General features: G+C 37.3%; 4 protein-coding genes across 6 annotated transcripts; 2 read left to right on the top strand and 2 right to left on the bottom strand.

The window, feature by feature from the left end:
• Positions 1–437: 437 nt before the first annotated feature.
• ssh1b (slingshot protein phosphatase 1b) lies at positions 438–19,174 on the bottom strand. 2 transcript variants are annotated; one of them, XM_028025277.1, is made up of 15 exons: positions 18,644–19,174; positions 17,292–17,329; positions 13,335–13,435; positions 12,363–12,427; positions 11,874–11,995; positions 11,724–11,792; positions 11,422–11,487; positions 9,036–9,230; positions 8,829–8,922; positions 8,134–8,262; positions 7,779–7,825; positions 7,454–7,600; positions 7,049–7,249; positions 5,869–6,505; positions 438–5,119 (listed from the first exon to the last, which is right to left on the bottom strand). In XM_028025277.1, the coding sequence occupies exons 1-15, from the start codon at positions 18,713–18,715 to the stop codon at positions 4,640–4,642; spliced, it is 2,463 nt and encodes an 820-aa protein (XP_027881078.1). In that variant the 5' UTR covers positions 18,716–19,174; the 3' UTR covers positions 438–4,639. The 2 variants fall into 2 exon arrangements, with proteins under 2 accessions (XP_027881078.1, XP_027881077.1); XM_028025276.1 differs by lacking the exons at positions 17,292–17,329; positions 18,644–19,174 and adding an exon at positions 14,899–15,608.
• Positions 19,175–19,352: 178 nt separating this feature from the next.
• On the bottom strand, positions 19,353–25,349 carry svopb (SV2 related protein b). Its single transcript, XM_028024585.1, has 16 exons — positions 25,216–25,349; positions 24,856–24,989; positions 23,670–23,755; positions 23,488–23,586; positions 23,312–23,383; positions 23,090–23,214; positions 22,918–22,981; positions 22,704–22,829; positions 22,491–22,619; positions 22,302–22,375; positions 21,527–21,600; positions 21,334–21,438; positions 21,119–21,230; positions 20,940–21,021; positions 20,774–20,863; positions 19,353–20,251 (listed from the first exon to the last, which is right to left on the bottom strand). The coding sequence occupies exons 1-16, from the start codon at positions 25,275–25,277 to the stop codon at positions 20,111–20,113; spliced, it is 1,575 nt and encodes a 524-aa protein (XP_027880386.1). The 5' UTR covers positions 25,278–25,349; the 3' UTR covers positions 19,353–20,110.
• A 5,913-nt stretch (positions 25,350–31,262) lies between these two features.
• On the top strand, positions 31,263–42,778 carry myo1hb (myosin IHb). Of its 2 annotated transcripts, none has more exons than XM_028026574.1 (32): positions 31,263–31,319; positions 32,996–33,157; positions 33,518–33,633; positions 34,335–34,533; positions 34,615–34,695; positions 34,781–34,960; positions 35,134–35,232; positions 35,315–35,428; positions 35,520–35,591; positions 35,677–35,796; positions 36,617–36,684; positions 36,762–36,867; positions 36,950–37,030; positions 37,122–37,213; positions 37,292–37,386; positions 37,538–37,584; positions 38,152–38,232; positions 38,322–38,427; positions 38,529–38,646; positions 38,749–38,862; positions 38,969–39,045; positions 39,161–39,229; positions 39,351–39,435; positions 39,533–39,695; positions 39,795–39,878; positions 40,196–40,289; positions 40,576–40,631; positions 40,709–40,844; positions 41,888–41,958; positions 42,061–42,158; positions 42,239–42,338; positions 42,413–42,778. In XM_028026574.1, exons 2-32 carry the CDS (start codon positions 33,032–33,034, stop codon positions 42,431–42,433), a joined length of 3,069 nt encoding a protein of 1,022 aa, XP_027882375.1. In that variant the 5' UTR covers positions 31,263–31,319; positions 32,996–33,031; the 3' UTR covers positions 42,434–42,778. The 2 variants fall into 2 exon arrangements, with proteins under 2 accessions (XP_027882375.1, XP_027882377.1); XM_028026576.1 differs by having other exon boundaries at positions 31,281–31,315.
• A 1,452-nt stretch (positions 42,779–44,230) lies between these two features.
• LOC114150237 (sushi domain-containing protein 2-like) lies at positions 44,231–54,174 on the top strand. Its single transcript, XM_028026577.1, has 16 exons — positions 44,231–44,786; positions 45,831–46,029; positions 46,110–46,261; positions 46,352–46,519; positions 48,182–48,356; positions 48,435–48,636; positions 49,096–49,181; positions 49,503–49,771; positions 49,843–49,977; positions 50,069–50,233; positions 50,442–50,690; positions 50,914–51,097; positions 51,735–51,829; positions 51,911–52,090; positions 53,461–53,557; positions 53,698–54,174. The coding sequence occupies exons 1-16, from the start codon at positions 44,726–44,728 to the stop codon at positions 53,744–53,746; spliced, it is 2,466 nt and encodes an 821-aa protein (XP_027882378.1). The 5' UTR covers positions 44,231–44,725; the 3' UTR covers positions 53,747–54,174.
• The last annotated feature ends 1,635 nt before the right edge of the window (positions 54,175–55,809 follow it).

Raw genomic sequence — 55,809 nt, forward strand, 5'->3', positions numbered from 1 at the left:
AGCACCTTTTGAGTATGACCCCCAAATGAAGCAGAATAACGTCTGCTGAAAGCCATTGTTTATTGGAGTCATGTGATCCCATCTCATTGCAGCAGAAAATCGGTCGTCACAATGAGTACGAATTGTCCGGTGGTAGACGGCTCTTTTTTTAAACACCAGAAAATGCTTTGCAAGAAACCACCACACCTGAAAAAGTACCATTCCCAAATAGTCACCAAAAGCTCACAGAAGTCTAAAAATATACAGAACAAAATTGAGATATTAACAATTAAAATAAAAAACAACAACAATGGTATCCTAATTAAACAAAAACAATTGTAAAAATCATAAAAATAATAGCACCGGATGAGGCATAGACCTCTTACTTCTGAGTGATAGACACATGTTTTATATGTAACACCTGAATTTTATAAATAAACTCTCAGAGGCATTTTAAAAAAAAAGAAATAGAAACAATCTTGAAAACATATCACACAGGCACATATCTACGATAAACGCAAAACAAGAAAATCAGAATGTAATTAATGTAATTAATATTACAGTGAACTACATGGTTGGCTAGATTTAAAACATCCCAGCGTAGTCCAGTAAAAGTAATATATTAATGAATGAAATATGGGAAAATATATGGCACAAAGAAGGTAAGATGAAGCGTTTCAGGATGTTGCAATTTTCAGCTTTACCACTAGATGTCACAAAATCTAAACAAAAGGAAAACCTGAGAATTTGATTAATAGGTTTATGCAATTCCAGTCTGCAAAATTAATTATATAATAATTAGAATTGAATTATACCTTTAAATATAACAGTTAGACTCTTAAAAATGTCAGGAATATGTGTTAAAGATGCTCAGACAGTCAAAGGAAGGAACAAAACAGCTTGAGAAACACCCAAAGTATTATAATTTCATGAGAAGAGCAAACTTGCAGCTCTCTCAGATTCAGCTAAGACACACTGGATGCATTGTTTTCTTCTAAGATGTATAAGAATTTGTAAAATAACACAAAAGGGAGATGAAACTAATCAGCAATGACTCTTTCAGTTCTTTCATTTCCCTGAAGTGCTCAAAATAGACAGAGCAAAATAACAAACAAGTGCTTTTCCTGCACATAAGCAGGCATCATTCAGGCTCAACCGTAAAAATAATAATAATAATAATAATAAAATACCATCAGCTACACAGAAAGAACCTGCAGAGAAACTAATCATGGCTCAACTTCCAATAAACTGGACAACTATGAGTTGGACTGGATGCTCAAGTAAAACCAAAATAATCTTCAAAATAAAATGAGAAAGATTTAAACAAAATGGATTGGCCAGACGTCGAAACCTCCATGTGCCATAGACCATTCAGTTTATAACAAAAGTAACCTTTGTTATGAATATCAAATATTTTTCAGCTTTTAACAGAGTTTCACTTCTTTGTCAAAAAGGAAGATTACCATTAACATTTCTTGATGCTATATTTATATTTCTTGAAGAATGAAGACTGACTGGATTTAAGAGGAATTATACATTTTTGACTGGTTGATGTGTAATTACAAATGTATCACCCCCGTAACCTCCAGAAACACCATCCCTACTGTATTAAATTTGGAAAACCGTATTTTAGTGTCAAGGTGAAAGATATATTTTTTAACAGTCTACATAGTTTTATTACACAAAGAATAAGATTCTGCACTTTCATGACCAGATTCAGCCTTGCTGTGGAGTTGCAAACAATCACACCAAGGCTGTAAAGCCTGAAATATTTTTTTAGTAAGTAAATATAATAAATTATGGTACTCAGAGCCAGGTGTGGGTGTGATGAGGTTGAATCCTTGGCTTGAGGTTCATGTTCCCAGTTCATCTTCAAATTATGTGCTAGCAATCTCCTTATTGGCCAGGCGGATCAGCTAATCAGCTGCAGTTGAGGTGCCAAGGACACAGAAAAAAAAACATTTAAGGAGGAAAAGGCTTTTTCCATTGAAGCTACCAAATTATAGAAATTTGAAAGGCCTCTTCACTAGCCACATTTTTAAATCTGCTCTAAAGACCCATCTCATTCCTTTAGCTTTAGTGTAACGTTGTTAATCTAATTTTTGATTTTCTTCATGTCTGTCATGTTTTCTTCTTGCTAATGTTACTTGTACAATGTTCTGCTTTTTAAGTATTTCATGACTACTCTCAATTATTTTTTTATTCAGTTTTATTCATTTTAAGCTTGCTGTATTAATAAAGTCAGCTTTGCTGCTACTATCAAAATGAGCAATGCATGCTCAAATCATTCAGGAATACCTGATCATTCTGCATACCTGACGTTCTCTATTGGAGCTCTCAAAGACTGCAGAGAAGACGTGACACATTTTGAAATCACTCACATTTAAGTCAACCTTTAGGCTTTTTGTTATGTCTTATAATTCTTTCTTTCTTTCGATTTTAAAGTGAGGACTGAAGGCACAATCTGACTCCAGGGGGGCAATACTTTCCCTCATTTACATGGAGTACTTCAGAGTCGTTAGTTCTACTCATTTTTTAGGAAAAAAAAACACTTATAGTGGATGTAATTTGTATAAATGGCACAGTTTTGTATCAAAAAGTAGAAAAACACACAAGAAGTGGCCGAGGTAACAGGAAAACTTGGTTATGGGAGGAAACAGCTAACAGTGGTTCAGTCAAATAGTACCTCGAGGCAGGCCCGGCGGCATGGGCGGTCATTGCCCGCCCACAGAGTCAGTCGTCCCCCTCCCCGCCCACCTTCCTGGACTGGAAGCTGCTTGTTGGTTTTACCTTAAAGTGGCCAACTCTCTTTTATTCCTATATCGATTTGATATAGTAGGGGGCTTCCGCACTTCCCATATGTGTGTCTTCTGTCACTTTTTTCAGCAGTTAACAGTGTTTAATCCCTTATTAACACGGGGTAACCTGTTTTCCCGAGCCGCTTTTAAACGCAACGTGAACGCTAAGACGCTCGCTCTGGATTTACACCTGTGCAGAGCTGCTCAGGTGTGTGTTAGAATTATGGCAGCAAACCGCAAAGAACTTTGCACAGTTTTTCCCCCAAACTAACCGACTGAGTTCAGTAATGCTGTTGGATGCAGGTAATCTAAAAGATGACTAGCTAATACCAATACAGCAGGTTGAGCTTGTTAACAAGTGGCCTGTAGGCTATTGGTGTTGTTTATGGGTAGTACTGGTTACATTCACTTGAGTAACTTTTCTGGAAAATAGGTACTTATAAGAGTTGTTTTAGTGCATTGTACCTTTTTCTTTCACTTGATAAATATTATTATTGCTGCGTGGATTCATTTTGCCCCCCCAAAATATGCCGATGCCCCCCCGTTAAACTCATCTGGAGCCGGGGCTGCCTTGAGGTAACTAATATTTTAGTCCATTTACAAAATTTCATTTTAAATCAATGTGCTTTCAGTTGTTATTAAATAGCTTGACCCACAGGTAAAATATTAATACAAACAAAAATGTAAAAATGAAGAAATGTTTAACAAAACATGTGTTTTGTAATTTTGCATGCTCACTCATGGGCTAAACTGAGCGCCTAAAGTAGATGATTCAATTAACTTTAATAGAAGAGGTCAAGCTTAACAATAAAAGAGAACTGGGAACAAAACAGTCCTTCACCAAAACAGTCTGAAAAGCGTGTAGTCCAAAGACTCATGATTACATCCGTTTCTTAAATTATTGTGAATACACACACAATGCAAAAAGCAGCTGCAGCAGCAACAATATCAGCAAGCAAGAGGATAACATAATGTGTGAGAACAGGCCCAAATGTAAATATTGTTTTGAGCTCCCGCATGAGTACATAGTGAATACTTTCAATATGATTGAAAACATAGAGCATGCTGTCAGAAGCTGTTTGTGTTAAGATTAATATGCCAAATTCAGTGTTTTGTATCCAGGCAACAACATGAACTAGACCGAACAACCTCTGCTGAAGGTATGATGGGTGCATCTCCACTGAAATGTGGTGAAACTGCATGTGTGCTGGGACTGGAAAGTGTACAGGGTTCATATGAGGCTCTTAAACAGTTAATGACGGGTTAGGAAGCAGCTCTTCTCTCCTTACTTAGCCCCATTTATCCAGGTTTTGAAAACAGCCAGCTTCTATAAAAGGGCACTCTGTAAAGCCACACATAGCTGCTAGACAGCAAAAAACACAAAATCTGAAGTATTTTTGGTCAAGTTTCTAATGCAAATATCTTAGTGCACTTGAAATAACCCAAAACTAACTTACCAATAACTTTTCAGCAAGATAAGAGCTTGTTTTAAGTCAATAATTTCTTATTAATAAAATTGTACAGTGATATAATCTGCCAGTAGAACTAGTACTTAAAAAAAAAACAATATTAAGAAATTATTGACTTAAAACAGTCTCCTGTATCTTGCTAAAAAGTTATTTGTAAGTTAATTCTGTTTTATTTGACTAGAAACTAGACAAAAAACTGTGTTTTTGCAGTGTACTGACTTATTTTCTGAAGTTATGAGGCAAGGTTGAAACAGCAGAGGTCACTGCAGAACTTCTGCATTCCTGGTGCAACACCACAGCATCTAATATTCACAGCCATCACAGCAGCTGAGGCAGTGATAAGCCAGCTCCTTCATGGAGAGGAGGCATCAGTTTGGGTCTAAGGCGGAGGACCTACTGGAAGCTTGCAATCTCAGCACCAAATTTGAGCCCGTCGGCTTCAGTCACATCGATGGCCTCGTTACTCTGCCTCGTGACCTCGTTCTGCGGCTCCTCCATGTCCTCGGTCTCCACCGAGCTGCCGTCCGGAGGCGTTTCCTCACAGTTCATGGGTGAGAAAAGTTTTTGATGGTTGGCTTCAGGAGCGGATGTGCTACCGAGCGTGCAGCTGGAACATTGGTAGAAGTTAGTGCAGGGCTGGACCAAGTTAGACGGAATGACCGTCGGGGTTGACAGAACCGGGGTTGAAGTAAAGTGCGTCCCAGGAGGATCTATGCATATGGAGGGTACGGTGCAGTGGCGGGAGGGGTTAAGGCGGTGTGAACGGCCTCCTGCTGGACGGTCGCAGCGCCGCCCTTGTGGTAGACGCATGCAGTCTTTACAGGACTGATAGGAAGGCTTCACTTTTAATGGGTTTCCTGCGCTGGCACTGTCCTAAATTGATCAGAATTGAAACAGAAACAGAATAGAGTCAGTAACATAATTTAAAAAATAAAATAAAATCATAAGACTACAAGTAGACTACAGTAGTTTTAGCCAATTTCTAAGTTCTCTTTAAAAACCATATATAAAAAATTCACAGATATTTTTTAGTATTCAATATCTAACTCTTTCAAGACAATTTTAAGGTTTTACATCAGACTTTTATCCAATTCTTATTGTCTGACTTTTCTCTTTGTAGCTGTGTTGCACATCTGTGTAAAGATCAGGAGTGTGAGCACTGGAACCTAGAATAAAATGACTAAGATTTAGCTTTTTTGCAGTGTACTAGCTAACACTAGGGATTTTATTTGCATTTTATCAATTCACACTTTAAAGGAACACATTCAAGAGAGAGATTCTACACTAATGTGCCTGAATTTATGAGTTACAGGCTACCAGAATTACAACAAAGTTTCTATTGACTTTTGGATGGGTTGAGAAACCTTTGTCTATCCAAATTGGATGTCAGACTTCCCAGCTTTTTCTCTGAGGTGAGTTTAAACTGAGAAATTTTAAGCTCGGAGTAAAAACCAGATCCAAAATTATAAAACATTCGTTGTTCAAACATGCAGAGAAATGGTTCGCTCAAATGAAAATCATCCTACTCCAGTCAATGAACAATTTCTACATGCATGTCTGTTTAAAACCTAAATAATGTTTAAACTGACCACTTTATCATGATAAATATTCAACTAACTCACATCAAAAGCTGCAGGACAGCTACGCTTGGCAGCCAGGCGGTTGCTGTTGTTGGTGTTCAGGTTGGCTAAACCCAGCTGGCTCTCCTCATTCCCCTCAGCTTCCTCTCCTGTCTTCCTCCCACCCGAACTCCCGGGTGTCTGAGCCAAGGCCGCCATCTCTTCTTCCTCCTTCTTGGCCTCTTCCTCGTCCTCTTCCTCCAGGGTGCTGAATTCCAGCCTCAGTCTCATGTCCTCCATTGGGTCGAGGCGGCTGCATGTCTGAGCAGCGGTGCCCTCGCCGGGCAGAGTTAGGTGGGCCATGGGGAAACCCTCGTCCTCCAGCAGGGCATCTCTCTCCACATCCTCTATTTCGATAAAAACTCTCTCCATGCCTAACAGAGGAGGTCCCCGCACCGGTGTGGATGGCTCGCTGTCGAGTGCAGAGTCCGATAAACGTCTGAAGTAATAGTTATAGTTGAGAGAGTCTAAAGGTTCCATCTCCAGACCCCTGCATGGTGACGCCCCGCAGCCTCCCCAGGCCTCTTCCCCTCTGAGAACCGGCGTCTCCTCTCCACCTGTACTGTGACCCGACGCTTGCAGATCGTCTGAACCTTCCTCGTCTGTGTCAGGCCGCCACAGCTTGTTGTGACGTTGTTTACTGTGTACATAAAATAAGCTCTGCTTCAAAATATATGCCAGACTCTTATCAAAGCTTCTACTAATTTTCATGTTAAAATTGCATTAGTTTATAGAGTTTTCAATGGCAGTTTTTACAGATTTACTCTTGAATTTATGGAAGATATAATAGAGGACAGGATGTAACTATAGAACTACAAAAAAACAGGAAGGATGAAAAATAAACAAATGTAAGGAAGGAAAAAGTGACCATTGGACAGAGAGGTCAACGGGTGGATGAATGGTAGGAATGAAAGACAGTGAGTGGATGGACGGATGGATGTGTGGACATATGGACAATTCAGAAGTAAGGATGGAAAGAACAAAAAAGGAAGGAGGAAAGAAGGTAGGAGAGAAGTAAAGAGAAAACTAAATTTACGTATCTGTGCACCCCTAATTAAAATGTAGATGAATGACAAAGGAAAATGGAATAAACACATTTAAATGATCTAATTTCCATTAAGGCAAATCTGCCAAAAAGCCTTTTGTCTTATTGGATACATGCATATAATCTAGATCAGCTCACCTGGCGTCGAGGATTCCCTCATACTCTGCCAGCTGCCGCATGAAACCAGCATTTGGCTGAGCTATGCTCCTCTTCTGCTTGATGCAGTTGTACGCTTTCTCCAGAGACCAGCCGTATTCCTTCATGGCGTAGGCGATAACTGTGGAGGCAGAGCGGCTCACACCCATCTTGCAGTGCACCAGGCACTTTGAGTTATTCTTCCTAATTCAAACAAAAGAAAAAAAAAATCTGGTAATTCTGGAAAACCAGCTAATTATTATTAATTTATAATTGTTGATTTAATTTTTACTTCTACTTCAAGTAATCATCTCTCCACTAGACACTCATAATTCATCTCCTGTTCTTCACATGGTGTTTATTTTGGACAAATGATGTCAGATTTATGTTTATGTGAAGGGCTCTCACTTGGCTTTGACAATAAAGTTGTAGGTATCGTTCCAGTGGGCCAGCAGGTCAGTGGCGTCCTCGTCGTGCACGCGGACGTTGTGATAGGAAAACATCCCTGGGAAGAAGTTGTCAATCTCTCTGGTAACGTTCAGAATGTAACCGACTCTGCAAAAGGAAACATATGGAGTTGTATTCTGTAATCTGTAACCTAAGGTTGCTGACGCGTACACAGAGTCAAATATGAAAATTATGTTTTATGCATCTTTTGCTTCAGCTTTTAAATGGAGTAAAACAACATATTCAAGATGTTATCATGAAAACTTAAGATGAATGAACTGCTAACCCGCAGTTTTGTAGTTCTTCAAGGTTGGAGGCGTTCCACTCAGAACCCTACAAGGAAACAACGCACAGAAATCCATGTTTTTAAAACCTTCTACTGCTATTCAGAGGTGCAAGAGGCTAAAAGTTAAGTGAAAACAGAAGAACAAGTGTAAGAAATTTGAAATAAATAATTACTAATATTACTCTTTATAATATAAGAGTAATCAAAACTTAAATTATTTATCCTAAAGTTAACAGAAATTTTGTGACATCACCTTTTGTTTGGACATGTGTTTGCTGATAATTCAACTCAACCATGAAAGCAGCAGCAACCAAAAACAATCACTAAAATAAAACAAAGTAAAAAACGGACTCACCAAATAAACGTGGTCAAAGATGAGTGTGGCTTTATCCATCTGACCCAGGATCAGGAGCATCTCGTTGTCGATGAACTCCTTGTACTCCTTGAGGTTGCAGCTCATGTGCTGCTCCAGCTCATTACGGATCTGAAGGAGAGGATTTCATTACTGTACTGTACTATACCAGATTAGTTTCACATTTTTCAATGTAAAACTCCACAAATATGCAGTCACTTTGATAAACATACAGTTCTGACCAGATATTTACATACCAGATATTTTCTTACACATAGTAAGAAAAAAAAAATCTCACTGTTGGAAATTAAATCAGACCAAACATTTCAACGTATAATCAGTTATGATTAACAAAATTGCTAAATGCCAGAATAATAACTTTCTTCAAAATCAGAAGTTTAAAAATACTAATAAAACTATTCTTTTTGACAACTTGGAAAAGTCCAGATCATGGTGTCATTGTTTTACTTTATTAGAGGACATCGTTTCCTTGTGTGACATCACAGACAAACTAAATCAACCAAGATAAGAGAGAAAGAAATGTGGTCCACCAATTGTCTCCTTCATCCTTGGCTACGAGAAGGACACCCAAAACGTTTGATACATATCATCCAGTTTCAAATATAAAGTAACACTTTTTGTCAAAAGCCTAGGATTTAAAACGTTTCACACTGTTCGGGTTTAAACCTGGTACAAACCTCCTTTGACGTGATGTTCTCCAAGTCTTGAAACATCATGATGTTGCGAAGCTTGGACTTAATAAGACACTCTGTTCTTTCTCGCTCTGTCGGTCTAAAAAGCAAGTTATACCATAAAATATAAATATTTAAAACAAAGTCAACAAAAGAACAATTAAACCTAAAAGCTAAAGGTAACATGACAGCTGGTGGCTTGCAGGCTCTTACCCATCAACGAACATGTTGGGGGAATCGGACCGGGTGGTCTCCAGGTCAGTCATTGCGTTCCACTCATTGATGAAGCTTTGCTCTGAGGTGATGCAGCTCTCATAGAACGCCATCCACGTAAGAGAAATGCCCCCTGGGAAGTAGTTGAACCGGCGGGACACCTCACATGCCTTATGGAGAACCTGCAGGGCAGACCTGTGGGCATAAAGGCAGCTTGGTCATCTGCAGTTCGCAGTCAGTCAGAATAATATGTAGTGAGATAACTAACAGTGGAGGAGAACAAAAAAAAGAAAAAACAAAACAATTTACTCTTATTTTCACAACTGAACAGCAGGTGGCATCTGACATGTTTACACTTATAATAACCAAATTATTTTACAGTAATAAAATATTTGGAAGAAGTTAAAGCTAATACTTTTTGAAACTTAAAATTTCAGAGACTGAAAACAGGTCTACAGCATCATACATCCTCTACCATACTTAACAGTGTTCATGAGGTGATTTATTCCACATATTCATCATTCGTTCATTAAATGTTTGCCATTCTAAATATTTCAGTGTGAGATTATGTAACTGCAATAAACATTTCATTTATTTTAAGTCATTTTAAACATGTCTGTATTTTGTAATCTGTGTGCTCTGAAGTTTTCACAGTTAATTTCCAAGAGAAAACAGGAAAGTTAAAAAATTTAACACTATACAAATTTTCTAGTTCACCCTCTAATAAATGTAGATAAAACTCAAAATTTAAGCAACAGAAGAAATAAATTGAACTCACAAGGACGATAACTATTCAAAGCTTATGTATGATTTACATCATTACATCATTGCAAGGGCGTAAATCCCATCTCATTATTGGGGGGACCATAAACAGGGAAATTTTTTAAGAGCAATTTTGCGGGGGTTGGAAAAGTTACAGTCAAATGTAACGTAAAATGTGGTTTAAATTGTTTTTATTGTGTTCAAGCTGCACCACCAAAAATGACTAGAAAGTAGCAATTAATGACAAACGTGTTTTTCTCAGTAAACAACCTGTTGAGACTCATAGGAGTCAAAATAAGATTCAAATGCTTAGATATGAGTTTGGTTCAGCATCACAAATCTAATCTCTGCTACATCTTTCCAAAAATTTAAGGCTCTGACTAAAAAGTTTTAATAAGCAACTCCAGTTAATAAAATTCCTCATAAATATTGATTTATTGCAGTGGTTCTCAATGCAAGTCATATGTTATTTAAATTATAACTTAAGTTGCTCTAAACTAAATTATTTATTTATTTTTATTTTTGGGGGAGTGAGGGAGGGGTTCATGTCCTTGGATGGCTGAGAACCTATAAATATGTAGAAATTGAATATTTGGGAAGTATCATAACTTAAACTTAAGGGTCACCACCAGAGTTTTCTAGAAAAATATTCAGATTTTATTTTTTGGTTTTAAAGGCTCTACGTTGAAGATAAAGGCATACTTTATTTTGTTTTACTGTCAGCTGTTGTACCTCCTCTGCGCTCGGCTATTGCTAACGCTCAGCCACTTCCTCCAGTTTCAAACTCTTCTTATTAAAGTAAGACTTAAAGAGCTAAATATAATTTAAATACTGGTTACTTTCGACAGAAAAAGAAGCCAAGTCTATGAAAGCAATATAGCAATTAAATATTTGGGAAGTACTGGGAAGCAGTTTTGCTAGTTTTGATTTCAAAGGCACAAGGTGACATTTTATCATGATTCAGCCAAAGTAATGAAAAAAACTGCAGTCCGATTTTTATTGTTAATGTGTTTCTTCCTATTAAGCAGTGAAAGTAAACAACATGTGTAACATGTCTTTGGCTTTAAGTATTTATTTACTTGAGGGTTTGTTATTTGTGCTGCAGAGCCACAGCTACAACTAGCTCCTTTGGACTGAACCATTGTTCTAACAATGGTAGGGGGGGGACCTAAAAATTAATTCTTATTTTCTTCTTAGATGAATGGTAGATTTATTTCATTCTTTGTTTCTATTGCCTTTTTATATTGATATTGTTTAAATACAAAGATTTATTTCATGATTTCTTTGGGGGGGGGGGGGGGGACAATTCTAGACTTTTCTAAGATTGGGGTGTCCGGACCCCCTGGCCCTCCCCCAGGATTTAAGCCTATGCATCATTGTTGCTTGATATATGTTTATATATATACCAATAATTGAATAGTAGAAAATTATCTATTTTGAAATAGCAAATAATAAAATATGGTTCTTTTTGGGTCCTTGATGCAATTTTAGAGCTTGTGAAGTTCTGGATAGCTGTATTGACTGTATTTGCTGTTTTTATTCTCTGTTGCTCTGAAGAAATAAAACGGTATTGTTAAATTTCTGCCATAAATTTAAGCAGAAACCAAATATTGCATCTACTTACCACATAGCCTGCACAGAAACAGGTTTGAAGACATGTGACCGGCCTGCTGTGTTCACGCTGAAGCCTCTGGTGAGGAAGAAAGGAGAGAAAAAGATCCGTTTAAGGTTAAGGTTACAAAGCGGGACAGGATTTGTTTAGTGGGCCCAAGCGGTGGAACATTCCTCCAGCATACATAGGCAATGTTACCAGGTCAGCAAGAAACGTTGTTAGGTGTAGTTCACTTTTTTGACACTGGGAGGCAGTATGTTACCATGTGACCCCAAACAGAAATACTGCACGTGTGAAAGAAAGACCCATCTTACCCATCTCCGTCTAGATGAATGTTGGTATCACTCCACAGAGGCAGGACCATCCCAATGGAGCAGTTTTTACTGAAAATTAGCAGAATATCATTTCAGCAAATTAAAAAATCTGAAAGTACACAGAAAGTAGTGGCTTGAAAGAGAGAATACCTGTCCTTGTCTGGAAAATCCATTCCCAAAACAATGTTTTCTTCCGTGTCTTGATGGCCGTTAGTGTAGATAACAACCATGTAACGCACGCGCTCTGACCATCCGCTTTCCAAACGCACAGCCTGGGGGTCGATAGGAGAATATTTGGTGATAAAAAAACTATTTCAATAAGGATGCAACAGAGCAACACTGTAGAGATATTTTAACTTTAATCCAACGATAAAAATAGTAACAACTTAGAGAGGACTTGAAGTTGTTGTTGAAAGCAGGTCTGGATTATTATTTGGGTCATATCTGCCATCTGTGCTTTCTGTTGAAATAGCCTAAAATATGAATCATCTGTTTTAGCGTGCAGTGCTTAACATCTCATCCTTATAAGTTCCCCACAATGGATGTTTAATATGTGTATAATTTAACTGTGTTTCAATAATGTTAAAGCTGTACATAAATGTAATGATGTTTATGTTTATAGAAGAACAAAAAGCTGACCAGCTTGATGCGATCTTCAGACCGCAGGATCTTGAACATGACTTGCAGATGTTGAGGTAAGTCACCTGAAAAGGAAACATTAACATAAAAGATAACCAGAGTAAATACAAAATGCAGTTCTCAAATTATAGTTTTATTTATTAGGAGTAAGGGTTTCATGAACAGATACGGAACAAAGTAAGCGGTAAACCTTTGTAGCTGAAACCAAAATTACCCCAGGAGGATATTGATGACACATACCGAACGTCACATAAGAACCCAGAAAATCATCAAAGCACTGCAGGCCTCTCTGCCTCAGTTAAGGTCACAATTCAAAAATAAGAAAGAGAGATGGGGTAAAAATAGCAGCCAAGGCAGCATTTCAAGGTGAAAACTATCGCTGATCAAATTCAGCACAAAGATCCTTCTCAAATGATCCCAAATAATCTGCTACCAAGCAGAAAAACTGAGGAAGAATGCACAGCCATCAATTTGTGAACTTGAGCACAAAGACACTTGGATTATTCAGCAGAGCAATAATCCAAAGCAAAACTGGCTCAAAAGCCAAAGTGAGGGTTTTCAAGTGGCCTACTTAAATCCAATTGCAATTCTATGGCACAACCTTAAACAGGCAGTTTATATAAAAAAAATGTCCAGTGTGGCTGACTTGAAACAACTATTCAAAGAAGAGTGGGTCAAAGTTCCTCCTATATGGTGTAAGAGACTCATCATCAGCAATCACAAATGTTTAATACCAGTTTTCACCTGCGTGGGTATGAAAACATGTTTTCAGGGTTATTTCCACAAAGGAAAAAGCTGCTTTGGATAAATAACTGAAATCATCAGTTGAAAACAGATTTTTGTTCATTGATGCTCTGAAACATTTCAGGCATGACAAAAAAGGCAATAAACTTTCCCCCAACACTGCAGAAAAATATGCTTTAGTATTTAGCCTGTAGAGTATCAAAGCTTTTGGTGTCCATTTCTTCCTACCTGCATGTTTGTGGTGCGTCGGAGTCTTTGGTCCCTGTGTGTTGCTGCCCTGCTGGAGAAAGAGGGCAGCTCCTTTGACCATGAAGAAGCTTTCACTGATGCTGGAAAAAAGCAAAACAAAAGGTCTAAATCGGACTGACAAAGGACATCAACACAGTGGACAGTAATGCGATCAGAAATAGCGAGGCCAACATAAGAATGTTGTGTTTGCTCCAGTAATGATAAGCTTTACTCAATAATAGAGTAAATACAGTTAATGTCCATTCAGTGTTGGTACAACAAGCTGTTTCCTTTTAAAATTGCTTATTCTACTGCTTTTTCTCTCTTCATCTCTTAAAAGAAGCTACAAAAAACTTAACTACAAACTATAAATCTCTATTAGCTGACTCATTAAAATATTATATACCCACTTGATAAAAGAGCCTTACAAACTCCTTGCACGCTGACTAGGCAGGATTTTGCTGAATGAAACTCAGACGAGTCCCAATCCAGCATTTAAGACATGTTGCATGTTTCGCATGCCTTTGGTGATCACAATGCCAAAAGACGAACTTCACAATTTAACACACAGGCAGCAGAAAAAGAGTTTTAGTACAGTACAGTTTGGTTTTGTTCCACCACTTATTTATTTTCCTCTTTCAACCAAAAACCCACAAAGCCTGGTATGACTGAGTGGGACCATGACAAGGCCTTTTGTTTCAGCTCTGCTGTTACTGTCATTTGATGAGTTGGCAGCAAAAAAAAAGGAAAAAAGAAGGCCAAGGCCTGATTTCCTGCACCAACATAATACTAGAAACAATAATTTATTAAAAAACAAAACAACATGAAGACTGTCAAGTGGATTTTTAAACAAATTGACACCGACAATATAAAGAAAAAACAGAGCTAGTTAATGATATGCAAAGTTTATAGAAAGGGGTTTTAAAGAAATGAATTCCTAATTGGAGTGCATCTCAGTTGATGACATCACACAAGGCAGAAGAATTGACCTGATCAGATGGGAAAATGATCAACTTTAACAGCTTTTATCATATTCTGAAGCATTTTACTTTAGTTTGATTCTAAGAAGTCCAGCATCATGATTGATGCTCTGTGCATTGCAGAGCAAATGGTGATAACATACATCTTCAGAACCGATATGCATCTGTTTATGTTCCTGTATGAAAATTTCCATATGTGCATACTCACTACCCAGAAAAAAAGGTGAACATATTCTACTTAAATGCCACTGATACCGTATATTTAATTGTTGCAAAGCTTTTCTGGAAAACCACACATTAGTCTCACATAAGAGACCAACATGGTTTGGGAAATGGAAAGACAAACAAGTAAAAACCTCTGATAAAAACATGCAAAGAACTGCTTTCATATCACATTAAAGGATTAGACAAAAGTCTGGCTGTTTGCAAACAAACTGTGAAGAGATGAGGAATGTGCTTAAACAGTACTGTAACAGAAAGGTTTAAAAAAAGTAAACATTTTTAGTAAATTAACCCGATGAAACTCTCATGTCTTAAGCTTGATACGAGCCCACTCACTACGTTTTGCTGCTCTGAGAACTTACATGAGACAAATCTCCCTCCGAGTCACAGAAGCTTTCTCCACAAGGTGAGGCAGCTCTTTGAATATGGATCCATGTGAAGACTTCACAACTAGATGCATCCTGCTGGTTTTAATGTTTTCAGTCACTTCAGAGAAGTTCAAGCTCGTCCAAAAGGCGGCCCTCATCTCCACCCTTGTGTCCATGTTCTGCAGCCGCCTTTCCTCTAACTGGAGCCTGATTTGGTTCGACTCATACCGTCTTCCGCATCCTTCATCTTCTCCTTTCCTTCCACCTCACGCTTCTTCCATAGCCGTGCTGCCGGCTTCTCTTCGCTGCATGTGATTCAGCAATCAGCTCTCGCGGTACAACGCTCTGCAACAATGCGCTCATTCATGCGAGTGTGTGCAGGCGGGTGGGAACGTCTCATGTTTGACATGCAAGAATCAAGGCTTCGCGCCGATGATGAATCACGAAACATGACGGGGCTTTTTTTCAGCCTACAAATCCAGCACAAAGGCAAGAGTGTTCAGCAAAGCTTTGCTGACACATGCCTTGACTTCTGTGACGTTGGTTGGATAAAGAAAAGCCTTGTTTCTGAGCAGGGGGGTAAAGTTTATGCACTGTTTGTTATGTAAGAGCATGAGAAACAGTTCTTTAAAAATTGAATCTATTTTTTTACCTGCTTTGTCTATGAGAACAATGGAGGAAAATTAAGTATTGAATAGGCAGGAAGAAAGGCAATACAAGATAAAGTCTACTCTCTTCTTACAGCGTTGTTCAATGTTAACTTGTGTTTGACATACAATTTAAAAACATTGAGGATCAGGACATGAAAAATTATGTGGCATTTCCCAGGTCCTAAAATGATTTAAAACAAACATCTACTGTATAAAAGCATGAAGAGTATTCCAAGTATAATATAAGAATAACAACACTTGACTGACTGGTCACCAGAAAGTGTGACCACCTCTATAAAACCACACTTTTGACAGTTTTTTGGTGTTAAGGATACAGGTGCATGAAAAAGCAAAGCCAAGTCACAAAAACTTCAGTAAAGACAACAGAGAAGCCATTATTTATGCAATTCAAACCGGGTGAAGTACCGTACAACGCAAAGTTTGTTACTCAACAGGAAAATGAGTGCAACACAGCTGGGTATCACAGCAAATTTCCCCATATGTTTAACTGTGAAGTGACCAGAGTAATTATGTTTTGGAGCGGTCCAGTCAGAGTATCCATTTGAATCTGATAGAGAAGCCAAAACACAGCATATCAGCACAAATATCACTAACAAAAAACTCCTTGGCCTTCTTCCTGTCCAACAATTAATGAATGAAGGCCACTAGTGCCCCAAAACCTTAACAGAACCAAGACAATAGTACCATAAGCAGCATCCAATTATCATGGATGCTTTGTTGTGTCAAAGTGTGAAAAAAATTTGCAAAACAGTTCAACTCATTTAGTAAAATTGTTCAGCCTTTATTTTTACCCCTAAGATCAGAAATCTTCATGTCTGTCCACATTTTGGGACTTCAACTGCTCTTAAAATAGATTCAATTTGGGTTTTTTTCCCCCTGATCAGATGCTGCTGAAATCTCTGTCATGACAAAACAAAACCAGCTTTTTGGAGGGAGTAAGTAAAAATAAAAAGGACAGTATAAGTTCATTTTAAAGATACCTTGCAGAGGAATAAAACAAGGATGTAAGCAACCAACTATGTAATATCTCAGAGCTGATGATGTATTTCAGGGTTTAAAAAAATAATAATCATGAGACTGAGGAAACATACAATCGTTTTCAATAAATTTGAATATATGTCCAGATGAGTCTCGCTTGTCTAATTAAAAACATCTTTTGAAAAGAACAAACTTTAAGCAAGAGTAAACATACTTTTCAGTAAGCCAGCATATCTGTTTATAAAAATACTAGTTTATTAGTCTGATGTACTGTAATATTCTAATTTTAACATCTGGATTAAGATAAATAAAGGTGTCAAATAATATTCAACTTTGTATACATATCTGGTCTGAACCATCCTGCTAGACTATCACAACTACAAGCAGCAACATGGCTAATGCAACATCTACAAATAGTGTCACCATGGAAACCGTTATCAAAAGCTACACAACGAATACTACCAAACCCATGCAATGCCGTACTATTTTGACAGACTGCGTCTCTTTACACAGAGGCAGAAAGAATAGAGAGAACAGCGAAATGCTTGATGCTGGAGTCAAAGTTCAGTCTGGACTGAAAACAGATCCCACAAGCTCAAGATCTCAATTCCAAGAAAATATCAGCGAGGTTTCAGAAAAGGTCTGAAAGATGCACCATGTTCAGATCCATACCTGAACAAGGATGTTGTAAAACTTAAGGATAATGTAACTGATGAATTCCTTTAGACTAAGTCTCACCTCTGATTATTTTTCCTGTCATCATCACTTCCGAAATCCTGAAAGAAAAAGAAAAGAAAGAGCAGATTTTGAAATCATACAGGAGCTGTGAGTGAAATGCTTTAGATCAACTTGGAAATATGGCTCATTCTCTAAGAAGGTCGCTTACCTTTGCATACCTGAGTTCATTTTACCTAATTTTTTTTTTAAAATGTATATATTAGACTGTTCCTTTCATTTTAAAAGGTTACTTTATATTATTTAATCATTTAAGAAAACAATTATTCAAGATGTCTAGGTAATCAACGTAATGTTTGTAAAAAAACATATTCTGTAATTATTGCAGTTATTTTGAGAAAATTAAGTCTACTTCTCCAAAATGTAAAAAGAGCAATCAAAAATATCACAATTTAAGTTTTTCCTAATGCTATTCTTACCCACTCTGCTTTTAACAACATTCTGATTTGAATAAAAACAGCAGATGAAGAAATGTTGATACTACTTGTATTAGCTCATTGGTTCTAAGTTGAAATATTTTAAAATATTAAGCATAGATAGGAGTGAACCTTTTTTTTTATAATATTAAATAGTTTTGTTTTTCTAAACGTACACAATAGATGATTTCTGACTTACACGGTTTGCTGTAGCGCCACCTGCCGGTCAGCTTTCTACCGTTTTATAAACTCTTAGAGTCACAAAGCAGATATTCTTTTTTTCTCCCTCGTTACAGAATTGAAAGCCAAAGAAAATAAAATGTGATATGAAGAATTGTTGAGGATGAAAGGACACAGCTTTTTCTTGCAACTCAGAAAATCTATTTGTTTTTAATCTGTATAATAACAAAATCTGCAGTTGCAATCTGCAAAATAAGGGATAAAAAAAAACTGAAAAATGCTGGCTTGTGTGGTTTTCTAGAGAAAAATTGTTTTCCTTGCAAAGCCACGTGTTATGCCTTTAAATCAGCTGCCATCCCAAAACGGAGTTGTTTTTGTAAGTTTTATTGCATCACTTAAATATCACGGGTCAATCCAACAGTCTGTGGACCAAACTGTGTAAAAAGACTACCACTCTGCCAAATTGCAAAGGCTGTGAGAGCCCAAATCCCAGTTAACAAGCAGAGAGAGCAACCTCTGAGTGCAAAATGAGCACTTTGACTTGACAGCTAAAGCCTGGACGGCTCCCCCTCCCCCTCTGCAGGATTTTGTTTACAAATCCGCTGCAAAAGCTGCAACAAACTAGCGAAACAAAACCCTGTCAAGTGCACAAAACACGCAGGCGGAGGTGACTTGCAAGATGTTAGTCGCCACACACTGTATCTGTTCGTGCAGGAGCGCTTCTTCACACAAATCCCGACCCCCGACTTTCCCACTCACCTCCCCCGCGCTGCTGCTGGCCGAGGATGCCGCACTAGGGGTGGGAGATCGCTGCAGAGTCACCAGGGCCATGGCTGGTGGACTGCGGCGGCCGTGGAGGGCAGCAGAGGAGCAGGGAAGGGAGGGGAGAAGGATGCGCCGCTGCTTCTGCCTCTGTCACCGGGTAGAAAATAATGCCTCGTCAGACCCTCTCATCCAGCGGCACCTGACTCCACAGAAGCCCGCTCTGCGTCTCCTCCGCGGCTCCTGGGGTCCTCATGGGCGCGAAGTGGGCCGAGACGTCCCGTGTTTGGCTCTAGCCAGCGGTCGCAGAGATTTTTCACGGCATACAGACAAACAAAACACGCTGCAGGTATCAAAGCGGAGCAGAAATGGCATGCAGCTTTAGCGGCCGCCTGTGATTGGCTGGCCTAGTTCGCGTGCGGGCTGTCATTGGGCCGATGTTGTCAAGGTGACAGACCAGACTAGGAACTCCCATGCCATGCTGTTAGCGTTATTCTGATAAATAAATATCATGCAAGTCGTCCTTTTATTTTTAAAAATAAAATATTATAGAAATTATATAACAAAATTTAAATACAATTAGTTATAAAATAAAACTCCTGCTAATAACTTTTAAAAATAAAATTATTGAGATCATAAAATGATGATGATAAAATGTATTTAAATATTAAAATAAATGTAATATTAAATATTTACATATCTGGACTCTCAGTAAAATATTTGTGTTTTATTGACCCAGAGAAGAAGCAGTCACCATGTTGTACAACTTTCATTATTTTTTGTTGAAACAAAAGTTTTAAAGTAAAAGGAAAGGCTAAAAACAAATTGAGCACAGTTTACATTTTTTTTAGTGCAACACAAAATTAAAAATTCATGGGATAGCTTTTGAAATAGAACATGATACATTCCCATTTCCAATTCTCAAAAGATTTGAAATGACAATCCAGATCTCCTCCTTGACTGTCTATTAGGTTTTATTTGACTAAGATGTTATTTTCTACATCCAGTGAAGTAAAACAGACAAACAGGAGAAAAACTATAAGAAAGTAATTTTGAAAATTGCTGATCTTTCCATTTGGCTCAAAGTGATCTCTTGTTTTTCCGAGTCTAAAAAATTAAGCAGCATCATTTTATGAGTGATCCAAAAATTTTCTAAGGTGACTAAGACTCAATAAATTTTTTGGTTGAAATGGAAGATGATGTACAAAATTAGTCAAATAACAAACATCCTTCTGCTATTGTTAGACACAGACAGCAGCCCTTCATTTATTTCCCTCCTGTTTGTAATAAGATTGCCCTCTGACCTCCTCCAGTCATCATTCTGATAATTCAGTTCATTGTTGCAGAAGCAAATGTATTCCTAGAAGGCTTAGACGGCACAAAAGATTACTTTCTTCCTGGTTGACCTGTCATTGGTCCATGGAGTGTGTTGAACTACAGTATTTGACTGTCTGGTTATGTCGTTTATCTGTCTGAGTCAAGGCTGGACTCCTGCAGACCCCTGCCCAGAGTCTCAATAGGCAGAAATATGGATGCAAGTGCAGCAAGCAGACTGCAGCCACAGTACACCGAGAGGGTCAGATACATTGACGTCCTGAGCAGCACCTTAAAACGACAGACAAAATCACTTTGTCAGAGAAAACTGCAAATCTTCTTGCTTTAATCTGCAGTTATAGAATTTAAACAGTGTTATTCTGTTTAGAATAATCAAATGTGATTTAATTTCCAAATGCTTAAACCTACTTAAATTTACATGATTCTTTTTCCTCCCAGCTACTGCAAAAATGGGGATTTATTGTAGGAGTTTTTTTTTTTATTAATATGTTTATATAGAAAGAAAATACATGTGTTATTTTTGTTGAAAACTTAAGTCTCACTCAATAGGTTTTGGTGTGTAGCAGTGTTAGCAGCTGTTTGTTGATTTATATCTTCACTAATTTATCAGCGAAATGATCCGTTGAAGAAGAATAGTGTCATTCCACAAAAGCTCAAACAGAAATATTTCTGGCAATTCTAACTAAAAGTTTAGTCTGGTGTATTACACTGATGGTGAGAAAATATGCCTATGTATATTTTTATGCACTGTATATAAATATCTGGCTTCAACTGTATAATAGAGATGCATACCTGAGCCACAAATGGTGTAATCAGAGCACCAACTCTTGCAAAAGCACTGCAAGTCCCCATGCCCAAGGCTCTGATTTCTGTAGGAAAAACCTGAATCACAAAAATAAATACATGTGTTGGACAACAGTTTGTCTGCAGATATGTTTAATGCAAAACTGATTCATACCTCTGGTGTGTAAACAAAAACAACTTGATATCCTCCAGAGATGAAGGCTCTTGCAATGAAGATGAATATCGTCAGAGCTACCCTGCAAAAGCAAACAAACAAACAAAAAAATCAGTGTCAGCGATGCCACAAGCCTCAAAGTGTATGTTTGCTGTTGTTGTATCACAGAGCAATCTCACCTCCCAATGCAAGCATACAAGGGCAGAATACACAAAGAAAACATGAAAAAACAAATCGCCATGCTTTTCTTTCTGCCAAGGTAATCAACTGCAAACAGGATTATTAAAAGGCCTAAAAAAAACAACAAACAAAACAAAAAAAATGTTAAATCACACAACGATGTTACAGTTCGGATCGAGTCCTCAGAAAAAAAAAATACTGGCAAATGTTTTACCTGGGAACTCTGCCAAGGTTGTCCATAAGAGATCCTTGTAGTCAGCTGATGTCAAATATTTACATTCTAAGCTGCACCTTGGTTCAATGCTGCTTCCCTGGGCCACTATAAGGAAGAAGAGAGACGTTTGATATCTTTTTTGGTGACATTATAAAAGTATAATTTATTATAATTTGTGAAAAATGGTACATACTTCCACATGACTCTGTTTGGAACAGTTCAGTGGTCAGCAGGACAATGCCAAAATAAGAGAAGGCAAAAGAAAACCTTTGGTGAAAGAAAAAAAGAAGAACAGGAACAAATATTAGATTTTGGAAATTAAAAAAAATGGAGAATAAATAATAGAGCTAGGATTAGAGGCGTGTATATATATGTACAACGGACATGAATACAATATTTATTCTGGCTTTGTAATAATTTATTTGAGCCCCATCTCTTTAATACACAAAAATAAAAGAAGGCAAGTTTGTCAATTTGTAAAAACTAATCTGAATCATTTAAAGCTAATTAACCTACTTTCAAAACCCTTCCTAAATAAATCTGGGTCCTCAACAATAATAATGTTGCTAAGTTTTAAATCGCAGCATCAAACTAGCACTAACTTCTAGAATGTTGCGGATTTAAGCCCTTTTGAAATAATTTTTTATTTATTTCAGTCAAATATCCAACCTGACCAGAAGCTCACTGATGGCTATAAAACCTAAGCAGTTCAGGTGTGTGAATTACAAAAAACAAATTCAAACTTGTGCTTCAAAAAAATACTTTTGCTTGTTTAAAAATCCTGTCACTCCGAATAAAAGAATAGATCAAATAAATAATGAAAAACTCCAATATGACATTTATGTACATGATTATACGTACATGTTCTGATTAAAATTAAGACAATTATTTTTTGCTAAATGCTAACTAGCTACAATCCCACTGATTCACCCCAAATATTTCAAAGCACACACATTATGCAAACTTACCATATAAACCATAAAAGAAGAGTAATCTTCCAGTACTGTTGCGAAAAAAGTTCTTTATACTGCCCACGTTCATTCTGTGAAAATAAAAGTCACAAACAAATGTTTGTGTTAGTACATATAAATAACCTGTACCCTGTGAGGACATCTTCATCATCTCATCTCCGAGAAAACTTTTATCTTTAACGTCACCTGTTTATATTCGATGAGTGTTCCCTGAGGTAATTCTTTGCCATTCTCACGGGCGATGCGAGTCAAAGTTGCTATTGCCTTTTCTCTTCTCCCTGACAGCACATCAAAACGAGGACTTTCAGGCAACCACTGTGTGACACATGAAGGCAAGTTAGAGTTTGTCAGTAACTTATTTTACTACGTTTATGTCTTAATCTTATAAAATATACTCACAAAGCAGAAAGAAACAAAAATTCCCACTGGAATGGCGGAGAGACCAAGTAACCACCTCCAACCCAGAGTGGGCATTACCCACAGGGCTAGGAGGACCTCGGACACGGTGCCAAGGACCCAGAAAACCTGAAGAAGAGAATGATTTCTGTAATGTTTCTGAATGATTTCTTCAGTGTAAACTTTGATAAACCACATAGAAACAAACTCTAAATACCGCCATCAACATAATGGACATGCCTCTTGCTCTCACGGGAAGGAATTCAGAGTACAGAGTCACTCTAAAATAAAATTTTAAAAAAAGCAAAGAAAAAACACTCAAACGCAAAAAAATCATTAACCAATTGCTAATGTATCTCACTTTCGCAAAAAGGACAAAGCGAACCTACGATTGAGGTGTTCCTCCGATGCCAAAGCCTACGAAGCCTCGAAGGGCCAGCAGCCAGCCGTAGACTGGACTGAAGGCGCTGAGCAGGCCGTAGTACAGAGCCCAGCACATGGAAATTACCAGACCCTGTCACCAAGACACAAACAAAACAGAAGGCACTGGAAGGTCATGAAACACACCTAAAAAAACAACAACAAAAAAAACCAAACAATGTGACACTTACTACTTTTCTTCCGTACTTGTCAGCCACATTGCCCCAAAGGAGTGAACTGAATCCCATTCCAATAAAGACAACCTGATGCAAAAAAAAAAAAAAAACCCCAGAAAAAAAGCTGAATGCAAACAATAGCAACCATCACACAGTCACCAATTCTCAAAATGCATCCAAAGGCTTTTTACTGATGTTATGAGCGCCACTTGATAGCTGGGGAGACTCCAGTCACAGTGCAGCTCGGGGCCCAGGATGCTGAGGATCATCATCTCCATGGAATCTCCCACCTGACACAGAGGAACACATGAGACACACGTAGAACGGAGAGAATGATAGAAAGGCATTTCCAGGGTCTCTTATGGATTCCTACCCATGCGAGTCCCGTAACGAACGAGATCTTCCACTGAAAAACTCCAAATCCGATCACTTCCAGTGCATCGTCCACTGAAAACGTTTCTGTGGAAGGTCAGGGGCAGAAACAGTGATTGGTGTCAATTTACCAGGCACTTTGCTTCCATTTATCATTTTCCTTCCACTTCACAATTAAATGCCACATAAAATCTCAAGAAAAACTCACTGATGTTTGTGGATGCAATTTAACAAAATGCAGGTTTCTTATTTTTAATTACTTTAATAAAGGTTTGTGGTTTGCATTCAAAACTTGTCATCCTCAAAGGCCTAAATAAACTCCAGTGCAAATCCAGCTGTTCTATGAAGACCTCAAGGGATTTTTAAAGAATATTAGAGCACTGTTTCCCCAGGGTCCTCAAGGCACTCTGTCCTACATGTTTAGATGTTTTCCTACTTTAACAAACCCGATTCAGATGATTGCAGTCAGCAAAGGTCTGCTAATCAGCCAAAAAATTGAAATAAGCGGGTCGGATTAGGAAAGAGATTGTGAAGGAAATTTAAGTTAGGATATAACTCTGCTTAAAAAATGCTCCAAACTTAGAACAGCTTAGTAAGCAAAGTTCCATAAATCTTTCTGGAAAAGTAAAAACAAGAAAGAAAAATGGAAGATGATTCTCTGGTCAGATAGGACTAAAATAGGTATTTTAGGCCTTAAAGCAAAATTCTATGTATGATAGAAAAACACCAAAGTTGCACTTATTTTACCTTCCTGAACTGTTATTTGTCATTACAAAGACAACATATTGTATTTATGCAACTTCCTGCACATAGAAACAGACAAAAATTTACTCAAGGGTTCCAAAATAGGATGAATGTGTAGTAAAGAGTAAAGAGCGTTCACTGACTGAATACTACGAGTCTAGTTATTAAACAGAAATAAATCAAAAGCATTGATCCTGTGTTTCACAGTTATGGATCCAGTTGTATAACCAAACACCAAAAGAGGCCACGGCCTACATAAATGGTTCTCATATTTCCAGACTGACCTGTAATTAAGCATTCTTTACATTGCATTTGCTCTTTTCTTTTAGAAAACTATCACAATTTATCATATTGAGCTACTTTTTTGGCTACTGTTAGCATTCAGGTATAGTTGATAACACAAAGAAACAAGTTTGTGTAATTCACAAGTGGGCCGAGCAAACCTGCAGATTTATTATTTCCAGAACTGTTGGCGGACTCTCTGCTCCCTGAGTCAACTTTTGCTGAGGCAATGGTGCAGATCTCATTATCCGTGGTCTGGTCTTCATCAGTGTGACCCACAAAATCTCCCTCATCTCTGTCAGCACACAGAAAGAACACATTCAGTCATTGCTAAATTAAAACGACTCATTTCACAGCTTAAAGTTAAAAAAAAAAAAAAAAAAAGTATTTACACGTTCAAAAGAGGAAGTGAAGGAGCATTAACAAACACTGAAAGCACATTTGTTTCTAAGAATATAACACCTGTCAATAAATTACAAAGAAAAAAACAAAAATCTTGTTGTTTTTTTTATTTTTTTTACCCTGGTTCAGGATTGCTCCAGCGCTTGTAAGTGACCTTAGCAGATCTCGTCCAGTTTTCCATGTTTTGATCCTGCAATAAACAGGACGCATAGCTACAGCTGAAGACAAACCGGTCATTTGTTGTCAAACCAGCTGGTGCAGTCGCTTCGAGTTTCAACGAGACAGCCAATCAGAGAACAATACCTGCAGAAACTCAAGGGGGCGTGGTTACACCAGGAAACGATAAGGTTGCTTTTCAGGGATTCACAATAAAGCTTTTTAATAAAAGAATCAGTGCGAAGTAGGCAAAAATTTCAATAAATACAATATATCAGATGAACGATGTTGGAAAAAGAAGGCTAAACTAAAAAAAAATGCTCCTCGTAGTAGACTATCATTAAAGAAATATGGACAAAAACAAACTGGACCAGAAATCCTTAGAGAATAAACAAAGGCTTTACAGGTAAAGAGTGGAGATCATAATTAAGTCTGCATGTAAGGTATTTAAATAAAGGTGAAAAATTAAAGGCCAGAAATAGTGAATCTTTATTCTGTTATCTACCTGATTAGCTATTTTCTACATCAAAAATAATTTTAATTTTTTATCTGACATTGCAGAAATAAAAGCATAAATAATGTTATTCTTTTTATATTTTATATTTTAAAATTAGCTAACCTGCAGGCAAATTTAAAAATGTAAATAAAAGGCCTACTGTAATGCAAAAAAAAAAAAAGAAGCAAGCATTACTTACAATTTTGCATGGCTGAGTGTCATGACGTATGACAGACTGTAGGTTGTGCTATTACCCTTGATTTTTTAAAACTTTCTAGCCTAACCTTATGTGTTGTCAGTTGTGTTTCTTACTTTTTGTGTGTTTGTTTGATCAGTAATTGTGTTAATGCCATTAAGAAAAACAGTATGTTACCAGAATAGTCAGTATTTTATTCAAATTGCACAGCCACGTTATCCAGGTTCTTTCCAAACTGAACCAGACTTTTTTTTGTTTTTTGTTTGTCTTTGTAATAAACTCAACATCCTGGTGAGCTACGAGTCCAAAGCACATATTGTAAAACAAAAATGTCTCCAAACATTGATGAAGTGCATTTCTCCTGTACAAAGCTGATTCCAGAGTCTCCAGATTTCCTGCAGCTTTTGATGAGCATCTAAATCGTACAGTCCTCTGTACCCTTGTACGTGAATAAGGTCAGGTTTTGGAAGCAGAAGCAAAGTAGGACATCGGAGGATGCGCTGCGGCTGCGGCATGGACAGCCATAAATACAAGACAGGTGGATCGCACAGCGCATCCCTCTGTCCCAATATCAGCCTCAGACTCACACTGAACATCACAGGAACTCAGCAGAGTCGTAGCGCTTGGCACAAAGACGTCCGATATGGAATCAAAGGTAAGGTTTGATGTCTGCTATAATTTATTTTGTTTTAAAATTATTTTTAAACATTGAAGTTGTAGAGTATCTGTGACAGTTTAACAGAGGTCCCTGAAACTAAGAGTCCCCTTCAGCATGAAGCTGTTTCCTCACATAAATAAGTTGGTTTGCACTTGTTAGACCTGCGGTGGAAACAGGTTTGTCTCTCTAGAAACAAGATTGGCTTTATCATAGAGAATATAGATACAATATAATTTCTATGGTAAAGAGTACAGTAGCTGAGGATTTCTGGATAATCTTTGTTTCCCCAAATATTATTTAGATATCCGGATGTGACAGAATAGCCCATGTTTGAAAGCCTTAAACAAGACTGTGTTCATTATAGAAGAGGTTTTATATTAATTAAGTACTCATTCATTTTAGAGTGCGCACCACCTTAAGGTCCATCTAGGTTTTACAAATGTGTAAGTATTACATAATGCATAGCTGGATGTTAATGAGCATTTTTCCATCCTGCTCTCTTGTATCACTGTGTGGTTTCCCCAATCATGAGGCAGTAACGTAAGATGGCTCCGTTGATGCTTTCAGGAAGCAATGTTAAATTTTAAACAAATGCAATTAGACGACAGCGCCGCATGGCCTGGCAAGGATGAACTGTAGCAAATGAAAAACCAAAGGTGGAAGTTGCAGATTCGTTGATAGTGTTTCACAGTGATGGATGTTTTCAATGTCAGCTTCTTTCATTTCTAGTTTTCTGTCAAGTAAATGTGTCCTAAACCTACATTTTTTGGGCTCAAGTGCAATTTATCTGTACCTCGCAGATTTACTAAGTAATCTTATAACATGTTTTTTATTTCACATTCATAAAAATAAACTCTTTCTTCCTGGACATTGAAGTGAGGTCAATATTTATCATCTGAACTAGAACAAATAAGGTTGCAATAATTCAATCCTGGAATAATCTTTTACCTTCTAGTTTTATCAGGTTGCAGATAATTACTTTGAAATACATCCATTTAATCAAAGATCAGTAACTGAATACCTTTCCTGTATGTTGTGTGGAGGAGGGTGAGAGTGGGTCTCTGCGTGGCTCGGATTACAACAACATGGTATTACATACCTGCACAGACATAGACATAAAAAATACGCAGACCTACACCCACACACTCTTCTTAAACACATAGTTCAATGCTCAGGTGAAGAGCTGGATGGATGTTTGCTGCCTCGGCTCCATTAATGTTTGAGCAGCCCCCTGCTTCCAGAACCAGGTGGCCCGTTACTGAATCGCCAGTGTCAAAGCAGCAGCCAAGCAGGAAGCAGCAGTTCCATCCCTTTCTATCTTGAATTGTGGTGAAGGGTTTGTGTTAAGGCTGTTTTTTAGTGTGCTTTTTTTGTTTTTGTTTTTGGATGAAGGACAGTGGAGAGTGTGAAGACAGAATAGATTAGACCACTGCTGAACTGAAGAGGCTCAAATATGGAAGATATTCTCATATTTTAAAGCCTCTGTGCTGGAGTTTGTGTGCCCGAGTTGCACAGTTGTGGACTGAGAATCGTCACAGAAGACCGATTCAACCATGACACACATGGCTCTGGAAGAGAGGGAGGTAAATTACTTACGTTGGTATATTTATTTACACTACCATGAAAAAAAAAAAGTGCAACCCTTAGACAGAATCTTGCTTCTTTCCATGTCATGTTTATTATTTTTCTTCTTCTCCTGCGCCTGATCATGACAATATTGTGCAGAATTTGCCTAAATAAATAAGGAAAGTGAACAAAACAAGGACCAATGAGGAGATTCTTGGACATCAGAAAGAATGGGCTTCAACTAACTGGTGAACCTTGGAAACAGAAGAGATCATGTGGTTTATTTCCAGGCTGTTGAAGAGTGGACCAGATCTTAACTTTTGTAGTGGTGCTGATGCGAGACTTCAGTCCACGTGTGTGTAGTGCTGAGGTTTATCATGTGCTTTTAATTGATATCCAGTTCTTATGAGTTATGTCTGCATTTTTTGTGAAAAGTTGAGCTTGTTGTACTCATTTGATCAAGGCTTCCACATATCACTTATCCTGCTGTGGCGTACATTGAAAGTCATTTAGATTAGCTTTGTTACTTCAAGCTACGACTGCTCTGGTCTGTCATAATAAAGAAAGAGCCGACTCAAAAACTGGTTGATCCATGTTCCGGGTCCTGATCTTGACATACATGTATCTGCAGATCATCAGCAAAAGAAAAAGATCCTGCATGCAAGCAGCTGAAATGAACTTCATAAACTTCCTTTTTAGGTAGAATGGGTTCAGCCTTAGAGATATGGTGAAGGTCTTCATCTGGGGACAGCTTGGAGTCCAGCTGCTGCTTCTCAGGAAAAGGAATTAGTCTATGGAGGTTTTCGGACATATGATCCCACTTCAAGTTTTCTGAGTACATTGCAGTTTGAGGAGACACAGAACACACTTTGTTTATTGCAGTTTTCTTTTGGGGACACTTTGGGATCCTCTAGAAGTATAATCTGGGTGTGGTTGGTGAGAGAGGTGTCATGGCTTCCCTCCAGGATCTCAAAACTTTATATTTACAATAAATTAGCAATTGCAAATGTCGGTCCATTTATCTGAATATTGGTGAAATGTTAGATAAGAGTAACACAAAGATGTTATTTTTGTGTTGTGGTACAATTTAGTTTGTTTTGCAGGTTTTACATCTTTACATTTGTTGTTCATTCTTACAAGCTAAAGCATGATGCTTGGCACAAAATGCTTTAAAAAATTTCTTTAGGCCAATCCTGTCTAATAAACATTTTATTGTTAACTCTATCAGCATCTAACCTCTAGCATGCAAAGCTGATTCAGCTGAGCTGGCAGGTGTGTGTAGCTTGGGGGAGGCACATTTTGGGACTGGTGTCTTTGAAGGACTGATTAAGGTCAGGTTTCTCCAAACACCTGAAGCCCCCCTAAATGTATGTTGCCCTTGGTGATGTATGGTGTCACTCAGCGGCCCACGAGGAGAGCTATCTCTTTCAGGAGGCTAACTGCCACTTTGTGGCTGGGTAACAGGATCCAGCACCATACTGGATGGACACGGACAATGGGGTGTCTTCTCAGGTGATGATCTTCAAGTCAGATAGACTTTCCAGTTCAGATATGTTTTTTTTTTATTGTGGTTGCTATTACTGGAATGTCGTCACTTGGGTTATGTCGGGTTTTTTTTTTTTTTGGTTTACAGTTCAGGTTTACAGTTTGGTTTACTGACTTCCATTACCAGGAAAGCAAACATTTCCTTTAGTGGTTTTTGGTAACATTCCAGTATGGTGTTTTACCTTTTGTCTGTTTCTTGAGGACACATTTCCTGTGATTGGTAATCTGTCTTTTGCACTAAATGATACCTGATCACTTAGATGATCACAGAAACATGATGTGAGGACAACAGGGAACAACAATCTGGTGCTGCCAGTAGAAGCCCTCTTGACCTCAACGACGTACTGGGAGCACAACAATATAAAATATCAGTGAAATATGCAGGCATTTGCTCATATAGAGTTCTTAAAACATTTTTGAAAGATACTGGAGAGATATGCAACAACTGTGGCATTAGCATCTCTAGGTGTAAAAAGGAGATATTCAATTGAATATAATCTGCATAAATAATGTTTGGATATTCTTCCCTTTCATTCACGGGTTTTCTCCAGTATCCTCTCCGTTCAAAGACATCCTTGTTAGGTTAACTGGTTTTCCTGGATCTAATTTCATATTTGGATGATTTTCTGTTATTTATCTTTGTGTTGCAATGTGATGAACCCCCTACCTGTCCAACGTGTGTCCTGCCTCTCACCTATGACTGCTGTTTGAGATTCATGCCTTTCCCAAATTAAATAAAATAGAAGAATGGATTGATCCAACCAAAGTGGCCTACCAAGCAAAATACATGTTGACCAGTAAAAGGAGAAGACAAATTAATCAGAGAAAACCACATGTGGAAACAGTAAAAAAAAAAAGAAACAAAGCCTTAAACAAATACCAAGAAAGTGAGTTCAGAGTAAAACAAAAAGTTTAAAAAAAAACACAGCAAGCCTTAATGATGATCATTCATAGCCGCTTTAGAAAGTATGCTCAAATCTCACATGTTATTTTCTTATATTTCTTTTATTTGTTACTCCATTTGTAGTAATTATTTAAATCCTCGTTTGGGTCTATTCAAACTACAAGATGGGACAGATTCTGTGTCCTAAATAAAATAAAAACAATTACAAGCAGCTTGCTACTATTAGATATCACAAAACTAAATTTCCTTACTGTCGATTATGAGCAAATTATAGACAACCGCCTTTTATAATCTGCTGCCAAAGTGGGTACAAACGTCTGTCGAATAGTTGTTTTCCTACATTCCAGTTCGAAGGGCTTTTTGAGTTTTGAATCAGTCATGATTTTAGTAGGAAATGTGTTTTAACAATCCCAACTGCTGAAATGAATCTATTTTAGAAGAGAGTTTTGTTTGTGTTTTCAACTATATCCACCCATAAACTTTAATAAAAGAAGAACACAAACAAATACATATTTAGAACTGGACATACTTCCTTTTTTAAACACTCCCTACATAATTTACGACTTCCTATTGGAGGAAACTGAGGATATAATCCATCAGTGTTTCCTGTGTTCCCCCAATAAAAGCAGATGTTCAGGTTCAGTTGGGGGAAAAAAGAAGAGAGGCACACATCAGGACAACCATCGAGGGCCCTGAGAGTAGGTAATTATTTGATCTGACTTCCACTCAACCATTGTTAACTTCATTATATTTGAAAAATTCAAATATTTTATTGTGCATTTCTTCTGTGTCACTAAATCAGATGTTATTGAATCAGTTATTGTGACTTGATAACAGCTCAACTTGGCAGAGATAATACCAAACTACAGAAACGTGATACAAGACGGCTCATACTGCTGTAATTAAAGTGCAATGAATCTCTGGTTATACCCTGGCAGAAACTGAGCTGTGTATTAAATAGCTAGGTATATTCTGTGTTTATGCATATAATCATGAAGTCCTCTATCTCTTAACTGTACTTTGGTACTGAAATGTTGTTGAAATCTACTCTGGCCTTAAAATGAAATCTGTTCTGCAGGCTTGGTTGCCTATTTTCTGATTTAAAATGGCAAAAAAAAAGAAGTAATGGGTCTATGGAGAACACATAACCAGATAAGATAAAGGTAGCTGAATTTAGATTCACATAGGAATAACGGATGTGGCCAAGGACACTAACTGGAATTCACAGATATGAGCACAAAAATGCCGACAGCGAGACGCCCACTGGGAGAGATATTTTACCAGTATTGTTGGCATTTGTCTTAATATCTTCCTCACCGACAGCACAGAAAAAAAAAACATTAGAGAGAAAAATTACACACAAAAAAGAAAACAACAGCTGCATCCATCTAAATTCGAGTAAAAATAACTTTACTAGTACTGTTCAAATTAAACCAAAGATGAGACAAGTCTAATTCACTTAAGCCTTTGATTAACCCTGATAGTTAAAACATTTATGTAGATGTTTCCATATTTCACTTCTCTTTCACATTTAAGCTTTGCTTCGATAAAAGCAACGTTATCTTTTCTATGTCTTTTCAATGAAATTATGCTTTCAAGAAAAATTCTGTCCTGAGATTTCTATTAGTTTTGCTTAGTGTATTATTTTAAAAGGATCTTGTAGTCTTCCAGTCTTTTAAAGTTTACCTCTAATTTTCACTTTGGTTCTCAATAAAGGTGAATAGCATTCAGTGAGTTCTTGAAAAATAAAAAAAAGAAACAAAAAAACTTCCTGATTTTTTCCCATCTCTTTCTTTTTTCCTTTTATACTTCAGTGGTTTGGTTTGGTGAAGTCTGATCAGGTTAAAAATGGCAGCCTGTAAAAAACGGTGATGCAACCTTTCTGGTCTTTTGTATAAACAATCTTGGTCACAAATTTTGACCATATATAATGTTAGACCCAAACAAACTTCTTTCCCAATGGCATTAAACAGTATTTGGGAAATATGTTAAAGGCATTTTATTAACTGCTAATAAATGCTAACAGAAATGATACTATGTTCATGTCTGTGCTTATAAACAAAACATCTATGAACAAAAAGCTATAGATCCATTTTCTAGTTGCATTTTCTAACTTTTCCATTTTTCTTAGCAAAGAAATGAAAAGATAAAGTCTTGCTGTAAACAAAGAAAATAGTGAAAAGCCAGGGTGACGTTATCTGAGGCCATTTTAATGGAAAGTCTGGCTATTTAGAAGCAAAGTCGACCTATATTAAGGTTTGACTTCAGACTTTTGCAGCTCTCCACCATACTTGTTGAGATAGGGAGTTGGACTTGAATGAACAATAACTTATCTGCTTTTGTTGTTTCCCCGTCTTATCGCTCCTGTTTCGACACAGAGCCTGGAGGAGCGGTGTAACCGGATCCTGAGGAACATGGAGGCCTCCCTGACGGCCCGGGATCGCGTGGGCATCCAGGATTTTGTTCTGCTGGACGCCTACACCAGTGAGAGTGCCTTTCTGGACAACCTGAGGAAACGCTTCCATGAGAACCTGATTTATGTGGGTGCTTTCCTGTGCAGCTTATTCCCTTTAGTCTAATGAAACCTCGCAGCCCTCAGCCTCTAACCCCTGCTGTCCTAATGCGGCATTTTACCGTCTATCTGTCACCTTGTGCTGCTGATATAGCAGCTCTGCTTCTTTGAATCTGCAGCGCGAGCATTAAAAAGGTCACAACCACCCAACGGGTCATGATGACAAGTGATTAAATAAATTTATTGCTGTTGGTAAAGGACAAAACTAAATATAATCGTGGAAGAATATTTTTTTAATGTCATGTAATCAGTAAGAAGAATAGTTGTATTATTACTGATCGTGCAAGAGCTGCAGATCATGAGTCCATGTCCTTGTCTCTGTTTGAAGACCTACATTGGGACGCTTCTGGTGTCGGTCAACCCGTATAAAGACTTGGACATCTACAGCAAGAAGCAAATGGACACCTATATGGGAGTTAACTTCTTTGAACTACCACCTCACATGTAAGTTTTTGGGTTTTTTTCTATATCTTTTTAAACATCTGACGGATAAATAAGATGAATCAGTTCAGGAATATATTGTTTCAGAGAGTATGGATATTTTTGAATTGCTGATGATCATCACAACATTACTTACTTGTCTTTTGGAGAAATAAGCCATCAGCAGGTTTTCTCTATTTTTACCCTGAGATTTATTTCATCAATATTTAATCAGCTTTTACCAGATTTTTTGTTTTTTGCTGCTGAAGAAAAGCATTCACACTTAAACCACTGCTCTTTACAGATGATGAGTTTAACTATTTTTTGGTCATTGTATGTCTTAAAAAGAGGAAACTTAGGTTTTATAGAGATAAAATGTATTTAGTTTCAGCATTTTTACTTCCAAGATTGAAATCTAAAACTTAAGAATTTGTTAGTCCCTCTTCCAAATAACTTCAGGTAAAACTTAAAATAATTTAAACTAAATCTTATGCAAAATAGTGGCTTGTGCTGTTGTGTATCTGTTGTGATGTGGAAATGACAACAGATACACAGATAAGGTGTCAATAAGAAAATGAGAAATACAAAGACATAAATTGTTATGTTGGAAAATTGGTGAAATAATCTAAAATGTGGAAAAACTGATAACATTACTGAGCTGAAAAATATGGATCTATGAAAATCAAGAGTCTTCTTGCATTACCTTAACCCGTTTCTGTTCTTAGTTATGCTTTGGCAGACAACGTTTTCCGCACCATGCTGTCGGAGTTCAACAATCACTTCATCCTGATCTCAGGAGAGAGCGGGGCTGGAAAGACAGAGGCCTCCAAAAAAATCCTGCAGTTCTACGCTGTCAGCTGTCCGAGCACCAAACTCCTGAACAACGTCCGGGACAGGCTGCTGCTCTCCAATCCAGTGCTTGAAGTCAGTGGCAAACTAATGTTATGCTCTGTTTTAGATAAACATATTTTAAATCAAGTATTTGATTCTTTTATTTTCCTGTAGGCTTTCGGAAATGCCAAAACCCTGAAAAACGACAACTCAAGCCGCTTTGGGAAATACATGGACATCCAGTTCGACCACCGGGTAGACTGGAATACTTACACAAAAAGAATAAAAAATAATGACAAATTACATGGCATCTGAGTTTAGAGATTGTCTTTTTCCTTAGGGTGGAGCTGTGGGTGGTCACATCCTTAGTTACCTGCTGGAGAAGTCCCGCGTGGTTCACCAGAACCACGGTGAGAGAAACTTCCACATCTTCTACCAGCTGGTGGAGGGAGGAGAGGAGGATTTGCTCCGCTGGCTGGGCCTGGAGAGAAACTGCAAGAATTACCGTTATCTGGTGCAAGTGAGAGAAAATTTAGAAAAGAAATCCACCAAAAATCTCAGAAAGTTTGAGATTTTTCTCTGAAGACTTATTAGAAAAAAAAAGTGAAAATTTCTGAGTTTCAAAAGCTGAACATTTCCTCACACACATGCTACACAAATATTTAATCAGAAGTTTTTATTTCATGCTGTTAGGGGGATTGTGCCAAAGTTAGCTCGATCAATGATAAAAGTGACTGGAAGACAGTGCGGAAAGCGCTGTCTGTCATAGACTTCAGCGAAAGTGACACTGAGGTGAGGTGACACAGTCAACCACGATGTTCAATTCTACGTGATGATTTCTTTCTCTGATTGTCTCTGTTTTGTGTTGATGCAGCACCTGTTTGGTATTATTGCCAGTGTGCTCCACTTGGGAAACCTAAAGTTTGAAGCAGACGCTCGAGGATATGCCACCATCAAAAACAACCAGGAGATGCATTGGGTGTCAAAAGTAAACCATCTGTCTGTGATGCACCAATCTTCAACGTGTACCCTGAATGAATTTAATACTCAGTGCGTGTTTTTGTCTGTCTTTGTTGCAGTTGTTGGGTATTCCTAACCAGGTGCTACAACAGGGTTTAACCCACAGAAAGATAGAAGCCAAAACAGAAGAGGTGACGCTCCCTTAGCTTTGGATGTGTTTTACCAATTTGTGATGTTTATTTGCAGTTAAACATTCACATTACTTTGCTCTTAAAGGTGCTCAGCCCATTCTCAGTGGAACATGCTGTATATGCCAGGGATGCCCTTGCCAAAGCCATCTATGGCCGAACCTTCGACTGGCTGGTCAACAAGATCAATGAATCACTGGCTAACCAGGTCAGCACTGTGTGTTGATATGCTTCAGCTGCTCTACTGGACACAGCAAGAAAACCTGGATGTGACATTTGATTAGTTTGAATTCTGACAATATCTTTTACCTCGCAAAACAATTTACAACACTTCAGCTTTTTGCCTCAGGTAGTCTTTTTTAACATATAAAGTATTCAGTCTAGTCCTCTTCTTCTTAATAGCTCCTTCATGAAGAATGCAGGACTACTAGTTTATTGGTTGTTTTTTGGATTAATGTTCTCATTTTCCAATGAGTCACTTTATGTGGACACAAATGTCTTGGCCAATACTTGCTCCTTTGTCAAATAAAGCAGTTGTGTTCAAAGCTTGGCAGATAATTTTATAACCTAACCCTGTTTGAAATGTGTCCACATCTTCAGCCTTGGTCTGTCTGCGTTGTTTTGGTTTTCATGAGGAGGTTTGTTCATTAATGCTGGCTAATAAAGTGCTACAGTCTCCACAGAACAGTTGCTTTTACTGTATACTGGGTTTAAATTACAAACCCACAGACTCATTTACTATTTAGTTAACTGCTGAACACAGTGAGGTGTGTCAAACTTTCATTTTGGTGTATCAGAGTAAAAGCAGCAGCACGCCACACATTTCAAATTTTTAAGTATATAAAAAAAGAATAGGAAACTGTTACATTTTTCACCCAATTCACAATTTTGAGACTTTTTCCTTTACAAAAGAAAAACTCAAGTGAAGTTACAAAATATAAAACACTTTTGCAAGACAACATATGTGGTCAAACTCCTCTATATTTTGCCCTCCCGCCACTGTTTATATCTCCTTGTGCTACGTTCAGGATTCCTCCAGGAAAAGGGTGGTCGGCCTGCTGGACATCTATGGGTTTGAAGTTTTCAGTGTTAACAGGTGAGATCCTGCACATTTGACCACTTTCAGGCAAAAACATTGAACATAATAATACCTTTTCCCCTTTTCCATTTCAGCTTTGAACAGTTTTGCATCAACTACTGCAACGAGAAGCTGCAGCAGCTTTTCATCCAGCTGACGCTTAAATCAGAGCAGGAGGAATACGAGCTGGAAGGGATTGAAGTAATAATGCAGTTATTTAGTCGCATCAATAAACGACATGATTCATGAAACAATCTAATGTTTTTAATGTTCTTGTGCAAAGTGGGAACCAGTGCCATATTTTAACAACAAGATAATCTGTGACCTTGTGGAGGAGAAATTCAGAGGAATCATCTCCTTGTTGGTAGGTATTTAAATAAGCTATGGTCATTAATGAATGAATTAATAAACCTTTGGCTAAATAAAATACATACGTTTGATTTTCATCCTGATAGGATGAGGAATGTTTGCGTCCTGGGGAGGCCACCGACCTCACCTTTCTGGAGAAGATGGAGGAAAAGATTGGCGGCCATCCTCATTTTGTCACGTGAGACTTTAATTCTTTGGAAAATTCACCTTTACAACAACTAAACTCCAGTCACCTTAAATGTTTCTCCTCACACAGACACAAACTTGCAGACAAAAACACAAGAAAAACACTGGAAAGAGGAGATTTCCGCCTCCTACACTATGCTGGGGAGGTTACATATTGTGTTGTTGGTAAGTAATAATTAGACTGTTGATAACTATTAGGAAAGCTTAACTTTGCTTTTTCATTCCTTTTACACAACAGCTATTTTCAGCAAGATAAGAAATAGCGTGTTTATTAAAAAATTTATAAGTGAAATATTGTTTTCTTTTGACATTTCAGGATTCTTGGACAAAAACAACAATCTGTTGTATCGAAGTGGAAAAGAGGTGATTTTATTCTGGATCTCTGTGTTCAGGAAAGTGGTGATTCTGTGTTTTATTTAAACATTAAACAAAGTTTAACAATAATTATCCTCAATAGTCTGTTTGAAAAGCTTAATGTTAGGTTTTCATCCATTTCACATTTTGCCTTGGCAGAAGTTGTGCTGTGTTTTTCCCCCGTTATTGACCTTTGACCTTGTTCAACCTGCTTGGTTCGAGGATTAAATAAAAAACATTAATTCATGATGGTACCTCCACCATGCACTGTAGCTTTGCTTGACTTCAGTACTTTAGTTTACATCTCAAAAACACATTTCCTTTCATTTTTCTGATTTGAAACTTTCACATAAAATAACTTCTGGTGATATTATCTTGAGTAAAGTATTTTGTCTTTTGATTTCAGGAAACAAAAGAAAGCAAAAAACATTTTTCCCCCAACAAAGCAATATATTTTTACCAAAGAATTCAATTATCAATAAATCACAAAAATATGTCATTGCACTGGGGTTATTAGCATTTCTTTCGAATTTCTAACCAAGACTGATAAGCGTATTATTTTCTGTTTTCCATAAGGTCATGCAACACTCCAAAAATGGCATCATCAAACACTGCTTTCCCTCCTCTGAACCTGACAGCAAAAAGAGACCAGAAACTGTGAGAAGATAATCAGTCGACACTTAATTTTCCTCAGATTTTAATCTGAAAGTGGTTCAAATTGTCCACTTTGTCCTGCAACACTTTAGGTGGTGACCCAGTTTAAGAACAGCCTGGTTGGTCTGACTGAGATCCTAATGTCCAAAGAGCCTTGGTATGTGCGCTGCATCAAACCGAATGAATCCAAACAACCAGGTGAGACCAGATTACATTTGTACAAAATGGAGTCTGTTCACCATGCTGCTGATGGGGCAGATAACAGAGCTGAAATTTCAGTCCTCTGGTGTGTTTTGCAGCAAAATTTGATGATGTGCTGGTGAGACATCAGGTTAAATACCTGGGGCTCATGGAGCACCTCAGGGTCAGGCGAGCCGGCTTTGCATACCGACGCAAATATGAGCTCTTTCTCCAGAGGTAACAGAACATCTTCAGCCTGATTTAATTATCTTACTTTGTAAAGTTTGCTCTAGTTGTTGACAAACCTACTACTGTACAAATGCTCCTCCTCTGCACTAGGTATAAAGCTCTGTGTCCAGACACTTGGCCCAACTGGAAAGGTACGCCAGCAGAGGGTGTTCGCTGCCTCATTAAACACCTGGGCTACAAAACTGATGAGTATAAGCTAGGCAGGTTGGTAGATGCACAGCATGGTTTCGAAAGATTACTAACAATCTATAATTCCTGTGAAGAATCACTGGATCTTTTGACGCTTTAAATGTTGGCTTTCCACTTGAAGGACGAAGATTTTCATCCGCCATCCCCGGACTCTGTTTGCAACAGAAGACGCCTTTCAGGTCTGCAAGCATCAGCTTGGTAAGAAATAACTCTGTTTCAATCAATTCAAAAGTAAAATATGAAACATTACTATTTAATAGGACAATCTTATCAGAAGTGCCGTAAAATGTGAAAACATCATCTGTCACTGTAGCAACAAGGATTCAAGCCAAATATAAAGGTTACAGAGTGAAAGAAGAGTACCTGAAACAGAAAGCGGCTGGTGAGTGACTGAAGTGACGCTAATTGAGCAAGATGTGATGATGTTTTCAAAATCAGAAACAACATGTCTTTTTTTAGATGTTCGTTTTAAAATAATTCATCCCTTATGTTTGTCCAAACAGCCACTAAAATTGAGAACTGCTGGAGAGGTTTGATGGCGAGGAAGGAGCGTGAAAAGAGAGCTTGGGCGGTCAAGGTCATCAAGAAGTACGGCACAATAATCACAAGATATAGATAATGTCTAATAAAGCAGCTTAATAAGATACTGTGTTGTAAGCTGACCTGTTTGGTTGATTTTTGATAGATTCATCAAAGGTTTCATGACCAGAAATCAACCAGCCTGCATTGACAACAGTGAGTACCTGGTCTATGTGAGGCAGAACTACCTCACCCGCCTGAAGGAAAACCTTCCCAAATCGGTCCTGGACATGGACTCGTGGCTCACCCCGCCACCCATTTTAAAGGAGGTAAATTAGCTTTTCATGTTTTTGAAGAATGATTTGGCAGGGATTGTATTGTATGATTTTTAAGATGTAACAAAATTAAAATGCATTTTTATTTTGCAGGTCTCGCTGCTCTTGCAGAACGTCTTCGTTCGCTATTTGGTGAGGCAGTACGTCCGAGAAATCACCCCAAAAAGGAAAGCTCAGGTAGGATCCACTGTTTTCAAAATAATATCTTCAACTCACTTTCTCTATCTTTGTATGTTTTTTCCATCTCCCATTTTAATGAACCTACTGTATATGTTACATAAAAATTAGTTTGGTAGTTAGATAAAAAGACAATATGTGTATATTGGAAACACAAAATCTAATTGCACAGTAACATGCTTTTTAAAATCTATTTTTATGTAAAGCCTCTTTAGTTGTTTTCATAGTTCTTGCATTTATTGTTCTTGTTTCTCAGAACTCAATTTAAACAATTAAAGTCACCATGTGACATTGTTTGGATGTTTCTTCTTCTCCAGCTTCTCCTCAAAGCCCAAACAAGCTCCATGTTCAAAGGAAAAAAAGAAAACTACCCACTCAGTGTGTGCAGCCCGTTTGTTGACACGAGGATTGGTAAGAATATTTTAATAGTATTTTTTATTTGTGAGACATGGTGGTGGCAGCATTATGCTTTGTGGGTTTGTGTTGTGTTAGGACAGCAAAGCTGGAAACAAATGTAGCCGATAATTTTTTGTTTTATTATTTGTAAAAAGATGAAAACACTATATTCCTTTCTTCCATTTTACAACTATACACTGCTAAATTAAAATAGGTAGATGAAAGTTTGTTAAAACATGTGAAACTGTAGGCTCTGTTCAATTTGTTGATTGGATCCTCTCTTTTTAAAATTTTCACCAAGCTTTCGAAGACATTAACCTCAAGGTCCTTCAGACAATTCAGCATGAGCACCTCAAGGTAAATCAGAGCCAGAGTTTACTCTGCCTCTTTTTGTTTTTCCGATATTTTCCTAATTGTTTGCGTTTCGTTCACAGTACGGCGTTCCAGTGGTGAAGTACGACAGGAACGGGTTCAGGCCTCGTCTTCGGCTGCTCATCTTCACCCAGGAAGCCGCCTACTTGGTCAAAGAAACAAAGATTAAGCAGCGGATTGATTTCACCTCGTTGAAAGGTAATAAAGCTACTAAATGAAAGTAAACTTATTACACACAGAGAAGGATATATTCACTATTTTGTGTAGCTACATCTTAATTTCCTTCTTGCTATGTCATCCATGCTTATTAGTAACCAATGCTAAAGATGTCTTAAGAAAAAGAACTCAGCTTGGGAATCAAATCTTACATTAAGGATTAATTTAATACTGAGTTTTTCCTGATATCCATAGAATAAAGTAGATTTTTCATGCATTGATACATTTATATGCTGATTCGGTGATATGTTTTGAATCGTGCCAATGAAAAATAAAATCCCAATGTTTTTTACTGGCAGAGAACATTGAATTTTTAATTTAAATGTCTTGGTACTTTAGTAAATTTCCTAGAACCTTTGAAATAGAAACAGGTCCACAGCATTACAGATCCTCCACCGTAGTTAACCTGGCACAATACATTGTTTAGTATTTTTATGTTACTAAAATGCCCTTAGTGTAATATCAGGACCTTCAAACATAATTTTCAATAAATCCATATGTCTGGGTTAAACGTGGTTTGTTATTTTACTGGATTTATGTAATATTCTAATCTTAAATGTTGTGTTTTAATCTGCTGTAGGTGCAAAAAATAATCATCATTATTAGAATTAAAGGCTTGAAAGCATAATTCTGTGTGTAATTAATCTATATACTGTGTTTTACTTAGTGAATGGAGGTAGTAAAATACATTTTCTAAATATAATAATCTTATGAATATGTATGTAATTTGCATTTATTGCTTATTATCGAGACTTGGTGACCCAAAGTTGTAGTTTTCTGGAATTGAGCTTTGGAGATTTATTTAGTCTTATTGCTAGGGGAGCAATTACATTGTTGTATTTATTGTCATTAAATAATTATTCCCTTATTTTGATTTTCTTTTGTATATTGAATGAATTCACTCAAATTAATTGTTGGATTTTTATAAATTTAACTCTATAAGATTATGTAAGTACAAAAATAGATCAGTTTATTTTAGGGATTTTTACAAATCAGAACAAGATCCTGATCTGATTCTTTTGTAGGTGTGTCTGTGAGCAACCTGAGCGATAACTTCCTCATCCTCCATGTTACATGTGAGGATGTCAAACAAAAGGTTTGTTGTTGTTTTTCTTTTACAATGAAATATCATTATGAGACAGTAATCAGATTATTACTGTAATTAAATATGGAGGACCAATCACGTTTGTTGTTTCAGGGAGATCTGGTTCTGCAGTGCGACTTCCTCTACGAGGCTCTGACTAAGCTCAGTTTTATTGCTGACAAGCAGAGCTGTATCAAAGTGGTTCAGGGGAGGTACAGAATCTGGATCATGTTCACCATTATTTTAATAATTCTCGTTAAGAATTAATTAAAGCATTTCCCTTTGTGTTCAGTGTGAGGTTTGACATTCAGCCTGGCAGAGAGGGATTTGTTGACTTCAAAAGTGGCCAGGAATCCATGGTCTACAGAGCAAAGAACGGCCACTTGATGGTGGTGAGTGTGGAGTTCAGATAGTAATACTTTTTAAGCAAACACACAAGCAACTCATTGAGAATTTTGCTTTTTAGGAATCAACAAGAACCAGATGAAGATGAAGCTTAACTGGGATGATGAGGCTCTTAGAAGCCTCAGAGATGCAGATCTTTAAAACAAAACAAAAAACCAGCCATGCTTTCTCAACCTGTTATTGCTCATGCTCTTCATAATGACTGATTTTAAGTTTTTCATCTTTATGATATTACTTTATGGTAGTCTGATGTTGTTCGTCACCAAATAATGCCAATATCTCAACAGCAGAAAGAGCAACTGAAGAGTTTGATCAGAAAACATATAAACTATATAAACTAAACAAAAGCCTGTTTTGTATTTGACTTTTGTTGATATGGCAATTTAAGACATGCATGTGTAAAACCATAAAGAGCTTACCTATGCCACACCTTTGTGTAAGAACATGCTTAACCTTACATAAGTTTATAATAATTACCTTTAGAAAACTAGGTTAGTGAAAATACAGTGCAATAAATAATTCTGTCTATCTATACTCTGTGTTCACTGATGATGCTCGTATTGCAGCTCCCCCTGCTGAGCATTTGCTGATCGTGCATAAGGTTGTGCTGGAAAAACAAATCCTGAAGTGTCTTTCCTCGGTTGTTTCAGGTAGAACAGGAAAGACTTTGCAGAGTGACAGCAAATCTTTAATCCTTAGTGCTAAATAAAATGTTGGTCCACACTTTGCAGTTGTAGGACTGACCTCTTTAGGCTTTCCAAGAGATTTTGGAAAGTGGTTTTGGGAAGTGTTGATCAGAGGGCCAAATATGAGATCAGACATTGATGTTGGACAAGAGAGACTGGCCTCCATTCTCCACTGTTATTCATCTCTAAGGAGCTCAGGACTCTGCGTTGGCAAAGGAAATGGAAACTCATGAAGCTCTACATAATATACTTGAGCTAATCTGCTAATCTGAAGGCCACATGAAGTTTGGAAAATCTCAACCCCCAACATGCCTCAGCATCTACCAACCCAGCTCTGTTATTCCCAATACCTTTGTTATAAAACCTCAGTCAGGCAGCTGAGTGGGGATTATTTGAAGAAAAATCCACAACTGGGATTAGCAGAGCTCTGAATAGTGATCTATTCTTTCCAAATGTTCATAGAAACAGTCTGAAAATAGGTGCTGAATTTTATACCTTTGTAGTCATGAAAGTGGTTGTAACACCTAATTTAATATTTCTAATGGGTAGCAATAGTACATATGTAATGGTGAAAAGTAAACATCCTCTAATATTTTAAAATGCATTGAAAGTGTGCTGCTATATGACTAATAAAAATGACATATACTACATATATTACAGACTACATATAGTTGTAATAAACTCACATTATTGGACATACTGATGATTTGGTTGCAAGCGTAATTCAGTTTGTCAATTATTGTCTCCTCACAATGTTACAGCATATATAATTTTACGTTTTTATTATTCTGATCTGATATTGCAGTTTGTTTCTCTTACTGCTTGTTAAAAAGAGTTGAATTAAAATAAAACAAAATAAGTAAAAAAAAATAACAAAAACAGACTACTGGTAAAGTTCACATTATCATGGGTGTGATAGTAAATTATCTAACTTAAATGTTATTGTTGCATTTTTTCCATGCAATGATTTGCAAAGATACATAGCCGCACTTCAATAACAACAGAAAAAGTTAATTGAGAAAATATTTACATTTATCAGTGTATTTGTTAAAGAAGCTGTGGTTTAGATTTACATTTTTACATATTTAAGATGTTATTTTACAATAATATAATGTGGCTTGTCATTAAATAATGCTAATATTTCAACTGTAGAAAAAGTAACTACTAGATCGAAAATCATATAAACTATATACATATATGATTTTTTTTAATATTGTAGTTCAACAATACCAAGAGGGTGTACTGAATCCCTCTCACGCAGGTTGAGTTGTTTATGACTGTAAAGTTTTATCTATGCTAAAATTGCCACTGTGGTAGTAAATATTGATGTTTTCACAATCAAGCACATTTAGGATAGTTGATTACTGTCTTTTTTTTCTTAGATAAAACGCTTCTGAATGCATCAGCATATTTAATTTATCTTAATTTAATTTATCTTATCTTAATGCAATGAGCTTATCTTACATTTATAATCAGGTTTAGCATTTTTTTAAAGCGAGAGAAGGTCAAAGTTGAACACGTGAGCGTCCAGCTGAAAATGTTGTAATAATGACTCCTAGTTAGTGATTGACAGGAAGGTATATAAAGGTCATGCCAGGGCCAAGGTTTGGAAAAATGCTGAGCACATCAGCATAGTGAGAATATTGTCGCAGACAAGAGAGTGGAGCTAACAATCTGACTTTGCCAGGATGAGAAGATCAACAGCAGTGATTTTTGTATTTCTGGTTTCATATATCTGCAAAACTTTAGGCAAGTATCTCCTGCATTATGGGTATTCTGAATGATCCAATTTTCTTTTATTTATTTATTTTATTCATTTATGAGCACTGTTGCCTTGCAACAAGAAGGTCCTGGGTTCGATTCCTGGCCCAGGATCTTTCTGCACGGAGTTTGCATGTTCTCCCTGTCCATGAGTGGGTTCTCTCCGGGCACTCTGGCTTCCTCCCACAGTCCACAAACAGGACTGTCAGGGTAATTGGTCTTTTTAAAATCTCCCTAGGTGTGAGTGTGTGTGTGTGTGCATGGTTGTGTGTCCTGTCTGTCTCTGTGTTGCCCTGTGACAGACTGGCGACCTGTCCAGGGTGACCCCACCTCTTGCCCGGAACGTAGCTGGAGATAGACATCGGCACCTCCGGACCCCACTAGGGACAAGGGTGTAAGAAAATGGATGGATGGATTAATTTATGATGCTGAGACGGATCTACAGGGAATACTTTACTAAATTCAGAACAAGAACAATTTTGTCTTTGAGAGTAAATATGGATCAAAAGTATTCACATTCTATAAATTTGAAGACACAAAGTTTTATCTTGCACACTTACATTTATAGCTCTTAAGTCTCCAGGACACAAATTGTATAAAAAACATTTTTGCTAAAATTACTGAGAAGCAAAAGGAGGAAAAGACATTCACAACAACAAGTAATGTGTTTATGTGTTTTGTGTCATTCGTAGACACAAAACTTCATCTATGTTTTTTCAAATGTGTCTAAATGAAGGTGGGAATATGAATCTATATGAATAATAATTCAAATAGATTCTTGTTAAGAAACAAAGTATCCCAACTTTAATACAAAACACAGACCGTTGGATTATCTATGGCATCACAAGAAGATGTTTAAGTCATACGTCTTTATTAATGTAAAATTACAGCTTAAATTTTAAAAATATAAAATAAGAATCTGTCTTGCTTGCAGCTTTTTTTTGACATGCAGCACCCTGCAAAGCCAGTCAGAATATGTAGAGGCATAACTTTGTGCATTTACATTTACTTCATCTCCTTTATTATGGACAGGAGAGACGTGTGAACAAAATTGTGGGAAAAAATTAGACTCCTGCTCCTGCCACCCAACATGTGGGTCTCTTGGATCCTGCTGCTCTGACTACAAAGAGTACTGTATAAACACGTCTCCGTACTCTGGGTCCATACTGGGTGGGACGGACTTTGTTGTCCTTGATGCAAACTTCAACAAAAGCTCTGACATTGTTTGTAGGTAGGAAATTATTTTACTCCTTAATACTTGACCCAAACTAGTTAAAAATCAACTGATCAATCTTTTTTTCCAATTGCCAGGTTTGATAATAAAACTAACACTTTAGGGTATGTGGATGGAGATGGTAGAGGCCACTGTATTTCCCCACTGTTATACGAAACCGGATGGGTTTCTTTGCAGATCTCCTCAGATAGCGGCATCACATTCAACAGAGCTGGATCATGGCTTTCAGGTACTGCAACTAAAGAATAATAGAATAAAAACAAAATGCATTTTTGTTCAATAACTGGAGGTCAAATGTTATCCACATGTGCTGCTGTAGTTCACACAGGCAAGTTAGCTTCTCAATTCAAAGCTATTCTGGTGAACTCAACAAAGTGGCAGTACTATGGAACGCCTAATGTTGGAGGCGATCTACAGATGACATGGAATACCACTTTAGTCAATGCAGAAAAGGTCAACATTGAGGTCTGGGGATACGAAGAGACAGGTAAGAAAAATATATATCCACATTAAGGATTTCAGACACTTTAAATGTTTTCATTCCTTCATGTTACTGTCATGAATTGCGGTGGTGAGGAAGACGCAGATGACCCAGGTGAGATGATGATGGTTATTTTAATGATAAATAAAGTCAAAATAGTCCAAAACTAGTCCAAAAAACACAGGCAGCTTGACTGAGCGAAAGCCAGGGCTCAACACCGGTAGCAACTGATTTTACGACTGGACACACGAAGGACTGAGCGCACATTAGACAAGGACCCGCCCAAGACACAGACACACAGGTGACACTAAATACACAGGAGGGTAATCACAGAAACAAGACACACCTGGGAGTAATCAAAGGGAGACAGGACTACACGGAGACACAGATACACAGGAAACTCAAAATAAACACACAGAAAAACACGGAACATGACATGTACAACCAGACTTCAACACATTTTATTGTGACTTTTAGGGTTAGACTAAAACACTAATAGTTTTGGCTAGTGACGAAGAAGCAGGGAAATAATACACTTTTCATATTTTATTTTTACAAATAAAAATATAAAACGTCTGTTGTACATGATGGTTTATACGCAGCAGATTCTGCAGAGTTAAATCAACACTATGCCGACTCTATTTGGTCCTTATCAGAATTGGTGTTAATTTAACTCTTTAAGAGTTATTTCAACAATAATAACAATAATAAGTAATTTTAACACTTGAAACTTGTAACTACTCAAACCATTGTTGAAATAACTCTGTAATTAATGCCAATTCTGAAAAGGACCAAATCGACTCGGTATAGTGTTGATGTAACTGCAGAATTTGTTGTGAAGAGTCACTTTTTGCATCAATTAGCTCAATACATTTGAGATACCAGCTATGCACATCTTGGCTGGATTGGATTTAAAACATCTGTGCACGTAGAATGTTCAACTCTTGACTGGTCTTGGTCTGGACTGAATGTGATTTGATCAAAGCTGCACATCAATCTCAAGTGTTTTGAGCTCTTACATGTTTTCTTACATTATTACCCTTTGACCCCATCCGTCTTCCCATTCAATCTGACCAGATTCCCAGTCCCTGACAAAAGGGAGAATCCTTACAGCGTGATGCCTTTTTTCAGGGGGATTTCACTGTCATTTTCCCACTGGGGAATTGTGTTTTGCACTTAGGCTAGAAAGTTTAAAAAGGAACCATTAATCACTTTATTTCAAAAGTGATTAATGCGATTATGGCTTTCTTGCTTCAACTCTTCTGTAAATGCCAGATATGTGACATGCATGGCTTAAAGTTTCTGTGTCATCAAATTCTCTCACCTGAGCTGTGGATGCTTGCAGCTCATCCAGAGTAAGCATAGTAATCTTGGCTGCTTCTCTTATTAATAGTCTCCATGCCTGGCATCTCAGTTTACGTGGGGAGCCATGACTTATTAGTAGGTTACAGATATATGTTATTATTATTGTTGCAAAAATAATAATAATAATAAAAGTTTCATTACTTCAGTTGTGCAGAATTTTGCACAAGCCTTTTACATCAAGGCTTGTGGTCGCAAGATGATAAAACAATGACATCTTTGCTGGAATGTGAATACATTTTATGGTACTGTATGTGATCATTGCATTTTAGGAAAACATGTTTTGTAAAAAGTGTTTCTCGACAGGGGAGCCGTACTCAGAGTCCTGGCAGGGTGAGTGGCGGTATCTGTACTCCCTTACCAAGGATCACCCCAACAGTGGCTCCTTTAAGTTTTTACCCAAAATAGCAGAGGGAGATTTTTCTAGATGGGAGCTTGGTGCCCTTCGTGTCAGTTCAAGCAACTACCCTGACGGCATGTGGTATGTTCAAAAGATCTTTAAAGATCATCATCCAAGACTTTCAGTGTAAAAGCTGTTCTGCCTGTATGTTTTATTCAGGAATGTCCAAGCTGCATGGAGTGAGGATCACGCTCTGGCCTGGCATCTAGAGGAAAGCTTCAGGCAGAACTCAACAGGATGGGCTCTGGATAAGTGCTTAGCCTGGGACAAGCTGGAAAACGAGCTGCCAAACTTCCTCACTGAGATCATCGACTGCCCATGCACGCTGGCTCAAGCAAGAGCAGACACTGGGAGGTTTCATGTAGGTGGAGATAAGATATTGAGAACCAAATAAAAAACTATGCAACCCAAGAGCACATGGACTGAGCGTTAAACATCTCTGTAGTAAAATAAAAGTGAAGAATTTGAACAACTCAAGAAAGAGAAACTCATGAACTTCAAAGTCCTGGAATCTGAATTGGTGCTCAAAGTCAATGTGTAATTGGTTGATCTGTTTATGATTGCATAATCCTCCTCAGTTCAAAGTCAAGAAGAGGTATCTCTCTAATTATAGCATTTATGAGAACTCTATCTACAAGAAGCATGCCGCAGGTAGAACATGTTTGCCCTACAAACACGACTATTGAGTTCAAAGCCATAAAATTATTTCTATTATAAGGTCACTGCTGTGGATTATTAAAGCACAGAACAGTGTGGTTTCTTTTCTGAAGTTGTGTTGTTTACCAGGTAGTTATGATTGAATCTTCTCTTTATTTCTCAGACTGATTATGGCTGTGATATAGAGAAAGGGAGTGTGTGCACATACCACCCTGGGAGTGTCCACTGTGTGAGGGCGATACAAGCCAGGTGAGTCCACGTCGAGATAAACATGGCTGCTTCACTACAGGCTGAAAATGAATTACAAAAATGCTTCACTGGGTATATCTGGAGTTTGCATGTTCTCCCGTTAGCATGCAGAGGATGGTGCTTTTTTCCAGCTTCTACAAATATAAATGTTGGGTTAATCGATCTAATAAATTTGAATATTGTTGAAAAGTTAATTTATTTCATTATCTCAATTCGATGTGAAACACATAGATTCACTACACAAGCCTTTATTTATGTCAGTTGTGATGATTTCCGCTGTTCCGCTATTAAATAACATTCGGTGTTGTTTCCTTTCTCCAGTCCTAAATATGCAGCAGGACAGCAGTGTTGCTACGACAGCACCGGTGCTCAGGTTCTCACAGCAGATTCGATTGGCGGTAGCACTCCAGACCGGGCCCACGACTGGGGGTCGCCTCCTTTTAAGAAACCCCCTCGGATCCCAGGACAGTCCCACTGGGTTTATGATGTCCTAAGTTTCTACTACTGCTGCCTTTGGTCAGACAATTGCTACTACTACTTCAAACACCGGCCCTCCAGCGACTGCAGGCGCTACCAGTCTCCCAGCTCAGGTATAGTTTGCTAGAGCAGCTTTAATAGGATTATTATTTTTATTTATGCTTACATTTTGGTTTAATATCAGCGGTGGTGTTTGGAGATCCACACTTTATTACCTTTGACGATGTCAGCTACTCGTTCAATGGCAAAGGGGAATACACTCTGGTCAGATCAGAGGAGAAACAGCTGACAGTCCAAGGCAGAACAGAGCCTGTAAAGGGTGAGAAGCTGAGTTTTCCCAACTATTTTAACTATAAAAGAAGAAAAACACACAGAACATGAACATTTTCTTTCTCTAAATGTGACAACAGATTCAGAAAAAACGATAAATGCAACAAAGTTGACGGCTGTAGCTATGAGAGAAGGGTCGTCAGACATCATAGAGGTCCGGCTTGATAGAAGAAATGACGGCCTTGAGCTACTGCGAAATCAGCAAACCCTCTCCTTTGCAGAGCAGACCTGGATGGATTTACATGGTGAGATTTCACTAATATCATATATTTTAATACTTCTGACAACGAAAGAGAAAAATATTCCCTTGTTTTATTCAACAAAGAGCTCAAATTTGGGCATTTCTCCTGAAAATGTCAATATTTTTGCAATTAAGTGATACTACAAATGTTAAAAACCTAAACCCCTGCAGTGTGTGTTGTTTCCTCTCTCCTCTCACCAAATATTTTGCAGGCGTGTTTGTGTTTTCTCCCACCTCTACAAATGTAACTGTGATGTTTCCATCTGGAGCCGGGGTGGAGGTGCGACGTAGAGGTGAAACTATGACCACCACTGTCCTGCTGCCGGAGGAATTCAAAAACTCCACTGTGGGACTGTTGGGGAAGATGAATGGTGACGCCAGAGATGACCTTGCCCTCAGCAATGGGCAGCTAGTACAGAACCACAGCAACCCAGAGGAGCTGTTCAGCTTTGGGGCAAGCTGTAAGAGATAACCTTAGATAATGTGTTGTTTTTTAAACTAATAGAATTGAATAATAAGAATTTGAGGAAGTAATAATGATAAATAAATAAGGTATTTTTAGATAGAAATATAAATAATAAAAAGAATATCTGGACAGATTCTACTAGAAATCTTCCTATATTGTGTAAATCTTTCACCAATAACAGTATGTATGTTTAATCAGGGTTTGTTTTTGTCTTACAGGGGCTGTAGAAAACACATCCGCTTTGTTTACATATGATTCCGAATACCTTCTGAACTCATATTGCTTCGCTCCAAGACATGATCCAAATTTTATGCCAGTATTTTCTGTCCCTGAGAATCCAGATGATCCGCTGAACACCCAGGCAGCTGCGATATGCACTGGAGAGGGATCTCAGTTCTGCAGGTGAGAAGAAAAGATGACAAAAAGTTTGGTTTAAAACAGCAACAGAGCCAACACAAAGTTTAAGTTAGAAAAACATCACCCATGAGGCTCCAAGCATCACTACAATCTCTTTAATCTTGACCAGGTTGTTTTATAGTTACCAAGTGAGCAAACAATGAACTACTTAAATGAGTTCCTGCTCAAACACAGCTTATTTATTGCTCCATTAGTTCACATCAACAAGACCCAGCATTTGATTCAGGTGTGTTGAACCTGGGAAAAATTAAAACATGCTATATACCAACCACTGGGGACTGACTTTGGACACCACTATTGTGAATGATCTGTGCGTGCCACATTGCATTATTCATCTAACAAATAGCACTTAAGAGTCCTGTATCAATTAAGATTTTGAATCTTTACAGTAATAAACACATATACAAGTTATTTACCCCAGGTGAGATAGTAGCTCCTTATAACATTTTATAGAAGAACCTCAAATAATGAGTCACAACATTTAATTTCTCTTTGGGGTCATTGAAGTATTTTGAATGAAATTTAAAAGTAAAGTTATTTGTACTGAGAACAAAACACAACGGTTGTGTTTGAAAGAAGAAATGTCATATGATTCTTCATGAGTGGTTTTTTTTTACTGTAGATATGACATCCTGGTTGGTCGTAGCCCATTAATAGGAAATGCCACAAGAGTTTCTTTCCAGAGTCACGTTTCTCTAGTGGATGATCTGAAGCCAGGTATGATGTTTTGAAGAACCTCAGAGATTTACATGATTAAGTCCACCTTGGTGTCACATTGTTGGTTTTTATTTCATGCAGTGATCTCCTGTGGATGGCTCCCACCACCTGCTAATGGGAAAAAGCAGGGAACCACCTACCTACAATGGGCTAAGGTCAAGTTTTATTGTAATGACGGCTACAAGCTTAGTGGATCAGAGGAACGCACATGCCAGAGTAACGGCAAATGGTCTGGAGAAGATGCAAGCTGCAGTGTTCCCAGTATGAAAAGCCAGTAAAAATAAAATTAATCAATAAACAATGAAACTTTGATTTTCACAAGTCAACAAATCAGTGTCTCTAAATGTGTCTGAGTTTGATCTTGAGTTTGTCTCTCGGTGTATTCTCTTCCAATCAACATGTGTTTTATATGAACAGATTGCACTGTCCCTATGCTTGATTTCCTTGAATCAGAAACTTCTCAGAATTCAATCATGGAACAAAACATTGGAAATGAATCATTACTACATTCCTTTTACATGATTTTGGTTGGGAAGCAATTGTTGATTGAATCCTTTATGAAATACAGTCACATTCACATTTTTGGGCTTCAATGTAAACCTATTTGATTCAATTCAGTCTTTCATCCAGCTCTCATGAGAAGAAATTCAAATCATTATGCAGTTCAGTAGGGGAACATAAAGGTTCCTGATCCTGGTTCTCTTGCTGTATGTTTTCCTCCTTTTTCTCTACCTCCGTTTCTTCTTGGATACTTTGAATAAACAGGCTCTACTTCAACAAAATCTTTTTAAAAAAAGAAAAGATCTCATCAGCATAATTTGGGACCTATGGCTATGACAATTTGAAAATAGTGAGGGATGTAACATCACAGGGATGTAACTAAAAAAAAAAACAGGAATGCAGGATATCCTTGTATGCCGATGATGTGATCCTGTATTTAAAAAAAAAGTCCTGCTACTCTTCCTTACATAAAAATAAAGTATGTCGATAGTGTTCAATTGCCCAAATTAATAGTTCAGACTCTCGTGTCTGTTTTTGTAAACTAGAAGTTAAAGTTAAATAATTCTGGAACCTGGTAAAATGAAGATCTTTCCATTTTTAGTATTTTCAGTGTGTGCTTTCTTTTTATATTGCCTGCATAAACTTGTCCACTGTTTTTCAGACACAAATATAACTCCATATTTTTTGTGTACTGTGGTTGTTATGCAGTGTATAAAAGTAGAACATGTTAACGTTGACTAATATCACACCAAATGTTTAGCAAGTATATTTCATTGAACAACAATCTGTAGCTTTTGAAGGGCTCTGCATCTTTAACTTAGCAATGGCCATCCAACAATTCAGGCCCGATATTGGTCTTGCTCAGGCTAAATAGGTAAATCTAGGATTCTGTGTCAAACCTAAAGAGGTATTTGATATGCTGTCATTATTTCAAATGTTGGCAAATTATATTTTTCATCCAGTTAGTAGACACAGTGCTCAGACACAACACTAGGTGGCTTCATGGTTGATCACTGCTGATCTTTAAAGTTTGATTTGTTTAATATTAGTGCAATAAAAAGTTGTAATTGAGGCGCTGGCACTATGAGGAGTTACTTGCTGAAATAATTCAAATCCTTGTTGTGTTTCAGGTAACATTGCTGGAATAGTTGCTGGTTCGGTCATTGGAGCATTGACTCTGATTGTAATTATAACAACAATAATTCTCCACTCCAGAAAACAGAAAAGGTAATTGATTAAACTTTCTCGCATAAAAAACATAATACATCAACATATTGGAATTTAAAGTCCACTAAGATTTTTTTTTAAACTTTTTGTTGTGGTTTCATATATTACCATTCCTTAATTTGCCTCACTTTCTGTTTCAGGAAAAGTTCAGATTCAGATGAAGAAAGAAGTAATACCTCCAAGCTCTAGTTCTAAATGCCATATTTTATCTGCATTGAAAATGTGCAGGTCTGAAAAATTTAAAAATGTACACCCGGAAGAAAACATTGATCATTCTCAGAAGGTACATGCAAGTCCTGTATAGTTTGTATTTGTGAGCAGAGAAATAAAAACAAGGTAAACTTTGAATTTAAGCCAATTTTTTTCACACAAAAATCTAACTTATCATTAATGCCCCTTGATTTTTAAAGAATGACTATGAATAAGATTGTGTTTTACTAATGCCTGTATTTTCAATATTGTATATAGTATATATTTAGTCTAGGTTTTAAAAAATCTGTAAAGCTATTATACTTACCTGTATACCAGCGTTTTTCATCGTTAGTTAATTCCTCTGTACAACTTGACATAAAATGTTATTAGCAGCTCAGGACTAATAAACTTCTTCTGGCAACTGATAACTGAACATAATTTATGGACTAATTTATAATAATAATAATTTATGGTGTTTTATTCATGCACTATTTTGAGCATATGTGGACCATAAGCATATACGGGTGAATTTTTTAATTGTGGATTTTGTAGGTACGTAACATTTTTGTATATGTAAATAATCTAAGCATATTTGCATTAAATTAAATCTGTTTTATATCAGTTTGACCTGTTTTCTGCCACCAAAACAGTTTTGACACATTAAAAAGCAAACATTTAAGGATTTCCTAGCATACCATGTTTTCAGCAAAAGGACCTCTATGAATAATGAAGACTGTAGAGCTGGGTCTTTGTCGATTCTTGCTTTTCTATCATCTGAAGTATTACATTGAAATCTCTTCAGGAAACAAGGGGAAACACCGGACATCCTTGCATGCTGATGATATACAGTACAGACCAAAAGTTTGGACACAACTGTGTGTCCAAACTTTTGGTCTGTACTGTAATTCTCTATTTAGCAAACTTTGAGTCAGTCTTCCTAAATTTATGCATCAGACTGAAATATTTGGAGTGTCTTTTGACTTTGATTTGTAGACAGTATCCTGTTATTGTGTCTCCTACATTTGTCCAGAAGAAAGTGTTAACATTTTCTGAATTGCTCAGAGTCTGTCCCTGATTTCTTTGCATTTTGGTGTTCTTGCTTCACCTTTTCTCATGGCTAACTTCAAGTCAGAATCCCATTAAGCTGCTTATGTGTTTACAACTGGGCTGTTTACCTCTTTCATTGCTGACACTATTGGCAAAATTAGACCAGTCCTAAGCTGCTCAGTTTATTTATTTAAAAAAGGAACTAACCATTTATTTAAATTTTATTCTTAAGCAAAAAATACACAAACCCTTAAAAAATATGTTTAAGATGACGACATAAAGACTTTTAAAGAAGACGGAGCTTCAGCCCCTATAGGTTTTCAGTAGGAAATGTCAGAAAACAAAAGATTCTACTTAAACCTACAAAAAGTAACATATCAATCAAGTTTACTCAAGCAATCAAACAGTCAAATTTATTTGTATAAAACATTTTAGCAACAAGGCATTTCAAAGTGTTTTACTTCACAAAAATAAAGTCATAGAACATTGACGCGTTACATTTTGTCAAATGCCAAATTTACACATCAGAATGTTTATTAATGTTTCCTTCAACATAATTCAAGTATTTTTGTATGGTTTTTACACATGAATATTTAGTTTCAATGTTTAACAATTTATTCATTCGTGTTGAAAGCCTGTACTGCACTGCTTTAAATCAAAAACAGTACACTACACAAACATAAATGTTTGGTCAAACTAAATTTTAAAAAGATTTGAATTTCATCTACACTTTGCTTCACTGAATGTGTTTACCAGATAAGTACTCACCATTTATCTGGCCTAACCTTTGAGCATAACTGAGAAAGCTTCAGATATTAAGTCACTAATAAATACCTCCCTCTCCAAAGGCATGATTTGTCCTGCAGATGCTTACTTCATAACTTGAACAACTTGTCACCCACAAAGATGCGACTGTCAAATTCCTCACTGCCGTCTGAATTCACCAATCCCTTCATCCATCACTTTGTCCGGGCTGTGAACACAACTTTATCCATGTGTTTGGGTTTTCCTTG

This window comes from Xiphophorus couchianus, chromosome 8, assembly GCF_001444195.1.
Source record: "Xiphophorus couchianus chromosome 8, X_couchianus-1.0, whole genome shotgun sequence".
NCBI lineage: Eukaryota > Metazoa > Chordata > Actinopteri > Cyprinodontiformes > Poeciliidae > Xiphophorus > Xiphophorus couchianus.

Excerpts from the sequence above, each read along its gene's own strand:
- ssh1b (XM_028025276.1), bottom strand. The coding sequence starts at position 15,080 with ATGGACACAAGGGTGGAGATGAGGGCCGCCTTTTGGACGAGCTTGAAC. Across the intron at positions 12,428-13,334 it reads GACGCACCACAAACATGCAG|GTGACTTACCTCAACATCTG; the intron begins GTAGGAAGAAAT and ends TTTCCTTTTCAG. Across the intron at positions 11,793-11,873 it reads GATTTTCCAGACAAGGACAG|TAAAAACTGCTCCATTGGGA; the intron begins GTATTCTCTCTT and ends GCTAATTTTCAG.
- svopb (XM_028024585.1), bottom strand. The coding sequence starts at position 25,277 with ATGGAAAACTGGACGAGATCTGCTAAGGTCACTTACAAGCGCTGGAGC. Across the intron at positions 23,587-23,669 it reads TCGTTACGGGACTCGCATGG|GTGGGAGATTCCATGGAGAT; the intron begins GTAGGAATCCAT and ends CCTCTGTGTCAG. Across the intron at positions 21,601-22,301 it reads CTTCTTTTATGGTTTATATG|GTTTTCTTTTGCCTTCTCTT; the intron begins GTAAGTTTGCAT and ends CTTTCACCAAAG.
- myo1hb (XM_028026574.1), top strand. The coding sequence starts at position 33,032 with ATGGAGGCCTCCCTGACGGCCCGGGATCGCGTGGGCATCCAGGATTTT. Across the intron at positions 37,031-37,121 it reads GAGGAATCATCTCCTTGTTG|GATGAGGAATGTTTGCGTCC; the intron begins GTAGGTATTTAA and ends TCATCCTGATAG. Across the intron at positions 38,863-38,968 it reads GATGAGTATAAGCTAGGCAG|GACGAAGATTTTCATCCGCC; the intron begins GTTGGTAGATGC and ends TTCCACTTGAAG.
- LOC114150237 (XM_028026577.1), top strand. The coding sequence starts at position 44,726 with ATGAGAAGATCAACAGCAGTGATTTTTGTATTTCTGGTTTCATATATC. Across the intron at positions 46,520-48,181 it reads CTGGGGATACGAAGAGACAG|GGGAGCCGTACTCAGAGTCC; the intron begins GTAAGAAAAATA and ends GTTTCTCGACAG. Across the intron at positions 51,098-51,734 it reads GAGGGATCTCAGTTCTGCAG|ATATGACATCCTGGTTGGTC; the intron begins GTGAGAAGAAAA and ends TTTTTACTGTAG.